At 44.6% G+C, this 61,616-nt stretch overlaps 1 protein-coding gene across 2 annotated transcripts; it reads left to right on the forward strand.

Annotated features, from left to right (window-relative positions):
* The first annotated feature begins 17,979 nt into the window (after positions 1-17,979).
* On the forward strand, positions 17,980-51,511 carry KIAA0040 (KIAA0040 ortholog). Of its 2 annotated transcripts, XM_037825291.1 has the most exons (3): positions 17,981-18,433; positions 31,270-31,342; positions 48,376-51,511. In XM_037825291.1, the coding sequence occupies exon 3, from the start codon at positions 48,504-48,506 to the stop codon at positions 48,795-48,797; it is 294 nt and encodes a 97-aa protein (XP_037681219.1). In that variant the 5' UTR covers positions 17,981-18,433; positions 31,270-31,342; positions 48,376-48,503; the 3' UTR covers positions 48,798-51,511. The 2 variants fall into 2 exon arrangements, with proteins under 2 accessions (XP_037681220.1, XP_037681219.1); XM_037825292.1 differs by lacking the exon at positions 31,270-31,342 and having other exon boundaries at positions 17,980-18,433.
* Positions 51,512-61,616: the final 10,105 nt, after the last annotated feature.

Raw genomic sequence — 61,616 nt, forward strand, 5'->3', positions numbered from 1 at the left:
ACTTCAGAAAAATATGATATGCATAAAAAATGTTATGTTAGACACCCTGCAGGGTTCTCATTAACTACTTGTTGACTGACAAATGTAGGAGCATAAAATCACAGAGACGGAAATAGATAACAGTATAAAAAGGCAATTTGGAATCAGCACAGCATAATGATTGTACTTCAATAAGCATCTTATTTTTTTAAAAAAAAAAGGAAATAAGAAAGGAAACTGGAAATCATTTGGAAAAAAAAATCAGATTTTCTTTTATAGGTACAAGTTTATATGAACATTTACAAACAGAGTGCCTAAATGCTGACATCTTATTGGCACAATTTCTGAATTGGAAGCAAAAGTGTTCCAGGCATTGAGAGGGACGTGTACTCATGACATCTGTGGCCACCTCTTTCCAATGGCCCAGGGAGCAGGAGACCCAGCCTTTCAATGCACCTGTGACAAGCACCTGCTCAGACACTTCCTAGTGGTGGTTGTCCTGATGACAGGCTTTAATTAACAAATATTTATTAAGCTTTACTATGTGCCAGGTTCTGTTCTAGGCTCTGGGACACCAGATAGATGGATCATGATCACTTTTCTCAAGTACAGAAATAGACATATAAATGAATAATTGCAAGTATAGAGTGGCCGCCTGTACTAGGGCTAAGAGTAAAGGCACACAAAGAAAGGAGTAGTCCTTTAACCTGAAAGGCTAAGAAATGTTTCTCAGAGGTACTGGCAACTGAATTTGGACTTAAGAGATGAGCAGCTCACCACGCCAGCAGGGAGGAAGTGCTGCCCAGGCTCAGGGCAATAATGGGGTGAAATAGGGAACTGTGGGTAGCTCCATAAGAAAGGCATGCAGAAAAACACAGTCCCATAAATATACGCATAGCTTAATATCCTTTTGAAATTAGCAGCAGAAATAATTATCCACTTTTTGTTGGTGTATGCACCATAAATTTATACTCCCTGTTTCATGATCTCATCAAATTCACTTAATATTTTTAAATTGAACACCTGAAGTCGTGAATAGTTATAGATAGTTAAATGACTCTTAGTCACTGATTCCTTGATCCTCATAGGGCCTTGAATTCTCATGGGACAGTCCACCTGCAGTTATGAAGATCCAGGAAAAAGGATGGGAAAGAGGGGAGGAGGAGAAGGCTGAAGGATAGAGAGACCCAACTTCTCTTTGTGAGCATTGCAATAGCCCAGCATAATGACCCAACATCCTGGAGGGATAAACATTTTGAACTGTCATAAATACGTTAGAACTGTGAATAGTACATGAATCAGCTTGTAGACATTGAGAAACCTAAGACAGTTTCTTTGTTCCACAATTTAAAAATAGAAACATTTCCATCAAGATAAAAAAAATTAAAACAAAGACAGTATATACCAATTTGTGGAGAGACTCACAGCACCCTAGGATTTTGTACCACTATAGATTACCTTACTATTCTACAGAAATAGTTGATACGTTGCATGTGAGCTTTTACTACTCTCCTGCTACAGACATGACTAAATGATCTCAGTATATTTCTCCACTGAATCTGAGATGAGGGGCTAAAGTGAGGTCAAAGAATAGAGTGAAAATTTCATTGTGCTTCTAAAAATAATGTTCTTTGGACAGCATGAAAATGGCCCTGTGGTTGAATTAAAAGGACCACTTCATAATGTCATCTACCCAAGTTCATGTTCCATACCTGCCACAAAGTGGTTATGTGAGCTTTCCCAAGGGCACATAATTTCTCTGGGCTTCTAATTCCTCTTCTGTAAAATGAAGAAATGGACAAGATGACCTTCAAAATTTGTTTAGATAGTTTATGATTCTGATTTTCCTTTTTATCCCAACACCTCCTGGCTATCCTGAGCCTCTCCCTGTACTAAGAACCAGCTGTCTTGGGTAGCAGAAATCTAGCCCCTAGACCCCAGCAGCACAGCGGTGGATACCCCATGGGTCCATCTGGTCAACGCCTGTGCCCTGCTGTGGACAAATGTGTGCCAGGTGTACCCCTGCCATGACAATGACTGCTGCCTTAAAGTGTTGACTTGAAAATCAAGATCTTGCTTGCTCTCTGTGGTTTTATTTCCTGCCCGGAAATGGAGCTCGGTGCTGCAGATGGGGCCTCACATGGTTTCTGCATTCAGCATGGCTTCTTTTGCTGCGAAATACTGGTAAACATCACAGAGCTTTTTCTTCCTGTGGGGTCAGGCAGAAAGGGCCGTTTGGGTGGATTTAACTTTGGATGTCCTACTCCTGGACGAGTACGTGGGAAGAGCACCCTAGAACTGTGGTGCTGGGTGGGACCCTCATGCAGTTTCAGACTGTGCAGTCCACTGGGTGGGGAGATAAGAGCCCCCTCCCCCCAACCCGAGGGCTCCAGCCAGTAGGCAGCAGGTGCAAGAGCACAGCTGCACTCTACACCCCTCCAGGAGAACCACAGAGTTGCCCTGGGTGTAGCCCACCCCCAGTGCAGCATCACAGTGAGCACAGCCTTCTACCAGGGAAGTGCACTTCGTGTATTAGTAAGGCATATAGGGAAGTAGTTAAAAGCCTGGGTTACAAAGCCAAGTTCCAGCCCTGCCACTTACCACCTCTGTGATTTGAACTTTCTAAGTCTCAGCTTCCTGATCCATAGAATGACACTGACATGAGAACTTAATCATAAGAACTATTTTGAGGACCAAATAAGACAATGAATGTCAAGAAGAAAGACATAGTATCTAGCACACAGCACTGTGCAGAGCCATACTAGAGTCCAAGGCAAAAGGAAAAGGCATAATACTGATTTATCTGTACTCACTTAAAATTTTGATATTTTGTTCATTGTGGATTTTTTGCACTCATTTTGAGTTTTGAAAATATTGCATTAAATATTATGTGCATTGATTACTGAAGTTGTACGGCACCCCTTCAATTTTGCATTCTTGCCATACTTACACTAGTCCTCACCCTGCTAGCATGTTAAGAATTCAGAAAATGTTTGTTGCTCTCATTTCATCATCACACAATCACTGTGTAGCACAATTTAGCACTTAATTCTCAGTGTCTTATATTAGTCATTGTTCCAAGTGCTTATGTCCTGTTTTTCCAACTAATTTGTACAATTAAGGGTAGAAAACATAACATATGTCTTGTATCCCTTAAACTGCTGAGTTTTATAAGAGGCTTAAGTAAGTACTTGTTAGTGGTTGCTTATAGCCCATGACAGACAATTTACCACTTTACTGTTTTAGTAAGGGCATACAGGGAAGTCGTATCTATGTTTACCACTTTAATATAGTAAAGTACCACTTTACTATTGTTTCATGTGTTTGAAACTTTTGTTTCCAGGTCCTTGAGGGCAGGGGCCATATCTAGCATTTATCCTGTCCTGCCATGTTTTGCACAAAGGTAGGGCATGGAATCAAAAGGCTGGCAGGGATCTTAGATTGCATCTAATCCCACCTCCTCATTTTATTTACAAATGAACCATCTGATGACCAAAGTGACCACATGATGTGGCCAAACCAACCAATGATAGACTTGGGTCCAGAATTCTGGTCTCCTGGGCTCTTTCCACTCCAGTACTTTGCTCATTTTTTTTTTTTTATCTCTTAATCTCCCACAGTATCAAGTACAGAGTTCTGCATGGAGGAAGAATTCAATAAATGATGTAGATCATTGATTTCTGCAACTTGAATAATTTTTGCTTAAAGGGGGCATAGCAAGCCATTCCCTCAAAACAATAGTCAGTATTCACCACCTGTCCATATATCTTGGTTCAGTGTAGCAAGGTGGTTAAGAGAAAATTGGATTTAGACTTAGACCGCTCTCAGTTCACATCCTGGTTCTTCCATTTACTAGCTATTTGATGTTGGATGAAATTGTTTCTTAATGTAATTTCCTCATCCATAAAATGAACACAATGGTACCTACCACATAGTTGTAAAAGTAATACCACACAAAAACATGTAAAGAGTGTGTGTAGCAAACTACCTACATATAGTAAATTGTCAGGAAATATTAGCAATTATCATTATTCTAAATTTAAGCCCTCAGATTTAGGTGGGCTATAATGCCAGATGGATAGAGTTATTTGTGCAGTTGTGTAATATGCTCACCTTTTTAGATTGTGTTGGATAAAGTTTGATAATGGAGAGCTGAATTATCAGTGAGGTACTTATAATTATGCTATGTCTATCCAACGAAGCATTATAAATAACTCTAATAACCAATAAGTAGTCTGTGGGATCTCAGTTCCATGTAACCATGACAAGGACCCTCAGATGCCTAGCTCCTGAAAGTTTACAGATTTCCAGCCTCGGGAGTCCAGGTCAGTAGACTATAAAAAGGAATCTGCCACAGACTCAAGATTGTCTCAGTATAATTCTATTTTTACTTCTATTTCAAGAGAAAACAAACTATATTAGCAAGCCCAATTAAAAAGTAAAAGCCCAGTTAATTATAGTGACACCCCATAACTTGGAATTTTGCCAAGACAAGCTTGGTGCTATGAACAACAATGAATGGAGTAATGAGAGGAAACATATCCCACAACTGAATTCACACAATATCTCATCTATTTTTATTCTTTTTGCCGCCAACACCAAGCAAGACGCAGAGCCCAAATTTATATGACTCTACGGGAAGATGTGAGGTGGAAGTCTACATGAAAGTATCCTGTTTTTAGGACTCATAACTTGGGGGAAAAGATACAGACCTCGATATTCTGAATTTCATTTCAATCATCACAATATTTTGCATTTTTTGTGTTATATTTATTCCAAAATTCTCAAGCCACTTCACCTTGTCTGGCATTAGCATCCCAGTGAAGCAGCTAAGAGCTCATTGAAGCCACAAAACTTAATATGCAAAGCACTCTGGTAAGAAAGATGAGGGAAAGTACAAATAAAACCCCCTTTTCACATCCTGGGTCATATCCTCTACTGGAAATCTGAAAGTTCTCTTGAAATTCAAGGTTTCCCAGATGCAATGTGGTATACTGAATAGGACACCATAACAGAAAAATAAAAAGGACAGTAACTGGGCAAATCTGAAAAGAGTTTATAGGTTAGTTAACAGTACTGTGCCCACGTCAGTTTCTTAGTTTCCACAAATGCACATGGCTACATGTTTGCATCAGGGGGTGCTGGGTGAAGGCTATATGGAACCTGTGTACTGTCTTTGCCATTTTTCTGTAACTCTAAAATTACACCAAAGTTAAAGTTAATTTTTAAAGTAACGAAGAAAGTTCCAGGTTTCTTTGCTGAAGAAGAAGCTTGGTTTTGGTGAATGTGAGGGTGGAGATGATTATCTCCTCTCCCCAGTGAAAAGTACATTAAAAGGCCCAAAATCTCCAACCTCCTAAAAATGGTTGAGCAAAAGACGGCAGCCAACCCTTTCTCCCCTCAAGGTAACATGTTGAGAAGATAAAGGGAACTGGGATGCTCCAGGAATTGTGCAAAGATACCTCTCTCAAGTGTTGTTGTAGGGGATCAAAGGGACAATGGATGTAAAACACTCAGTCCATGCCAGGTGCTGGATGAATGGCATTTCCCTTTTCTCCTTCCCAGGGCAGTCCCACAAGCAGTTTCCATCAGCTCCCCAGAGAAGCTCTTATAGGCACTCCCGCTGGGTGGAAGAGACTGCTTCTCTGCATCGTCAGCAAAGGCTCCCCCTGTGTAACAAGTCTCCTGAGGAGCTGCTGGATCCCTCCGCACCTGGACAGCTGTGCAGTGGTCTCTCAGCCCCATTTCTAGAAAGCCAGCTTGTACTCTGCTGGGCTCTTGTCCAGCTCTCTGGTGGCAGCTCTGTCCTTGTGCCTCTTTGTAAAGAGCAGCCCACCCATCACTATGTTGAGATAGGGAGACAGAAAAAACTTACCATGTACTTAGTGATTTACCTTTGAGTTGAAAGTAAGAAGGGAAACAGTGAGTCATGAGCTGAGGCTATAGGTCCAGCCCCTGCTCAACAAATGTTCAAGTTTGCTTCTTAGGCCAATCTCTACAACATCTTCCACATTGCCTTTGTGGTTTCCACAAGTCAGTTCTTTAGTCTTTCTGGAAACCCTGAGCTACCCCATACATGCCCTTTTTAAATAAACTTTTTTTTTAACTGACCCACGACATGCAAACAGAAGTCTGCATGGATCATAAGAATAAAGTTCAATGTATGTTCACAGAATAAGCACACCCATTGTAACCATTACTCAGATTTTAAAAAATAGATAATTGTCAGCACCCCAAGAATCCCCCTCTTTGGCCCTTTCCCAGCCATGCTGGAAAGAACTGACATCTTTACAGTATCAGGTCTTTCAATCTATGAACATAGTATATATCTTGATTTATTTAGGTCTTCTTTAATTTCTCTCAATTATGTTTTGTAGTTTTCTGTGTGGAGGTCATGCATATATAACCTTACATAACAATATTGTAAATGATATTATTTCCTTGTCAAATTGTTTGTTGCTGATATATGGAAATAAAATAGAGTTTAGTAAATTGACTTCATTTCAGCAAGCTTTCTGAATTTGTTTTTTAATTCTAACAATTTACCTATAGTCTATTTTCTGTGTACACAATTATGCCATCTGCAAATAGGTCACTTAATTTCTTTCTTTCTAATCCTTATGATCTTTCTTTCTTTCTGGCTATTATACTGGCTAGGATATTTAATACAATGTTGAATAGAAATAGTGAAAGCTTGCATCTTTGTTTCAAACCCAATCTTAGGGAGAAAGCTCTCAATATTACACCACTAATATGATGTTTTTTCCAAGTTTTTTTGTCAATACCCTTTATCAGACTAAAGAAGTTCCTTCTCCTTCCTACCCCATATCATCTTAAATTTTTCTCCTTCCTTACCATCTCCCCTTCCTTCCAAGCACACACATTGCACGGAGGAATGGACAAGAGTCTGACGTTCAGTGGACAATCCCTACTGGAAGGGTCAGCAAGAAGAACACGGAAGAGGCTCTTGCTGATGGGCAGCCACAGAGACCCAGGGATATAGCCAACAACAATTATCTATTAACTAAATCCTTATACTAGGCACTAGGGAACAAAAGAAATGCAATCCTTGCCCTCATAGAGTTCATAGTTTAATTGGAGATAAGAGAGAAACAAAATTTTACACAAATAATTGTTTTCAAATGTGACAAGTGATATGAAGGAAAAATTTAGATGCTACAATAGCATATAACAGAGAAATCTAACCTAGTCTAAGAGATCAGGAAGGGCTTCTCTGATAAAATTATGTTGGAGCTAAAATCTAAGGATGAATAGGAACAAGTCACATAAGGAAAGGCTGTTACATTTGGAGACGGTTGTAGAAGACGAAAAATGAATGTTTAGCATTTATAATGACAATCACATGTCCACCAATATAATTCTACATTACACCAGCTAAGGACCGTGACTATAGTTGCAGCACCACATGGTGGCTCATTTCTAGAGGAACCCTTGCCCAACCCTCAGCTTGGACCAACTTTAAGTCATCCGGATTGACCCTCTTTTGCACGTAGGACCCTTTTAAATTAACTAGACCTTTTCATTGTGTAACAGTGTAGAACCCATCCATCCATCCTGGTCTTGTGGGTACAGAATACTGGGCAAAAGTCCCAAATTCCTATGTCCTACACCTATTGAGTGTGAGTTTTTTTAAATAATCTCTCCCAAATATTCTGCTTTATTGTTCCTAGAAAACACCCAAATTTTCCAGAAATTTAAAATGTGTTAGTTTGTAAAGTATTCTCTCCCACAACCTCTTCTACTTGTAGGTGGCCACATGTTCTGTGTACGCCCATGGGTTACCTTCAGAAGCAGTCAGAGTTCCCTCTGGGTGCATGGGTACTGTCAAGGACATTTGTCATGACTTTTGGCCATTTGGCATCTTTCCTGAGTTTGGGGAGTCCCTCTCCCTGTGAGGCAGAGCTGGTCTCCCTCTATGGAGGCTAACAATGATAGCTACTTATTCTGCCAGCTTCCCTTGCAGTTGGAGTGCTAGATGTGAACTAGGCTCTACCAATCACATGCATCTAGCCCAGACTTTAAATTGGAAGCTAGCAAAACAAAAAAGCAAGAGCCACACAGGATCCATTTTGGCAGTGGAGACAGATCCATCCAACTTCCTGAGGCACCAGCAGCAGCAGATTCAGGGGCAGCTTCCAGTACTTACTGTGGGTGTGACAGGAGGACAAGCTGCAGTATCTGTGCCCAGCAGCAGCAGGGGTCTGCACCAGACCGTTCTGCAGCACAACTTGGATATTAATCCTGGCTGTACCCCCAAGCCTGGCCCTTTGACGTTTTTGGAAATTTTTCAAACTTCACGAGTGAGCTTCGTGGGAGAGCAACCTGTGCAGTTCCAGGGCTCTGGGCCCTTAGTTTAATGCTCTCCTGTTGCCATCTTGAAATTCTTAAAACTTTTTGAACAAGCGGCTTCACATTTTCATTTTGCACTGGGTTCCTCAAATTATGTAGCCAATCCTGCTGTGAGCTACCTAGTATGCTTTAGGTCAAGGAGTCTTTAAACTTTTTTGGGCCATGGAGCCCTTGATAGTCAGGTAAAGCATATGAAGCTTATAAATAATGTTTTAAATGCATTAAAAAATACATAGAACGCCAATTATATTGAAATATAGTTACAAAAATATTTTAAAAAAACAAATGTGTGATAGCATAATGTGTGCTTTATAATTAGCACATTAATAAATCAAAATTCCTTAGAATTATTGGAGAGCATAAACAGAATTTTACAAGGTCTGCAACAACTGAAATGTGACTTGAAAATATCTATGATTTCTAAAGTTGATAAAGTCACAGGTACCTGGTTTGCTGACACGTTCATAACTTAAGGAGATGCTAAATTTCACTTGGACACTATCGGGAAAAATGTATAGGATTTTTCTCCCATCCAGTCACAAACTCCATAAATTTTAAACAAGTAAAACGGGCTAAGAGCTCTGCTTTAAATAAATTCTTTATCTGCTAAGATCATTGCTGTTTTGTTGTTGTTGTTTATAACCACGAATCCTGTTGGATACAGGAACCCCATGTGAACCACGTGCCGGGACAAGCCCTGGGCATGCCATGGTTCTCCAAGGAAAACAAGCACAATAATAATGGTGCCCCTGGGCAAGGCAAAGATGTGTCCAGCACAGCCCTGCCCTCAACCGTAAGGATCTGAGAGGAGAGAGAAAACATTAGTGATGACACTCCAGGATGCTGTTCGGAAAACCAGTGACAAGCACAGTGTGCGTGGTACACGCCACATGATCGGGATGGCTGAGCAATGGAGATCCCTTCTAGCTGGGAGCATCCTCTATTAACAATGGCTCTCCATCAGGAGAGGGCAAGTAAGACACAGGGCAATGTAATCATAGCTCCAATGCCCATAGCCAGCTAACAAAAGGTTGAGGATTTCCTCTATTTCCCAAATTCTAAGCCAGAATGCTTTATTCTAGACTAGATCACCTCCCAGGTAATTCCATGTGAACCTGTTTTCTGCAGACCTCAAAGGAAATATGATCAGAGTGCACCTTCCTCTGTATCATCCTCCCGTCCCCCCACCACTCCCCCTTTTGGGAGAGGGGGACTCAAGATCCCTTTGGGTCAAAGGAAATAACTGTCTCTTGAACACATTTGAGATGGCTGGGCTTTGCGAAAGTAGAAAACAATCCACTTACAAACAGTTTGACTTTTCAAAGTTGTTTCATAGCCATTAAGTTGAGTTCTGAGCACCTATCATTATCACTATTTTATAGATGAGGACATGGCGATTCAGAGAAGTTGTAATTTATTCAAGGCTACAAAGCAAGATGACAAAACTGGAAATAAAACCCAGCTTTCTTGTCTCTTAGCTCAGTGTCTTTTCCTCTGCCCATACCTCTCCTACGAGTAGAACAAAACAAAGGGGAAGGCTGCCTTTGAAAGGGAAGTACATTCAAGCAAATCATCTAAAAAACAAGAAACTCACCCCCACCCCCAAATTCTGGAGAGCAGGTGTCAGCTAAGAGAGGAGAGGCTCGGAAAAGAAAACAGATCACCAAATCCTCTGGTCCCTAATGAGCCTCAATTTGAGCCCAACCATAAGATGGAATTCTTTTGGCCAGTGACCAGTTCACAGTCCTGCCACTTCCTGCCTGGGAGTTACTCTCATAACAACAGCAACAGCAGGAAAAGGGTTTCATGGACATAAAAATAAACAAACTTTCTATTTTTAGCAGGGCTGCAGCTGTGAGAGCCTCTCTCTTTGCCTTTTAGCTGCCGCATTCTGAGGGAGCAGGGCAGAGGGTGGAGGGGTAGGGGGACCAGGAAAACTAGGGACAGTCCCGCTGGGAGCCAGATTTTCCACTGCTTAACCTAATTACATGCCGGTCACAGAAACCAATGTCCAGCCTGGAAGTCTCGGGAGTCTGCAGGTCTGGAAAAACTGGACAGCGTCAACCAGGAAGCTGGCCTGTGATTGGGCTATTTTCTGGCCATATATAGAAATACATCATCTTTTACCCACAAGGTCTTTAGAGCCACTGAAAACTGTGCTGCCCAGTGACTCCAAGAGAGGCGTGGAAGATAAGCTTGTAGACAGAGATTTTTTTTCTCTTGTAACTTAAGGCTCAAGTTGGAACCTGCGTGAATCTCACAGGAACTCGGATCCAACATCTTCCAGGCTTAAACCCATGTCTAGAATTCCTGATGAACCTGCAGCATTTTCCCCAGCCAGCAGCATCAGGAACTTGAAAAAGGGCAATAGCAATGCTGGAGGTGGGGAATATTAGGAACTCCGGTTCCTTCCGTTTGCCTGGAAGAGAATTGGATGTTGTTAGACAGTTTCAAGGACGCCACAGAAGGGAGGCAGAAAGGCCATTTTCTTACAAATGTCACATCAGCTTTAAGAAAAAATGTACACCTGGTCTGATTTCAGAGGCATGTCTTTACCCTTGCTCCTTCCTGACCCTGACCGCATGTCACTTTCAATAATGTTCTTTTCCCTTCTCAGTTCCCTTTTCATGCATATTCTCAGCTATACTTTCAGTCTTCTGAAAGGGGGCAGAATTGCAGACCCCAAAGCAGTACCAAAGAAGGAGAGAGCCAAGTGCTTTGGCCCCGCCACAGAAATAAGTGCACAAGGAAGTGCACCATTTATTAACCAAAGAAAAGCAAGGGAGGACCTCAAAAACCTCCAAGATCTGGTCTTAAAGCCAAGGGTCTTCATTCATTGATCAATGTGTACTGAGTGTCTTATCGTCTGCTAGGCACCATCCTCACTTTGACAGTTTACAGTCCAGATAAACTGGCAATTTCATCACTATGGAGCAGGTTCTCTGATGAGTAAGTGTCCTGCGAGAATACAGGGAATAGCTCCTGCCTCAGATGTGGAGAGTCAAGGAGACCTTTATAGAGAAGGCTGTGGCTGAGCTGAGACCCAGGCAGGTAGAGAGCCGATAGGGTTGAGTTTCTCCCAAATATTTTCCACGCAAGGGCAGCTCTCAAGTAATAAAATGGCAAGTGATAGCAGCAGGGTTAAAATATAAGAACTTAACCCTAACACCTCAGACATAATTGATTCCTACCTCCCAATAACATTTACCTAAGTTGTGCTGAGCAAAACCAGTTGCAGTCAAATCATAATAGAGTACAGAATAATAATTAATTTGAATGTGAATTTCCACAGCTAACAATGTAAACCCTAGAATCTTGGGGATGGAAGAGATCATACTAAATCTGCCTTCTCACCAGGTACAGGAATCCCTACCATAGTATCCATGACAGGTGGTCATCCAGCCTCTGCTTGAATTCCTCCGGTTATGGGGAACTCTACTGATCAAGACAACTAGCTGGTTGGTTAGTTAGTTAGTTAGTTAGATGATTAATTGTTATTTTAAAGGCAGGAGCTGGTGTGTATAGTGGCCTACTACCAGGCTGGAATTTTTGATTCCAGTCTCCTAGTCTCTCCCCACTCCAATAAATCCTGCAAAAGGCTGCCAGATTAACTTTCTTTGAGAGTGGTCAGTCCATTGTTCAAAAATCTGCAGTGACCCTAACTATCCACATACAAATTCTAATGTCCTTCTAAACAACTAGAATAGTCCACACAAAAGTGTTACAGTAGTTATTTTGGGGGAGCAGGATTTTGGATGATATTTTGCTTTTCTCCTTCATGCCTTTGAATCTTTCCCAAGTTTCAGAACTGGATGGCTATATAGCATCAAATTATGTTATTTACAAAAAGTCCAACTATATTTATTCTTCCACACCTTGGCCATGTTGTTCTCATCCTAAAAGGCTGCCATCCTCTTTGCCCATCTTCAAATTCTGCACTTCCTAGACTCTGGTCAACCTTCTTCTACCAGGAAGGCTTCCATGAGTGCCCCAGCCCTACTGCCCTTAAATCCAAAACACAAAATTTAGTACCCCATTACACAGTTTTCTACTATCTAATAATTTTATGGGTCTATTCCACATAGAATATAAATTCCTTAAGGGCCATGGCATAGTGCTATCTAGCACAGGGCACAGTTTATTTCAGGTTCTCCATAAAAACTTGCTAGTTCATGAATGGATGGATGGATGCAGGGATGGATGGAATTTCATGGGTTGTATTTATTAACTCAGTTGATTAGAGCTTCTCTATCCTTCCCAACTAATAGTATGGGGGACAGGGGAATGGGCAACCCTTAAATAGTACATTGAAATGTCTTTGTATATTGAACATAAAGTATAAGCATCAGATATTATTGGTGTCATTGTTAACCCTTCTTGGGTCAGTTAATCTGATTCTGTCCCATGGTCACCAAGACTGCTCCCCAAACCTATCCAGTTGATTAAAGTAGGTAACAGTGCAAAGAGTAGAACTTTGAATTCAAAAAGCTCTGGGTTCAAATATGACTCTAGTGTAAGTTGCTCGAGACCAGAGTCTCAATTATTCTTGTATATTTTGTGTTCCATATGGAACCCGGAACATATATGTGATAAATAAATGCATCTCCAACTATTTGTTCAGATTTCTGTCTGCCATCTACTTGCTCTTTGACAAATTTTCAAGTTTTTAAAATCTCAGTTTCCTCATATAATAGATGTATGTAACACTAGCATCTCATAGTGTTAGAAATTTAAAGACAACATGTATAAAGTGTTTAGCACAGTGCCTGGGGCACAGAAGGCACTAGTCAATGGTAGTTAAAACAGAGAGAGTGTGGGTGTATTTCCTGCAAGTTGGTAAATGAAAGCTATCTCATTATTTTACGATGTTTTGACAGCCCTTCCTTTTATCTATTAGAAAAGAGCCAGCCTAGGGAGAGAAAGTCCGTTTGTGGCAATAATGATATTCCAAGTCACTGATCTAGTTAAGAAAGCAAATTTCCAAGCCAGTTACTTTGTGGGCCTCCAGGGCAAGAGGAATGAACCATTTCAGTCTTCACAAAAGCTTCTGCCGGAATGAATCGCTGGGCAGGGCAAGGTGGGGTTTCCCAGGAGTCTCTCTGACAAAGCAACAAGAAATGTTTTACCTAGTCCATGTAACTGCTATATGAAACCCACACAGTGGGCACATTCAATAAATCGATAAGTAAACCCATCCCTAAGAAAAGAGAAGACAAGGGGAACCACAAACAGAGGCAAAATAACTCTGTGGGGCTCTCCCACCTCCTGCCCTGAGACCCCTGCCAGAAAAATGGAATCCAGAGGCTCACAGTTTATACTGAGAACAAAACCAAAGCTGAATCACAACAAAGAGCCCTGAACAGTAGTGCCAGCGATAGTGCTGGCAGTGTACAACTGCCAGCGATAGTGCTGTGAAAAATGGCTTTAAAGACACAACTCTGGAGGGGGCGGGGGGGGGGGGTGTCTGTGAGCCAGCTTCAGAAAATGAGAACTGAGCCCCTTTGTGCCCCAGAGGTAAAATAGTCTCCCAAGCTACCACCTGACCCTCACCAGCCCCACATCAAACTTCTCTATCTCTAGAACTTACAAGGATGCTAAAGAAAATACAAAGTACATCGAGGGGAGGAGTATGTATGTGGGGGCTTGGGGAGAGTCATGGATTTTTAGAGGAAACATTCGAGAGTTTCCTAAACTTCCCCCAATGCCAAGACTTGAGGCTACAGCCATAAAGGTAACATTTTTCCTGGTACCCTGCATGCCACATTGAAGACATTCTGGAGGTTGCATTAAAAAGATCTCCCAAGAAAAGTATATCATTTCTGCTCTTTTTAGAGGAGCTTTCATAATTAAGTAATTTACGTCAGAATTAGATAGTTTAAGGAGGGACGATCCAAACAGAAATGTAATTGCAAGAGATAAATATAATAATTGTTATGAAAACAGGCTCTCAAAATCTGTTTAGAAGTCAGAAGCCAAAATGAAAAAGCAAGATGTTTTAAATGAGCTGGGGGCCGGTGGGGTGGGAGTGGAAATGCTTTTTTTAGAATGGCTATAATTAACCTGGAAAATTTGCTATTTTTGGGTAACTCACTAAAACTGAGCACATGAGACTTAAAAGAGAGGAAAAAAAAACAGTATCTGCAGAAAACACTTGGCTAAGGTAAAATGAACATTTTGCTGCCTTTGTAAGGCAAAGGCCACACAGACTGTAGAAGTACGGAGGTGTTGGCACAGCCCATTGGCTGAAATCCACACTCTATCCCAGCCAGGACTGTTTTAGCCACAGACCCCAAGTGGGCACTGTGTAATGGCCTTTTGGGCCACCCTGAACTCCCCCCCACACTGAGTACATCTCAGCTTCCTACGATCCTCTTTTGTGGCTCTGCCATTCACAACGTCTGTCCTAACCCCTCTGGAATCCATTTATGTTGCCAGCTTGTACCACCTTTGAGAGGTAATTCATTCCATAAATTCATTACCTGCTGTGTGAAGTAGTATTTCCACTTACTTGTCCTGAACTTGCCTCATTCGTTCCAAAGAGCTGCTAATGTTTCAGGATCTGATGAACAAGTCTGTGCTCATCTTATCCACACCATATATAGGCTGACCATTTCCTCTGCGAAGCAGCCCTTTGGCTTCCAGTCAGTTCCTCAGGTCATCCAAGCTGATGTTCTAGAACTTTCCCTAGCCCTGTTTTTCCTTCTAGACCCTCGCATAATGTTGCAGGCAAGAACACACTACACTTTTAGGTGAGAATAAGATAATGTTCACAATTTAATACTTTCCATACCTGAAGAATATACCCATAATGTGCAGCACAGTTCTGGGTGCAACCATGTTATATTAGATGTGGCCTCACGGATTTGCAAACTGGTGGGAAACTGTCTCCAGGTAGCACAAGACAGATTGATGCTGACCAATACTGCAAGTCTACCCGTCTGAAAAAGGGCATTTCCAAGAAAGAAAATAAGTGTAGTCACTCCTTGCCTTCAAAGCAGGCTAAGATTCTATACTTAATACCCCCCAGATTTGCACAACATTCTGGGAGGAAGGCAATACCTTTTTTCCCCAACAGGCTGATAGGAAAACAGAGCTTGGCTGTTGCTGAAGTTAGGAGCGGAGAAGATGGGGTCGCTCAAAATCAGGATTCAAATTTCCTGCCTCAATTCACAAATCTGCTTATTTTACTTTCCTTTTGTTACAAATTAGATGTTAATGCTATTTCATTCCATTTAGAGCCCACTAACCTCTTGACTACCTTCAAATATCCTTATGGAAAACACTGAAAATAATGAGGGGAAAGCAAAATATAACAGCAGTGTAGTTGCCTGGGGCCATTCATGAGTTCATAGGAGTTGAGTTTTCGTGCCAAGAGAATAAAATAGATGAGCGCTCTAACCTGCTTTTTTCATAAGGGATGCATCATCCACCCAGCATAAAAACATCCTGGCCAGATGCCCACTCCTTCTCTTCTGCCCTAACTGCATCTTCCTAGCAGTGTCAGACCCTCAGCAGACTTCAGCAGCCTTGATAATACAGTGTGAGCAAATCCACCATCTTGCTCACCTGTAAGTCACTGATATCTCTGCCTCAGAAGCTGCTGGTTTTCAGCACTGGGCTTTCCTCACTTCTGGGATATCATAGAGGTACCATCTAATGAATGGGCCTCAGATTTTCTTTCTATCATCTGACACTAAGTCCATGAAGCCCTGAGTTCAAATTGATTGCCTCAGTTTCTCTCATTTAGTTTCTTCCTGCCTTCTGGTAAAAAAAAAAAAAAAAAAAAAAAAAAAAAAAAAGCCAGAACCTTGGCCAGAGCCGATCTGTAATGTTGCTCTAGATGTCCAGGGAGTATTTTCTGTAGCCTTCTACCAAAAGACCTCATTCTGGGCCTGCACATTACCCCTTGCTCAAACGCAGAATTCCTTTGAAGAAGGCAATTTCCTTCTCCACCGGATGGTACAGTGGTAAAGGGATAGATTTACAGGTTGGAAACACAAGGACTCAAATCCGGGCTGCACCACTTTATTAGCCCTGTAACATTGAGAAGTTACTTAATCTCTCTGAACCTCAGTTTCCTCATCTGCAAAATGTGAAGTATTCATATACTCACAAATATGCTGTAAAAGAATAAATAATATACAGTGTGTAAAGTTCCTGGCACAGTGTCTGGTGTCCTTCCCTAACATGAAAGGAAACCTTCACTCCCAGCATTTGAGGCCTTACCCCGCCCCTCCAGGCCTGTCTTCCTCAATGCTCTGTTAGACTCTGTATTCTTGCTTCAGGTTTTAGGAGTTTTAGGGGTACCAACTCTATACAGATAGAAAATTGTAGGTTGAAGGTGCCATTGCAGATTGAGTTTTTCCCAGCTTGGTGGACACAGGTACGGAGGAAAGCCCCTTAGTCTGGGTACTCCCAAGCAGTTGCTTGAGTCCACCTCTAGGCCCTCTTTTCCCTAAGATCTCTGATTCCTCTTCTGAGCCCCACTGTCTTCCATTCCCTGCTGGCCTCCCCGACTACTTGTTAGCCCATCTGCTTCTGAGACCCTTCCCCATTCTTGATCAAATCCAGGCTGAGTTCACTCCACCTGGGTTTCTTAGACGAAGGGCTCATTTAGCCTCCCTGCACTGGCAGAAAAAAAAATTCTTTTTTTCTCTTTCCACGGGCATTCTCTGCCTCTCTGTCTGGAGTGCTGGATTTCTCCTTTCAACTCGGAGCCATATGGTTTCTCCTGCATAAACAAAAAGGGATCTCTTGTTTCTTTGCGGTTTCTTTAATGCCCACACACAGGGACCAAAGGACACCAGCTCTCAGGTGCACTGGGTCTCAGGTCTCAGGTGGGTCTCAGGTCTCAGGTGCACTGGGTCTCGGTGCACTTGGCAAAGGCAGCATCTCAGGTTCCTGTCATGGAAGGCCCTCCTGTGATGGCTCTGAAGAGGTCCCTGGCAGCTCCACAGCCAGGTCCTGGCATCAGCCCCACACAGTAACCTTGGAGACACTGAGGAGCTCTCTGTCCATCAGAAGCTTTGTGTCTGGAGTCCTGCATCCAATATTAGTGCAGGTCCTCTCATTTTCTACCAGTCCAGGTTCTTGGAATGGGACCCACGAGACCTGAATAAAAGGTGGATGGAGAGCAAATCAGGATGAGAGGGGAAAATCACTGAGAACATCTTGAAGGCAGTTTCCCCCTCCGTCTCTGCTTCTGACAGCTCCTTAAGTTGCAGTTTTCCTTAGCGTCTTCAGTGAACAGCCGCAATAAGAAACTTTTCTGAGGTGTTGCGTGCACTGCACCGAGCACACGGCATTGACTAGAGGAACCTGTCATTTTCGTGTGTCCGCTTAAGGCATTAGAGCCTTCCCCCAACCTGCCCCACCGTTCCCTCTCCAGCACCCCTCGCTCCGTCTCCAACAAGTCTGCTCTATTAGGCAGCACCCGGCTGTTTTTACTTAAGTTGGGTCTCACATTCCTCGGGCTTTTGTGAAAAAAACTGGGACACGCTCCACAGGCTGTGTCCTGGAGAAGGCGTGTTCCGGGACGGAGGGGGCACGAACACGTAATGGCGGGGTTGAGGGTGTGTGACTGGCGGGAAGACAGGGAGGGAGGACGCGGCTGGGGCGTGTGAGCCCAAGGAGTCCAAAGGCACCCGTGGTCGGTTTGCTCGGGCCGAGTGCAGGGAGCTGGAGGGTGAGCCCAGTCTGGTTCAGGAAGTTGTGTCTCTGACACGAGGGACAGGAGTGACTCGGAATGAAACCTCAAAAATGCTAGGCGTCAGCCAGCTGGAGGGCGCGGAGCACAGAGGGCGCTTTTCTGGGCGGGAGCGGCAGGTACGCGCCGCGCGGTACTTCAGCGGACGTGGGGGCGGAAGCCGGGCGGGCGCGGGGCGGGACCGCGACACCCACTGCCCCTCCGCCACCCGCCGCTCCTGACCCTCCGCCGCGGACCTGGCTCCTGGTGGGAGGGGCAGGGGCTGGAGAAGAGAAACCTGGACCTCGCCCCTCAAACCTGGACTGGTGTCAGACAAGGCAGTACCCGGTAGATGACTGGGCGCCCGCGCCTGGAGGAAGCGCTCCTGTGAACTGAAAGGTGAGTTTCAAAAGTTTTTTGGTTGTGTTTTTAAAGCATATTTTAAGCTGTCCTCTCTCTGAAAGGGGTTCCCCCCGCACTTCTTTCCTTAGAAGGATGAGATCAGCCCCAGAGATAAGTGGGCTCTAAGGATTTTTTTCTGAATAACCTATTGCCCCTTCATAACTGTAGTTCTAGTATGTTTCCTTCTTTTGCGGCGGATTCCCATCAGTCCAACATCTGCTTCTGGGCTGCGTCCACATGGGCTCCTCGGCGGTGGAGGGTGGAGTTCTGTTACTCCAGTTGACAACTGCCGTTAGAAGCGGTTTGAAAGGGACAGATGGACATTCTTTTCGCTACTGAAAAAGTCAAGGCCTGAGACTGTCCAAAAAGCACCATAGACTTAGATGCTTCTAAATCATGCTAGGAGAAGCCACATTTTCAGCGGGCTTAAACTAAACAAACTAGCCAAACAAAAATATGGCCTGGAGCCAGGGGTGGAGTGGGACCTGTCTGCTCTTCCCAGAGCCTCTGGGGAATTTGCTGTGACACAGATTGCTTTGTAACTTCTTTGACTCTTTAGACCACCCTGCTCCCCACCCCACCCATGGAGGTAGAATAGGGGACACAATAGGACCTGTTTCCCTAGCATTTTGAAGAGCTTCATGGAATACATTATGTAATAATAAAGTAAACTATAGATGTTATCTAGTGGGAATGCTAGTCCCGCCTAACCGAAAGGGAAACTGAAGCAAAGACAAACACTTGGCCTAATTTAAGAGAAGGACAGCAGCCAGTGTGCTGCACTACGTTGCAATCTGTTCTGCTGATTCTTTTCAATGAGGAAGGGGAAGAAAAGTGTACTTAACGCATCTTGGCAGTACCTCCCTTCCAAAGCTGTTGCGCTTCATTCACTCACCTAAAGTTCTCAAGACCTGAAGGTAATTTTAAGCAACCCTGATTTTGAAGTCCTGTTATGGGATATGCTTGAGTTTTAACCAACAGGACCTAAAAATAACATTGATGTGTCTTGTTCATGACCACTTTAAAGACGGTTTGCAAGTTCCACTTAAAGAATTCAACAAGGGTCTTACCTGCCTTTAAAGCTGATGCACTTCCATCAACCACCTGGTCTACTGTGCTTCCCTTCACCCAGTATTGGGCTGTGGAAGCAGCTATAGGGAAAAATCTGAATGAGTCCTTCATTGCGACTGATGTTCTGGACCCCCACCCCCATCCCAGGTATAGTTTTTAGAAAGAGATGTATTACAAAACAAATGTTTCTCCCGCCCCTGTACTTTGTCAATATTTAGCCTGGGGGATGAACAGAGGATGGCTTCTGCCCTTTTCCCTCAAGATTAAACCCAAGAGAATAATGAACACTCAACAAGCTAAGTTATTGATTTCATCAAAGAGGGAGGTACATCCGTTTGTTTGGCATTTACTGTACCTACTGTGTGCCAGACAGTATGCCAGGAATTTGGAGTCCAAAGAGAAGACAGCTCCTGCTTTTGAGGAGCCCTGATCTGATAAACAAGACAGAAACAGAAACAAACAACTATCAGTCAGTGTAATATACCTCATAGCAGTAGCTTCAGGACACTGAAGCAATCACAAAAGAAGGAAATTCCCCCAGAAATTATCTGGAAAGTCTTCACTGCAAAAGTGATAGTTGAGCAGGATTTTGAAAATGATTGGGAATTCCCAGAGAAAGGGTGTTCCAGGCAGAGTTAAGAGTACATGCAAAGTCAAGAGCAGGTTAGAGGAACTGCAAGTAATAGGGATTACACAACTATATTAAGAACCACCAGCTCTCCCTTATAGTAATAAAAAGCCATTTTTTATCTATAAGCAGGGGCAGGGTGTGGTCAAACTTGAATTTGGAGAGAGAGCTAATGGCAGTTTGAGGCTGGCTTGAAGAGATGGGAAGCAGAGATAATGACTTCAACTAAGACAATGGCAGTGGAGACTGAGAACAGAGAATGGCTTTTAGTGATGTTTAAGAAGTAGAATCAAAATTGGTGACTAAGTGAATGTGGTACGGGAGAAATTAGTGGAACCCAGGATGATTATTAAGTGTTGAGCTGGTAGGAAAAAGGTACATTGTCTTGTCATTAACGGAAATAGTTTAAATAAGAGGAGGGGTAGGCTTGGGTAACAGATTGTGGGAGAAGAAGGCAATTAACACTTGAGACATAAATTAGATATGCTCTGGAAATATCCAGGTAAGGTGGAGATATAGAGTAGGCAGTTGAACATACAGGTCTGGAGCTCAGGGAGAGATGGGAGGCAGATGTTGTTTATGAAAGCAGTGTTGTAAGTAGCTAAGGGTAGCGTTGTAGCATTATTAGTGAGACTGTGCTGATACTGAAGCATCTTGGATTTGTCATATAGTGGCCTACAGATATTCTTTTCATACCATACAGTGGCTTCCAGATGACTCTAAACTCCCAAGACTTCCCAGCATGTCTTGCAGGCTGATATCTAAAGTGGTGGAAAGAAACCTGGGATAATGGAACATAGGTAGTAAAGAAACATTTAACTATAAGAGGGAATCCCCAGGAAACCTTAAAGTCATTTCCCCAAAAGTGAGCCCTAATGTAATCAATGGACTTTACTTAATAATATAATTATTGTAAGGCTGGTTCATCAATTGTAACACATGTGCCACACTAATGCAAAATGTCAATAAGGGGAGAAACTGTAAGGGGGGGGTATGATAACTCTATTTTCTGCATGATTTTTATGTAAACCTGCAACTGCTCTAAAATTTAAAAAAAAGTGCTGCCCTCCCCCATGTGAAAAATGAATACTTCAGTTCTGTTGTAAGATCTATTAAGACTTCTGCAGAACTCAGACCCCAAGTCTTTAGTTACTGCACTTGTATGGGAGAGTCCTGCCTTCTTAAAAACAAGGATGACCTGCTTAGCCTATCCCCAGGTCCTTACGTAGCAGTTCTTTAGGACAGGCTGCCAATGCCCAGATCAAGATCTTGAGTGACTCTGGCCTGGAAGAGAAAAACCTTGAACTTGGAGCTAGACAGATATGGGTTCCATTCCTGGTGTGATCGCTTATTAGCTGAGCTGGAGCAAGTCATTGAATCTCTCAGCTTCAGTTCCCTTATATTTAAAATGGGGATAATGAATTATTCCTGACCAGGGTGATGGTTAGAATCAGAATCAAAGTGAAAAAGAAAGTATGTTTTAATGTGTTACATAAATTGTAAGAATCTATAAAAATGTAAGGAGGTTTATTATGATTACTAATCTTGCCTCTTGAAGCTACCAGAATCAGATGGACCAGGTAGATGTAAGATATGGGCAGCAATCTTAGAAACCCATACTTGTAGCTCCTTATTTGTTTGAAGTACTTCAGGGCATTGATTATGAGTCCCCTTCCATCATATCAATGATAGGTGTCTATTCTGGCCTCTTCCCTTTTCACTCCTTAGCTAAAGTGGCCAGAACCCAAGGAACTGAGTGCTCCAAGAATGCTTACGTAGGCTGCACACTTCACAAGGGCTCCAGGCAGTGTTCTGCTTATTAGGCCTGGGCCCGGTGTTGCCGAGTCCACCCAGAGGGCATGCTTTTTTCTAATTCTCACTAAGGTGCTGGTTAAATCAGTAGAGGCCCTGAATCTGAGCATTGGTTGATACCTAGATGTATGCTTGTTTTTCTCCTGTCCTAATTTGGGAAGCCTGACATCTTCCAACCCAGTAAAGCTTGAATTTCCTGCCAACATGAAAATTTTTAAGTGAACAGAATTCTAATAGGGGCTGTCTGTTGATGAAGAAAAGGAAGTAGCCACAGATTCAGAGACTTGAAATAGAAAGATACTTTAGAGATGAGCCAGCCCCACTCCCTCATTTCACAAAGGAGCAAACTAGGGGTCACGGAGGTGAAGTGTGCCCAGGTCACACACCTGGTTGATGGGGGAACCAGAATCCAAGCTCCGTCTCTCTCTGTTCAGGAAGAGCTGATGCTGTCTGAGGTCTCAGTCACCAGGACCTTATGTGCCTCACTCAGGGACACACACAGACCTCAAACGCTGGCAAAGAGGTAAAATCAAAAAGACTGTGCATTTGAAGGCCATAGTAGCCTCTGGGACAAACCAGAAGCATACCCTGGAGAGATGCATGCCCTAATTTTCAGACTTTTCAAAACAGAGTTCCCAAGGACCTTGCAAGGAGGGAAACCATATCAGGTGCCTTCATTAGCTAAGCTCTGTTAGCATTTTGTTCAAGTTGTTACAAAAACCGTTTTGCCTCAGATATAAGAATATGTGTTGGAGAGCAGTGGACAAGTCACCGCTGCACATTGGATATTGATCCATAGTGTACCAGTCGATGAGAAAGGCTCCGAGTGAAAAACAGGAGCTCGTCAGACTCCTCCCAGGCACAGTAAGAGAGAGAAAGACAGTGGCGAGGATAGACTTTTCCTCTCCAAAGGGGAAAGCTACAGCAAATTCTTTGAAGGTCAATCCCTGGGGCCATCGCCCTGCTCAGGTTTCTGACTTTTTCCCCCCATCAGTTTGAGCCATCAGAACGGAGAAGCAACTGGGTATGTGAGTGGCTATTTAATAGAGATCGGGAAAGGGTAGCTAAGTTCCCAAATGAACCTCACACAAACATGAGATTGCTTTCTCAGGGCAGCTCCCAAGGGGTTATGGCAGTGTCCAAACCAAATCCATGCCCCTGGGAAGAGACTTGCTCCCACGATTGTAACCAAGCTGCTCCATGGCCTTTGCTGTTAAGAAATGCAAGAAAAACTAACCATTTATTTCTTGGATGAAATAAAAGGAAAAAATTGTGTTTATAAGCCATTGCAGACTTGCATTCATTCTTAATTGTCTGTAACTTCCTCCTCTTAGGATGTTTTACAGCTGACTCTTCTTCTCAAATACAACCCTAATTTCAAGCCAGATATGCCTAAGGAAAGCTCACCGGCAGTTTTTTTAGTTTTCCAGGCAAATCATCAAAGAAAATTGCCAGAAGACAGAAAAATATATGAATAACAGTAATAAGGATAGCTGCATGTTATAGTACTTTTGGTCTCCAAATTGTTCTAAGAGGGAAAAAAGTTGGGAGAACACAGGTTTGGGGATGGATGTAAGAGATTGAGAGTTGGCAGCTGGAAAGAAGCAGTGGAAACTGGGAAGTTCCATTAGCTGTAGTATTATGGAATGGAATGACACACAGTGGACATGCTGTGTCTTAACCTAAATGACATGAGACAATGGCCACAGGAAGTAAGAGAAGAGAATGCAACAATGTGAGTCAGGAGCCTATTTATTCCTTCCCTACCCAGTGAGATACTGAGTCTGTGCCCTTCTGTTTGTGGTTTTTAATCTTAGATTCTGGTGCAGCTCCACCAGTTGGGATAAATGCCAGCTTTCTAAAGTCCCTCTGAACTTGGTCATCATATTCCCAAAGTCCTGGCTGTAGCCCGGAAGCTCCAGGCAGCCGTTCACATGCACTGGCCTGAAACCACCCAGGAATCAATACAGGGTCAAAATGACCTTCCTAATGACTTAGTGGCCCAGAGTAGAAACAAATGTCTGTCCAACCTTTCTACATTCCCATGGATTTTCAGTGTGCATGCTAAGCTCTTAATAACCATTTGTCAAATGGTGGTGCTAAGAATTAGGGGCATGCAAAGCTGACAAACCAGTGCTGCCCCCTACCTCCACCCCACCAGGTTGCTTTCTGGGCTCAAGATAATTTGTTATCCAACATTATGCTAGAGAGAAGTGGCAAAGCTGAAAGAGCACACCTCTCACAAGTCCCAGCCCTGCAGATCTGTCCTATATATCAAGTCCCTTTCTTATAAATGACTGGTGGCTTCTACCCTCCCCCCCTCTCTCCTCCTTCCACTCCCTACCTGACATACTCCCTCCTGCCCAAGGCCCACAATCGGCTGAGTAGCAATTGCCAGCACAGCCCAGCAGTAGCCTGGATTAAAACCTTCAGGCTCATTACGTGCGTGCCCCACACCATCCCATAATGAAACCTCTACTGGGAAAGGGGAGCAGATTTGCACACCAAACACCTAGACGTAATCTGCTCAGAGCTCTCCTAGTTTCCAAATTAGAACCTCAGATCCTGCCCTGCGGGATGTTTGAACATGGCCCAAAGCCTTCGTTGGTTCAGAAAAAAAAAAGCAACAGTTTTCCAGGCAGCTTAGGATACTTGCTGATTTCCAACTACACACTTCTTAGTTTTACACCAGGACATGATTGACCCCTCTGAGCAAAGAGCTGGTTTTACTGTGTTTTCAATGGACAGATGGCACAGATTTCCTTAGCCATGGAAAAAAAAAATCATTTCCAGACAGAGGTACTGCAACCCGTTCCCAGCCCCCCCACATACACTGTCTGGGACAAGGAAAGGAGACAGTCACAGAGCTTGTGCCCCCAGGGGAAGAAGGTCTGATGCTCCTGACTGATATTTTCCAGGAATAAGATTTTGCTGGCTTAAAAATATTCCTTCAAGGTGGGGCCTGAGGGTGAGAGGAAAAAAATACTTAAGCCACTCAGAGTGTGGACGTTTAACATTTGTTGCTGGAATGAAATAATAAATTCACAATAAACAGACAATTGATGACATTTTATACTTCTTAAATGATTAATAATGGGAATTATACCATTCCTTTCCATTTACCAATGTATTAGCTTTCAAGAAATTTTGCATCATCTCTTCCTGCATTACTATCAAAATACTTATAAATTCATTTTCCTTTGTGGCAGATAATATGCATTTTAAATGGCGTACTTTCCCATGCCCAGTCCCTTATTCAATGCCTTTGATCTTTTGCTTTGATAAGAGACACTGAATCCTGCCTCTTATTTTCTTGAAAGTGCAGAGTTGTTTGGACGCTTGGGATAGTAAATATTGGAAGCAAACTAAAATTAAAATATGTGGTGTTTTTATAAGGTGTGTCAGGCATTGCATTAAGTGTTTTACTTACATCATCCCACTTAACCCTCATGATAACTCAACAAGACAGGTACTACTATTACTCCTATTCTGTAGAGGAGGAAACTGAGGGCTCTGCCAAGAGCCAAATGCTCTCCCCCTAGCTCTAGATTATTGTCTGTGAGCTCTGATCCAATGTCCCTATCCAGTGATGACTAAGAGGCTCTATTCCTCAGAAGCTTCCAGTCTATTCAGCAGGCAGATAGTTAAAGAGGTGATTATTACACAGCACAGCAAATGCTATGACAGGTGTAATGATAGGGACCCACGGGACCCAGAGGAAGACCACTCAGTCCAGCTCTAGGCAATAGACATCCCAGAGGAGATGAAATCTAATTAAGTGCCTATTATTATATTTATAAACCTTAGAGACCCTAGGTAAGGTTTGACCCTCCCCAGTCACCCTTTGGCACCACAGCCTCATCATTGTATTCCCAGTGCCCAGCATTTGGCACATAGTAGCTGCTCATTAAACATTGGTTAATAAACATGTGTGCTTCCATAGACGGAACTCCCAGCTCCTCTCCCACTGTTACAGAGTGATTTCAATTCAAGGGCTTTCTCAGAACAGATTGTGGCCCAGGGATCTAGGGGAAGGAAATTAGAAAAGGCCTAGAATGGCTTTTGTTTTTCTTTCTGCCTCTGAACATGGTTCCATGTATTTGAGAAGACAAGAGGAGAGGGAGAGGAAGGGTGGGGAGAAGGGCAGGAAGTCTTACAAATGTCAAAGAATAGAGGTCTTCCCATGCCTGGGCAAGGCAACTCTTAGGGTTGCATGAGATCCTAGAGAAGAAAGAAAATAAACTGGTAAACCGCTTTCTGAAACTATAATTTCATCTCAAGGCTTTATTGTTGCTTCAATGACTTCTAGCTTATGGAGCTGCACTATACAATATCTAAGGCAATTCCCCTCACCCTGCAGGTACAAGAAGACCTTCATGGGCAGGTCTATACTGGGAATTCTTATCCATCTTTCCCAGTGATTTGTCAGTGAAATCTGGCAGCCATCGCTTACTTCAGTTAGTCATCTTTGGCTCCTGTCTACAAAAGAACTGTAAAAAACTTCTTAGGAGGCCTGGAAGCCTTGCTTTAGAAGGCAGAAGCTGCCCCAACACAGCTCTAACTACATTGTTTTCCAGAATATCTCTTAAAACACCTCTTTGTGCCTGACATTATGCTAAGGACTATGGGGAATTTAAAAAAAAGGGTGGGAGATGGGTAGGGGGACAGGTCAGCACAGATCACACCCTCAGGGAGACTGCAAGGCCAGGCTGCAAGTCCTGTCTCTCTCAGGTAGAGCTGTGAGAAAACAGCCTCTTCCTTGGGATCAGGGTCTACTCTGGGATCTCTGCTCTCTGGGGCCACCCAGCTCTTCACCCATCCCCTAGGCTCCGGACTGTGCCACTCTGAATATCAGTGACATCTGCTTCATCCCTGCTCAGTTGGCTCTCCAGTTGTCTGACTAACTTGTCTAAACCATAAGCTGCTGCTGATGGCTCCAACCCCAAGTGTCAAAGCTTGACCCATTGCATGGCTTTCCTGGAGTGCCCAGGCCCCTGTCCTGGTGCCCTTACCCTGAAGCACCTCCCCAGGGCCCGGCTCTGCAGAGACCTGTGCAAAGCTTTGAAGATTGTAGAGCTCAGGGTACCAGAGATCAATATGGGTGTCCTCCTCTTGTTAAGGTAACACATAGCACTCACATGGACACTTCTAACTTTGATTCTTTTCCATCCCCTAAGACCATAATGAGTCAGTCAGTTAGTTAATCAATCAACAAGCATTTACTGAGTATCTACTATGTGTCTTCGCTGAACTAGATGCTGGGATACACAGAAGAGAACACTCTTTAATAGCTTGCAGTCTGGTGGGAAAGCAGACATGAACATCATCTGCACTGTCTGTAAACAATCATATTTCTCATGTGGTCAGGGAGGCGAGGTGGTAGAGAGAAAAAGGAATTTTCAACTGTGATCATCTCTATGTAACCTATGGTGCCAGAAAAAGCCCCCAGGCCACCAAATCACCTGTATCTGGTGGGATCAATCTTCACTACAGTGTTACAGAGCACTCCTTGCTGGCTCTGCCTGAAGTATTAGGAGTCATCACTGTGACCCCGTTTGCACACTTCAACTCCTCACCATCGGATCACAGTGGGGATCACAAGGACACATGCCTACCAGGGCCTGGCAGATGAAGTTAACATTTATTGAATGCTTCTTCTGTGTGAGGCACTGTTCTCACCATATTACACAGATTAGCTTTCTCAATTCCCACAATTCTATTAAGGCAGGGTCTATAAATATGTGTATATATACTTTTATATACTCAGGCACCCAAGGTCACACAGCTAGTGACCCATGGCCAGTCTTGCCATGGCCAGTCTGCCTAACTGAGTAACACGGGTGGTGGGAGAGCATAAGGAGGACACAGTGGGGCGAACGGGAGAGCTGTAACCCTGTCTAAAGCTAAACCAAACCAAATCCATTTGCTGGCAGTATCCACTTCATTTGCTTCCCATTTGCAACCTCTGATTGACAGATGGATTCTAGATTTGCCTCTTGAACTAAAATCTCATTTGCTTTCCACAAGTCTTGTGCTAAATGTTGACACTGTTGCTACATGGGAGTGTATGTGTGAAGGGGAGAAAGAGAGAGTCCTCTTTGAGCTTAAGCCAATCGATTTGGGTTTTGATTACCTAGGGACTTTGATTTGAAATCAGGATTATAGACAAACTGACGGATATATGAAGGGATGAAGTGTATGCGGCGGGAAGCGGGGGGCAGGAGGCAGAAAATGCACTATCCACTCATGTTTCCTTAACACAACAATCTGCCTTCATGGCCAAACATGAAAACCTCCCCTGAAGGTCTGTGAGCCCATTACGTCATTGGTCACCCCCACCCCCCACCCCAGCCTTGTTCTGGACCTTCAAGCCATAACACGCTAATGAGGTGCAGAGGAGAGAACGCTTCCTGGTAGCAGCCTTGAGGAATCCTCCGAGTCTGGCATATCTGCTCACTGGAATGCGACAGTGATTAGAGCAGCTGGCTGGGAGAAGGGCTGAGGGTGGGAGAGGAGTAGCTGTTTGCCTGTTGCCTAACAGTGGGAGGTGGGAAACCTCCACACTGAATAATTAGAAGAATTGCCTTAGAGTTGCTATCCCATCTCTTATTAGCTGTGAGACCTTGGGCAAATCATTCAATTTCAGGAAGCCTCAGTTTCCTAATCCTATAAGTGTTCATTAATTCAGCAAATATTTTCCAAGGGCAAAATATATCCCAGATGTTGGGGACACAGTGATGAGTACCAGATTCCATCTAGAAAGAAAGAAAGATGATTAAATGAACAAGTACCCTAAAGCATATTAAGGACCTTGGTAACAATATAAGTACAGCAAGAGGTACGGAACAGGGGTCCTAACCTTTAATGGGGTCAAGAACGGTTTCCCAAAGTGCACGATGTCTCAAGCAAGACTTAAAGGATGACTAGAGACATGAATAGAGACAGGTGGGGGGGGAGGGGGCAGGGAGAGTGTCAATTCCAGATAAAGAAGCTTGTGTGAGGCCCCAGAGCAAGAGAGGGCCACAAAGTTTGAAGAACAACAGCTTTGTAAACTGGCTGCCGTCATTTGTTTCCTTTCTTGTTTCTCATTAGGAGTTAGTATAGTGAAGAGAGCATCACACTGGGAAACTGGAAAACTAGAACCTCATCTTCCCTTGGTCAGTAACCAGCTTTGTAATTTTGAACAAGTTACTCAACCTCTCTGCTCTTCAATTTTTTTATCTGTGAAACAAGGCAAGAAATCCTTCCCCTCCCCTCATTAGAGTGCATTGAATGAAGAAATGTTTACAAGAGAATTTTAAAAAATTAAAATGACTTATAGGTGCAGGGTGTGTGATGGGATTTTCCCTGATCATAAATAAGCACAAGCCTGTTTGGGCATCCATTCAAAGACTGGATAAGTGATTGCATCACTGTTTTTATCCCCTACCCCCTCATTCCCAAGGGATCATGAGATAAATAGTAGTTTCTTTCGGATTGTTTTGGTGATATTTCATTTCAGTTCATAATCAGATTTTGTGTAAGGGAAAAAGTATGCTATTAATAAAAGGTTGGGTTTTTTTTAAGAAATTGTAATATCTGTGATCACTGAGCTCAGCTGGTTAGGGCAGACTGCCAGTGAGCCCAGGGGTGGGAGCTGAATCCTGCATTATCCCGAGCTTTGACCAAGGCACGCTTGCAGTTACAAGAGGGATCAGGGAAGAGAACATGGCCACTTAAACACTGATGCCATTAGATCCTCTCTGCTCACCAACCTTAGAGCCTCTTGGGGGCTGGGAACATTGTACCAAATCTACCTTGGATTCTCAAAGCCCTCCATAATCTCACCCACCTTGCCTCTAAGACTCATTTCCCACTCTTGCTCAGAAGGTGTCCTCCTGGCCATCCCAGCCCTGACTGTGTACATGCCAGCCTCTCTGCCTTTGCTCTAGCTTTCTCATCCTACCCAGCCCACCCCCAACGTTCCCTTTCCCCCACCAGAATGCCCAGCCTCTCCGTGGGATAACACCCAGCGCAGGAGCCAGCACAGCCCCCACCTCCTCCATGCAGCCCCCCCTCCCCAAAGCTGCAGGCAACGTTGACTTCTCTCCTTTCTAATAGCTCATTCAGTTTGGCACTTCCTAATATTTAGTTTAACATTTAGTTACTATTTTTTTTTTGAAAATTAAATTTTGCAGAGCATTTTCCATCTACAAAGAACTCTCATGTATATTATTATTTGACTCTTTCAACACTAAGTGGCGAGTGAAATTGGTAATTACTATTTTCTTCCCATCTTTCAGATGAGGAACTTGAGACTTGGGAAGTTTGGCAACTTGCCCTGTCACCTGGCTTAGGCGTAGGAGAGCAGGACTCAGCTGTTCTAAACTCTTTTAGGATAGGAACCAGTTCATATGCTTCTTTTTTTTAATCCCTACAGCACCATGTGGCTCACATAGTAGATATTTAACTAACACTTCTTGAAATGAAATCCATATGCAAGTATAGGAAAAATAATTCAAATGACATGTTTTATTCATGCAAACAATTGTTATCAGTGCCGTTAGCCCTTTCATGTATAAAGAACCTCTTGCTCCCGGTGTTATTTTTATTATAGTGACTCTGTAAACAGCCTAAGGGAGATTCACACACATTCTGTCAAACTCCCCTCCCCTGCCCCGGGTTTGGGGAGGGATCAATCCCAGGGCAGCAACACAGGCAGGTTCCACTCCCTCCTTCCCACCAAGCAGCTCGGCCCCACCGCCTCCTGGCAATGGGTGGAATGTGCAGGTCAGAACTTGCCCAGCAGGGTGGACACGCTCGGCTGGCCCTTGGAAACCTGGGGTCATTTGGTCTCACGGAGGATCCCGGTTGCCAGCGCAGAGCCAGCAGGTGGGCCTTAGTTCCTCCCCTCAGGCCAGGCAAAAGAGCCCACGCTGAGGGCCGGGGGCGTGTGCGTCATCCATTGTGGGCTGGAGGCAGGAAGACTTGCCAGCATGAGCACAAATTTCCCAAGAATTTCAGGCTACCTTGACTGCTTGACAAAACTGAGAAGGAGTCAAGTTTTCTGCCATGCCCTTACATCTTCTGGAATAGTATTAATTATGACTGTAAATGTTTGTTCAGTTCCTGACAGCCTAGGAGCACATTCATGAGCTTTGTCTGCTTTGATCAAGGACACTGAAAGGCAGATGTTGACTTCCAATTGTTTCTTTGTTTACTTTTCGAAAGTAGTGCATATGATGGGACGTTCAGAATAATACCAAGTCTCCCTTCTAGTCCTGCCCCCAGCTTCCTTCCATAGAGGCAACACATACTATCATTTCCTTGTATATTCTTCCAGATTTCTCCCATATTGGAAATGAAGAAACCAAGGCCCGAAGGAGCTGAATGACTTTTGGGAGGACACACACTGAGTAAGTCTCCTCTCTTACCACAGCCTATGAGCTTCCCCTATAGTTGTGGATTTCACATTATTTTTTGGCCAAGAATATAGCTCATAGGAAAACTTACAAAAGCATAAAGCAAATAAAACTAGATAAAAGCCAAAGCCAGAGGAAGAGGTCTGGAGCCTAACAGGCTCTGCGCTGAGAAGCATTGCTTGAAAACTACTGCCTTCCTCCTTCGGGCACTACAGGGACGTCTACTCCCTTCTCTTGCTGCTCCAAACTACTTGCTTCCCTAAAACCCTTTCCTGCCTCCTGGCAGGGGCAGGGCCACACATGCAGATCATTTTGCTCCATCAAAGCTTTTCCACCCAGTGTCCTAATCCTTCAGTATTTTACTGGTTGGTCTGATAAAAAATGTATCCTGGGCTGCTAACAGGAGATAAAGCCTGGGGACCCCACTCTACAGGCAGCCCAGCCCCGAGGCAGAGGCAGAGCTGTGTAGAGCAGGAGGATAAAATCTGAGATCCTGGCTTCTCCCATAAGCCCACCCAAGTGCTTTCCAGAAAGCTTTTCCATGAACCTTTAAGGTCTCCAGGCATGGGTGGAGTGGAGGTGGGGAAGAGTGAGGGTGTGTGTGTGTCTGTGTGTGTGTGTAGTATCCATGGACCACCCCTTACAATCTCCTGCTTAAGTTTTTCTCCATCCTTGTTTCCAAACCACATATTTGCAATTACCTACAGCCTCTTTGGGGAAGGGCATTTCAGGGATGGAGAGGAGATATTTGGGGTTGAGGGCAGGTGTGCTGAGGAGACCAGGGATGGGTGAAACCCATGATAGTTCAAAATTTCTCTATAAGAGTTGCTTAGGGGCAGCAATCTATTTGCACAGAGCCACCTCAAGTTGCGTTTGGTGAAACAGAAAATATCTGTCTCAAAGAAAGAGGGTGCTGAAGCAGATTGCCCTGCTTGCCTGGCACAGGGTGAGTGCTCAATAAATACTTTATCTTACTCATATGTGTCCTCTGCATTCAACAACAATTATTTATCAAAACTGCCAAAAAGAAATCACCATACAGTGTTTGGTAGGCAGATATAAACCCAGGCAGATAGGAAATGAAGGTTTGTATTTTGGCAACATGAATTCTGCAGAACTTGACCTCTGGGACAAAGCCTGCAGCCCAGAGTTGGGTGAATCTGAAATATTCCACATTGTACATTCCACAGGGGTGAGTTATTATTGGAATGAGAATATTTCTGTTCATGCCTTCTATGATTTGGCCTTTACTTTTTAGAATTGAGGAAAGGTAGCTTTTGGCTTTTAATTGCCCTGAACTTTTGTTAACGTTAAATGAAAGGAGGAAATGGGAAGGAAAGTAAAATCGTATCTGTGTTGCTTCTGAGCTGCATAATTGTATTTCTTGCCACGCCATTAGTTTTAAACTATTCCAGCCTATAAACCTCTCCCCCACCACTACTGAGGAAAATAAATAAGCAGGTCATTCAATTATTGCTGCAAAGTTTGCAGAACTCTAAGTTCTGTTCTCTAGTATTAAAGAAAAGTATGCAACCTTAAATTTAAGGTCTATGTTTTAATTACCACCCGTGTGGGAGACCCTGAACCATACAAGTGCTTGGTTGTCCTCTTGCCTTCTCAAAAAACACTCTTACCCTCCAAGAGGATATGATGTTTAAAGACTTAAACAGCAGTCATTGGAGTCAGCCAGAAGCAGAGCTTTCACTTTATTTGTGGAACAAAAAGGCACCGCCCCACCCCAAACCACTTGTAACTCACAGATGACTTCAGAGCTTCGGCTCACACTTTCCAAAAATAAAACTCTACCTAGGTGCTTTACCACACCCACAAATATTGGATCCAAAATATTTTGCCAGACAGATTTGAACAGTGAAAATGAGAGCTGAATAACCAATCTATTTCATTGTAACCATGGCTACAGATCGTATTAGCACTTAGACCACGATGTGGTCAGAATGGATATATAGAAAGGACAAATAGAGGTGTGAGTGTGTCAGTGTGTGCAGCCATAAATTCTTCAAATTGGGAAAGTAGCTCCTAATGACTATGATTCATAAAGGACCAGGCGGGAAGGGGGAGCAGTTTAGGAGAGTGGAGAGCTGCTTCAGTAAGAGAAGTTTAGTGTTCTGATTTTAGCCTTCATTTGGCTTTTTAATATAATACCCCAAAATACCCCTACCTTGGATTTAGATTGCAATTTTCACTTCTCACTGTGCTTTCACATGTCTTTTCTGTTTTTCATAACAATCATGAGAGATATCTGAGACGGGCAATAGCCTCATTTCTCCTAAAAGGAAATGGCTCAGATTTGCCCAAGGTCAAGAGGTTGGAGAGTTACTGAGCAGGGACTAGAACTGGTTCCTCTGACTCCTAGCTTAATATTTTTTCCACTGCACCCTTCTGCCAGCTTTTTGTATTGGGTCTGGGAACATTCTGATACATATTAATTCCTCTTGCAAACATCTTTCTTCCTTATCATTTGGCTGATTAAACAAAGACCAGGGTCAATTAATCAAACTGGAGGTTAGAGCTAGAAAGGAAGTCTTGCCTTTTGTCCTCAGTTATATTTTTCACCCCCCCTGCATGGCTCTATCCTACGTGAATTACAGCGTCTAGAAAAAGGTAGTCTAGTCCCTGCTGCCTAGGGAGTTGTTACTCCAGAGGCTGCAAGCTCAGAATGCTTCCAGGGACCAGGGACCAGAGAGGTGACGAGACTGGGTGAATCAGGCAGAGTGAGGACTCGGGCATGGGGATGGAGCCCTTTTATAGCTCCAACAGATTGTGGTTATGTGGGAAGTTAGCATGGCCAAGTCTTTAAAAAAGTAAAAATTAAAAAAATGCGAAAAGTTTAGAATTTTATATGACATTGGAGGAGGCAAAGAAAAAAAAATAAAGTGACCTGTGGGCTGTGAGCTGTGGGCTGGATATGGCTTGTGGACTTCCAGGGTGCTTTATGCCTTTGGGCCCCGAACACCCCCCGGTTGATATGTGATATGTTATTGCACTTCTCTTCTTACCTGGCTAGCCCTGTTAAAGTATGAGCTCCTTTAGATCACAGAAGACGCCTTACCCAATCCAGAGTGTATCTGTAGGGTGTGACACACGTGTGTTCACATGTTTGATAGGTGAATGAATGTGAGAACACATCATTATCCGAAAAGAAAAGGTCCAGGCAATGGCAGCTGTATGCCATAGTGGTTATGGCAGAATATTTTGTCTCAGACGGGACTGGATTCAAACCTCTTTTTGCACTTTAGTAGTTCCATGGCCTTAGGCAAGTTACTTAATCTCTGATAACCTCAGTTTCCTCATCTGTGTAGGAGGGATAAAAGGCTGACCTCCTGTGTTGTCCAGTGAGGTCGCTGTCTGTAAAGACTTGAGTACACACACAGTTGTGCACTTCATGAGAAAACAAATGGTGGCTTTAGATTCAACAGATCATTCCCTGTCCCTGTGAAAAGCGGGAAGACATTTTGCCAACACTCTGTCTTTAGGCCCTGGCCTCTTGAAGTATCTAAATCAAAAGAGGCCAAGCAAAGAAAACAAGTGGACATTCTAGATGAAATGGAGAGAAGACAGTTGATAGTGATGGACAAAGCAAGGTTCCCATAAGAAATTAGATCCTGAAGGTCAGGAGAGCAGAAAGAGGGAGAAGCTGCTGGGAATGAGTGAAAATAAAGTTAACAAGAAAGCAAAGGAGAGGCAAATGTGTCTTCCTTGATTCCCTGGGGGTTGGTTAACTCACTCTTTAAACCAGTTCAGTGAAAAATCAAACTCTGTTTAGAACAAAAGAGTTCTTTAAAAATGCATGCTTTCACCTTTCACATAATATAAGTAGTATAGTAAGAGGAAATATAGTGCTTTTCAGATTTCAAGGCAAATTTACGGCACCCACTGTGTAAAGTACTACATGCTTTACATACATGCTTACATGCATTCATTCATTTATCCATTCAGCAAATACTTGCTATCCCACTTTGTACCAGGCCCCATTCTATGTATTGAGAGTAAAACAATGTAGCACAGTGGATAAAACACCTAGCCCCCTGAGAAAGGTGCTAATATCTCTGTTTACAGAAAAGAAAATAACTCTAAAGCACTTAAGAGACTGTTCCCTGGCCCCCATACCATATTAGTGGAGGAGGCAAAATTCTTGACCAAAAGTTTTCTTGTTGATGAATGAAAGAATTATGAAATTTCCTTGACGTGGGGAAGTTATCAACTTGCTATCAGGCTGGGGATACTCTATTCAGTTAGGTTTAGCACAGTTGGAATTTTCAGGCAATCAGGGACACAATTTCTTGTGACTAAGCCTTAGATTGAGTTGAAAAGGACTAATTATTCTCAGAGTCTATGGCATGGACCCTTTGGAGACAGTGTGATTAAGGATGAGAAGAAATGAAAAGAAGGAAAGAAGGAAGGAGAAAGAGTAAAAGAGAAGAAAGGGACTGGTGATTTCAGGTCTTTGTAACAGAAAGTCAAAGAAAGCCCAAATGAAATCCTTTTAAACTCTCTTCGTTGTTAAGTTATTCTCTAATTATTTCTTTGGGGAAGGAGAGGGTATCTTTTACCTCCCCTGTATTTCCTAGCATAACTTAATTAATACTTGATTGATTGAAAGATTGACTCATTTGAAACTGTAGTGAAACGGAGCTTTTTAATTTTCTTTTCTGCTGAACCTGAAATAGAGCATACAGTAATTAGGAAAGGATCCCTTGTTATCAGAAAGACCCAGCTACAATGGGCTCTTTGTAATGGAAAAGGAAGGTAGGTGATTATTTAGGAGCTGATAAAGTGCACCCCCACCTCCTACTGCTTTCTTGATCATTATTTCCTCCTTAAATGAGTTACATGGCTGGAGGATCTGGCAAGATGGTGAGGTAAATGGTGGGTCATTGTCATGAAAGTCTGACCACAGATGTGGCTGAGGGTCATTTTTATGCCGTTTATTGCACATGCTCTTTCTCCCCAATGACCTGGATTGACTGATTAACATTTATTCAAGATCTCATTTCGTTCAGGACCCTTGGGTTAACTTGCTTGACTTCATTCATTCTGCTATGTGCCAGACCCTGGGGATACAAACAGAATGAGACAGGCACCCGCCCTGTTCTCATGGAATTTACATTCTAGTGGAGGAAGACAGACAATAAACATGTAAACCAAAGGGACAGGACAAGAGCATCATAAATGAATGAGAGATTTCAGGGTGGGAAATAGTATAAAGGCAGCAAAACAGGATGATATGGTAGAGGTTGACTGGGGCTGGGGACTACTTTAGATTCTTTGGTTAGAGAAGGCCTCAAAGAGGTTACGTTTGAATGGAAAGACATTTGAGCTGTGTATTGAACACGTACATTGAATGCTATGAAGTAGTCACTCCAAATCTAAGAGTAAATGTACAAAGGGACAAACAAGGAGGAGGAAGATGGGGGGCAGGAATAGGCAGTCCTGGAGTGGGTGTGGCCAGGGCACAGAGAGGGGGAGGGAAAGGGGTACAAGATGAGGCCAGAAGGAGGAAGCAGGGCCAGATGATGGAGAGACTTGTGGGATTTGGTAAGGAGTTTAGAGTTCACGCTACAAGTGATGGAAAGCCATGAGGGATGTCTTAGTTTCCCAGGGCTGCCATAGGAAAATACCACAAACTGGGTTGCTGAAAACAAAGGAAATTTATTCTCTTACATTTCTGGAGGCTAGAAATCCAAAATTAAGGTGTCAGCAGGGCCCTGCTTCCTGAAGCCTGCAGGGGAGAGTCCTTCCTTGCCACTTGGAGCTTGTGGTGTTTACGGGCAGTCCTTGGCGTTCCTTGGCTGATAGACGCAGCACTTCAGTCTCTGCCTCCATCTTTGCATGGCCTTCTCCCCTCATCTGTCTGTAGGTCCGGACTTCCCTCTTCCGATAAGGACATCAGTCATATCGGGGTAGGCCAACTCTGATCCATTTGGACTCAACTAATCACATCTTCAAAAACCCTGTTTTGAAATAAGGAAATAAGGTAACATTCATGGGACAGGAGTTAGGACTTGAACATATCTTTTTGGAGGACACAATTCAACCCATAACAGAGGTGGGGGAGGTAAAGGGGGGTGAGCAGCATGATATGATCTGGCTCATTTGGGGAAAATAGGGAAGAACAGAACCAGAAAGTCCTATTAGGAAGTGATTGCAGTAGTTCAGGTAAGAGACAATGGCGACCTCACCACAGAAATGAAGAGAAGAGGATGGATTCAGGATATATTTTGGAGATGAAGTCAGTGGGACCAACTGATGGGGTGAAAGTGGGAGTGAAACAAAGAGGGGGCCCAAGGACAAAGAGTCAGTCTTCTGCTTAACCCAAGCATTGAAAGAAATCATTCATTCATCAAATATTTATTAGCATCTAAAAAGCTAGGCCTTTGGGTTATACAGATGAGTGAGGATCCCTGCTATGTAGGAGCTTGCAGTGTGTACAAGAGAAATGTGTCAACAAGTGTAAGAAAGTGTTTGTACTTGTCTTATACTTTGTAGTTTCTATATTCTTTTGATTTTTCCAAGAAAACAAATAATTACAATACAATGAGATAAGAGCCATGGTAAATAATTGGTTCTATGGGAGCTCAGAAGATATGGTCAATGTGGAGGGTAGACTGTAGACTGATAGTCACAGGGGACCTCAAGGCTTAAAGGGTAAGGAGTTCTCCTGGAAAAGGAAAACTGGTTGAGGAGACATTCCAGGCAGATGGACTAGCATGTGCCAAAGCATGGAAGTGGGAGAGGGCAGGGAATGTTTGGGGAGCTCATGGAAAGAGAGGCGATGAGGGTGGTGGTGGAAGATGAGGCTGGAATGATAGGAGGGGCCAAACTGACAGCCACTTGTCCTCCTTGCTAAGGAGCTGTGATTACTGTATGAGGAATGGAGAACCACAGAGGAGTTAAGCAGGGGTTGCAAGATCATATTCAAATTTTAGAAAGATGAATTGAAGGAAGTAAGAACCAGAGAGCAGTTTGAGGGCTTGGGCTAATATGATCACCATGGGGATGAAGCAGAGGGCACCTACACTCCTCAGGACCCTTTCTTTGCTTCTCTACCCCTTGCCCTGCATACTCACACCACCCAGAGCTGCCAAGCTTCAACCCCCCTTAACTTGATGCTCACTGTGCTCCAGCCACATCTGCTCTTGGAGAATGCCAAGCTCTTTCCCACCTCAGGGCCTTCGCTCCTGCTGTTCCTGCTGTTCCCGTTACCTGAGTGCCCTTCCTTTAGTTCTGTGCACTGCTGAGCCATCTCATCTTTCAGCTCTCCATTCAAAGTCACCTCCTCAGGGCTCTTTTGATTGTTTTCTTTAGAGCACGAATGACATATCTTGGTTTATTTATTTGTTCACTTATTTCTTATCATCTCCCTGTATAGAGTACGTAGCTTTACCATGTCTGTCTTATTCATGACAGTATCTGCAGTGTGTAGGACAGAGTCTGATGCACAGTAGGAGCTCATTAAATACATTGGCAGAAGGAAAGAAGGAAGGCAGGGAGGAAACAAAAGGTCCATTTGGTGAGAGGGCAGAAAGGAGGCTTGTACCCCACTCCATCTAATTATGTGGGGTCCATGGAGAGAGGTGATGGGCCAGGGTAAAGAGACTGTGTCCAAACCCTCAGAATTCCTCTCCTGAGCAATGCCTACATACATTTAAATTCTTACATGATTGCTTTGAAACAGATTGACGTATGGAATAATTTAGAATCACTTTGCTACAGGAAAATTTGGGAAATGAGGGAAAGTGCCTTTGAAAGGAGGCCTGTATAATAAAAGCCATGACTCCAGAACCATCCCAGGTTCTAAAAAGGCAAACAAAACCATCATTAACTCAGATGTAGAGGGATGTTTATTTTGGCCGGCCTGTATGTGTGAGGTCAGATAATAGGACACATTTATTGCCAGGCCCTGCCCTGAGGTGCTCTATCTATACTAACTCATTCAATTCTCGCAAGTCTCTATTATTATACACTCCCTTTTACAAATGAGAAAACTGAGCCCCAGAGAGAGAAGTTAAGTAACTTGCTCAATGTTACACTGCCAGTGAGTGGCAGTGCCAAGATTCGGACCCAGAATATCCCCCAACTGCTCTAAAGCACTAAGATAAACAATTCTCTGACCAAAACTGCCCTCTAGGTGGGTTTTTGAACTCATCACATATTTGTTGTAATCATTACTAGCTTTTTGTCACTTGTGTTAGGATAGGCTAACTGCTGTTACAATCCCCAAATCTCTGGCTTCACCCAACAAAGGTTTATTTTTCCCTCATTTCACTGTTTGCTCTGGTCAGCTGAGGTGCTCTGCCCCACACAGTCATTCGGGAGCACTTTTCATTTTTTCTATCCCCAGGGTCTTGGAGGCCTCCCCTGGACTTTTTTGCTTCTGGCCAGCCAATAAGCAGAGGACATGGAGAATCTTGAGAGAGATTTCAGGAGCCAGACCCATGTTCCACTGGCTAGATGTAGATTTAGGTGCCTGTAAAGCATAGTCTCTGCTGTGCACAGGAAGAGGATTTGGTAGGCATCTTGCAAAGTGCTGCCTCAGTGTTTATTTTTAAGGATTTTTGTAGGGGAGTCCTGGAAGGAAGGAACACTAGGAGTCAGAAGACGTTGGTTCTTCTGCTGTGTGTTCTCCAGCAAGCTATATAGCCTTGTGTGGTCTCAGATTCCTCTTCTCTAAAATGAGGGATTCCAACCAGGCTACCCGTCTCAGAATTCTTCCCATTCTGAATGTCCATGGGATAAGGCATCTGCTTTAGTTTCCTAGATGCTAGGGCAAATACCGTCCAATGAGTTGGCTTAACTACAGAAATTTATTGGCTCATGGTTTCAGAGTCTAGAAGGCTTGCTTTCTCTGGGGTTTGGTATCTTCTGGTTGAGGGGCAATCTTCAGGTTCCTTGGCTTCTCCCTCACATGGAATGCACATGGCTTCATCCTCTCCTTTCTCTTCTGGGTTCCAGCAGCTTCTGGCTGCTCTCCCATGGCTTTTCTCTCTGTGGCCTCTCTTACAAGGCCTCCAGGGTTAGGATTAGGACCCATCCTGATTCAGTTGGGCCACACCTTAACTGAAGTAACCTCATCAAAAGGTCCTGCTTACAATGGGTTCACACCCACAGGAATGGATTAAGATTAAGAACATGTTTTTTCTGGAGTTCGTAACTCCAAGCTACCGCAGCATCATTTTATAATTTTTAATTACCATGGTGTATACTGATGATCTATTTGTGCTTTTGTTAAAAAATGCAGCCATAATTATAACATTGATTCCGGGGTGGGTGGGGGGGGAGATACCATCTATTTTTTTGAGGCTCCTCTAATATATAATATCTAGTTACACACCATGTATGAAAGGTGCCTCCAACTTTATATTAAGACTAGTTATTTGAAGCAATTAATTAAATTGGGGAAAATACAGATATCTATCTCGTCATGCCTAGAGCCAGGTTTAAGCCCTAAACGTGACGTTCTGCAAGCAGAGTGTCTGCTGTGGTCTGAAAAATTTTGTTCAAAATAGTACCTACATCTGTTAGAGGGCATCTGAGCATGCCAGGTTAGCAAGGTGAGAACCGTCAAGAAAATACATATCCAGAGCAGCAGAGTTAATAACTACAGACTGAGGTTCCGCTCTGTGCCCTCACCGCCAGAGAGCCTTGGTTTCTGAAGTGTGTGATATTATCGTAACCATAGGGATTCTGCAAGGACTGCGGGGTGCTTTGAGAGCTGGGACAAGGTTTGCGCTGTTGGGGTGGAAAGGCCTGGGGCTGAATAAGATGTTTTAAACCCCTAGGAGAGATGGTGGTGAGTCAAGTAAAGACTAATTAAGGGGGGAAGAAAAACAGATATGCCAAACTCAGAGGAGACTAGGGAAAACCCTGCCTGAGAGCTCTCTCTCCTCTCTCTGCCCTTGTCCCCACATCACTGGACAACACTGAAGTCAGTTCATTTTTCCCATTGTCTGCCACCACCTTCACTGTCATCAGGGCCGCCATGTTCCCTGGTCGACCATAATCCTCTCCTCCCCCTCTCCCCTCACCATCTCCCCACCTCAGTGAGAGTGCTCCTTGGGAGACACAGGTTCAATCACGTCCCTCCCTTGCCTAACGCCCCGAGGCTCTGGCGTACAGACGGGTCTTTAACCTGGCTCAGAAGGCCGGGGGCCTGGCTTCCTGCCTACGGGCCTCTCCCCACACCACCACCCCGCCGGTCCTCCCTGCTGCCTGGTCCTTTTCACGAGAAGCAAGGGGTCCAATTGTTGGTCTGAAAAACAAAACAAAACAGTAAATGAATTGTTTCCCTGTGTGTCCAGACTTTGGGAGACATGCTAGAGCATATGAACAATTGAACTCATTGCTTTAAATGTGGAGGTGCCTCACCGGACAAGGTATCTCAGGGTTGAAGAAAAACACGCAAACATATTACTTGAAAATTCTTTAAAATAAGTTTATGCTGCGCTTCAAGACTTTTCAGACATGCTGGCCATTTGTTTGCTCTTTTTATGATTCAGATCTTAGAGAAGTTGTCCCCACGTCAGAGCCTGCCCTGAAACTCCCTGTTGAGTCACTTTCTCCTGTCACGCATTTCTGCGGCCTCCTGGGCTTCGCGTTGAAAGCATTTACCATAATTGTTCCTGTATACCTCAATTGCTTCCCACCACAGACTTTGAGCCCTAGAAGGATGGGGATCTGGCCTGCCTGTGCTTCTACTGAATACCCAGGGCCCAAAAGAGTCCTCAGCCGGTGACAGGAGCTCGATAAATAGTCGTTGAATGAATGAATGAGCAGACACCATCTTGAGCGTCATTTCCTTTTAATCCTTATCCCTAACCTGCTCCTTCCTCCCTGCTGCTCCCGTATCCCTTTACCCAGAGCTTGATCGCAGGCCTCATCACGTTGTGCTTCTGCTCTCTCTGTCTCCCCTTTGCTGTACCGGGGGCAGGGCATTCAAGGACTGAATGCGCAGAAGCAGATGCAGAGTGGGTGTTCCCCGAATGTTTACAGCATGGAATCGTGACTTGGAGAAAAGCAGTTCTGGCCCAGATGCCCTGTCTACATGACAACAGCAAGAGCAACCTGAAGGAGGCTGTGCTGTGCCGCTGTGCCTCAAGATAAATCTCAACCCCACGTCCCCTGACCCATTCCCTCATTCAGCACAAGACTCCTGCGCTCACAGAAATGGGGGATCCAGAGATGAATCCAATGAGGGGCCCCTGCTCACTTGCTTATACAAACAGTATACGCAACCAGGAACCCTTGAACTGTTTGTTACAAACAAAGTCCTGGGCCCACCCCAGAACTGCTGAACCCGGATCTCCCAGGAATCAGTTTCTTTAACCAACTCCCTAGGGGACACTTAAGCAGCCAGCCCCCAGCCATCTGTCACTTGGGAGCCCTGATCAAGGAGGTAAATTGAACACAGTGATAACTGCAGTACTAGGCAGAAAACTCAATGCACGTGTTTGAGGGAAGGCCTGAGGGGAGACCCTTGCCCTCAACTTTCAGTTATAAGATGCCCCCCACCCCCCAACACACACGCACCCAGGAGTCTGTGGCTGTAGCAGTGGAGTCTTTTAAGGTTCTGACAGAGATGGAAACCTCCCACCTCACTCCACCCCCCCACCAAAGGCTAAAAGATCTGGACCGTTTGGAGGTCATGCTGGGGTGGGTCGCAAGGGATTTTAATTGGGTGTTATGATGGTTAGGTTCATGTGTCAACTTGGCCAGTTGATGGTGCCCAGGTGTCAGGTCACGCAAGTACTGGCCTAACCATTACTGCAAGGACATTTGTGGCTGGTTAAGAAATCAGAAGGCTGGTTTATTAAATCATTGGTCAGTTGGCTGCAGCTGTGACTGATTACATCAACTAAGGGTGTGTCTTCCACAATGAGAGAATGCAATCAGCTGGATTTAATCTAATCAGTTGAAGACTTTTAAGGGAGAAGAGAGAGAACTTTCATTTCTTCTTCAGCCAGCCAGCCTCTCCTGGAGAGTTTATTAAGCACCTTCATCAGAGTTGCCAGCTCACTGCCTGCCCTACAGAATTTGAACTTGTGCATCCCCATAGTTGCGTGAGACACTTTTATAAAGTCTCATATTTACAGATATCTCCTGTGGGTTCTGTTTCCCTAGAGAACCCTAACTAACACAGTTGTCTTCATAATCCTTATGGTGAACCATTCTCAAAATCATTTACTATCTGCCAGACACCGTTCTAAGAGCCTTACTTGTATTATTTCATCTAATAAATAGGAACAGTTAAGTGGCTGATGGAAAGTGGAATCGGCCACACCCTCCTTGGGGTGCTCCAGAAGGAACTCCAGTCCCAAGGTCAGCTCTGGACCCCACCCTGGAGCAGCTCTTGGGGAGTGGACCCCACCCCCTGCAGAGTGACCGTTCCCTCTGCTCTTCTAGGGGACCCAAAGCCTGGGAGGGAGGCTGGGCCCACAGGTAGCAAGTCACTCTCCTGGGGTCTCACCTTATAAATTCAGTGGTTCCCCGACAGTGTCAGATGCTCCCCAAATGACCCTTCTCCATCCCTGTCACTGGATGCCAGGGCCTAGAACTAAAGACCTGTAGACCAGCCATCAGGAGGGAAGTTACCTGTGAAGCCCTTTCATTTCAATGGGGTGGGGCCGATGGGTCTTTGGCAGTGAGAACTGGTTTGGAGTTCAAGGGTAGGGAGGAAAATCTCAAGGCTAGAATTTGTCCATTGTTATTTGGAGATAACCCACTACTTTATAGGCTATGTTTGTACAGTATTTTGCAGTTTACAAAATGCATTAAAGATTTTAGCTCTTTTAATCCTCACAACATCATTATGTGGGGAGGTCATTAACTTCGTTTTGTAGCTGAGATTTGCTAACTCGCAATCCATGTCTTCTGGCTCCAGCACCACACTCCCTAACTGCACTGCATACACTGGCAGATAAAAGCTCATTGGAAGACAGAATGAATAAATGACTCTCCCCTACCAAGTCCCTCAGAGGGCACAGGGATGAATAGTATTTGGTTTCAAGGAAATTGGAAGTTGCCTCTCCCCTCTTGTCTTCTCTCCTCACCCCTACCCCCACAATCACAATAAAACAATCAAGGTTAGTTAGCAGCTATTGTTGGGTGTACAAGAATAGATTAATTATTTTTTCAAGCAGAGTCAGCCTACTTTGAGTGCCAACAAAAGGATGAGGTCTCCCAAAGTGCATTTCTAGGGCCTGGAGTGTGACTCCTTTTGCAAAACATTCCATGGAAACCCTAACTTTTAATTCATACCACAGAAGAGATGATTGTTTCCTGGAAACGCTAATAATGCACGGCTCATAAATACTAATGAAACACTATAGATTAGCAGAGCTCAGCAAATAACCTGGGGTGGGGGGGGAGTGGTGCTAGAAGAGAATTCTTAGATTAAAAAAATACAAAGAATACCTTTAAATACAATTTTCCCCTGACTGGGTTCCCAAATGTTAATAAAACCTTTCTTCCGCTGTGCAAAGAGCAGACTCAAAAAAAGTACCTTTAGGAATCCAGAAGTGAATTATTGACTTAGTGTTGGTTTGAGAAGAAATCTATTTATTTAAAAGCCATTTTAAGTGCCATGGATGGACAACTTTGAGGCAGGCTGGGAGGAGAAGGAGGACCTGAGATATTGAGATAAACACATAATTCAAAAGTGTGCTCCTACTTTGGCCAACTGAGCCTCCTAAGTTAGAATTTGCTCATTGTATTTGTCTTGTATGACACGATCCCACAATAATAATAATAACACTTCTGGAATGTACAAGGTTCTGTGATGTGGGGTATCACGACTTGGTTGTTCACTGTTAAATTTTCAGCAACTCACAGGTGCATACTTTAGGTGCTCAATAAATGTTTGTTAATGGCTGAAGAGTGCTCTTAAAACATTTCCTAGAGCTTTTCAGACCCTGTGATCTCTTCCTAAAGAGCAGCTCTGATCACAGCCTTCTCCTGTTCAGAAATCTTCATAAAGCCCCCAAATAAACACAAACCCTGTGAAGCCCGGCCACAACCTACCTTTCTAGCCTCTTTTCCAGCCCTCCCCTCTCACACCCTGAGCCTTGGGCTCAACATTAGGCCCCGTGTTTCCCACACGTGTTCTAGAAGTTTCTCTGCCTGAAAGGTCTGAATGTCCTTTTCCCTCAAGTTCCTCCGTCAACACCCTTTCAAGGACCCCCTCACGTGGCCCCACGTTCATGAAAATTGCCCTGATGTTCTCTGAGGGCCTGACGTCCTTCCTCCCTCCCTGGCTGAACTCAAGAGTGAGCTCTTGATGCACTTGAGCTCCTCACAGCACCCGCACAGTCCCTGGCACAGAGCAGTCTGTCAGCAAATGTGGTGTTTAATTTGAATCACAGAAATATTGTGCAGGCAGCATGGTACTGCTTGGTTCCAAAAAAGCGTACATGTGGGATCAAATTAGGGAAAAGCACCTAAAGTCTTCTCACAGCGCTGCAGAAAAATCCCTCTCAATGGGCCAGAAAACTACCAGGCCACACAAGGCTGAGGTAAAAGCAACAGTCATGGCAAAGGGAGAAAGAAAATCCAGACGTGGGATGAGGGCGCTATGGGGCTAATGGGGGCGTGAAGGGCCACCTTCCTCTGTAAAGAGCCTGGTGGGCTTGGTGCTGTGGAGGCAGATCTGTCACACCATGTTCCCAGGCCCTCAGAAGGGGTCATCAGAGCCTGTGGTGAGGGGTGTGACTTCCCAGAATACTTTTCTTTATTGCGTGTTGAATTTAATTTGGGGCAGCCATATGCTTTCTATAAACCTCCACTTGGGCAGGACTTTTTTTTTGTTTTGTTTTGTTTTTTACGTTATGTATCTTCATGCATTTGTGAAGTATCAAACAATGGGAAATAAATCTCTTTGCAGTCTTTCCTACAAAATACTGGGATAAACGTTTACGTCAATCTGGGGAATAGCCAAGTATTGTCAGATTCTATAAATCTTGGGCTGCTTGCCAAAAAAGGGGTTAATTCCACACAAAGGTCTAGGAGTTTGCAGAGCAACACAAATAAACAGCTCATTCCTTAGGGATCTGGAGCCAAATTCCCAGAAATCAGCAAGGCTGTCCCTGCCACTTACTCACCTTGTGACCTGTGCCTCTTCAGCTGTAGGATGGGGTGGTGGATAACCGAGTCTACTTCATAAGGTTATAATGAAGGTCAAATGAGGTCAGTAGGTGTAAAGTGCCTAGAACAGTGCCTGGCATACATTAAGTGCTTAATAAAAATTAACTATCCTTATTAGTGTCATTTCAGGCTCCATAGGCCAAATGGCACAGTATTAGGTTTTCCATGATTGTATAAATAGGACCATGAGTGGGTGGAGCCCCAAGCCCTGGGACATGCCCGTGGACAGGTCTGAAGGTCAGGTGGGACTTAGATGGGCCTAAGGATACTGGGTACCTGGGACATTATAGAGCATGCCATCCAAGGAATCAGACCTTGAAGGTACTGTGGTACCTTGTACACAGACCACCCGCGAGGGGCTCTGCATTTGTCCTCCAGTGCAGGGCAGCAGAACGAAGCCTGGACTAACCTGACTTCTGGGCCCAGCACCCCCAGTGCCTCCCTCCATAGACACTGCACCATCCTGTTGCTCACTTAAAAGATATGATGCACATGAAGGTGATTAGGAAAGTATCTCATGAAATGCAAATATAAAAGTAGCATCGTTATCATCTTTACTTCCTCTGCTTGTTCAGCAGCCTTGAGAGAATCCTGGACCCATTGCCCAGAGATCTGGGTTTTCCTTGAAGCTCTGTGTGGCCTCGGACATGTCACCTCACCACTCTGGGCCTCAGATTCTTCATCTGTGAGAGGGATGGTCAAGATGATCTCTAAGCTCTCCAGTCTGGAAATCAGTGACTCTTTGATCTTTGGGTCCAGGGAAATGTCTTGCACTAATAAGGTCTCTTAAATTTCTTTGAATCATCCCTATCCTCAGGGTCTTGATAACAAGATCCTGTGGATTCCAGAAACAAAGTGAGCCTCTCCAACCTTTATACCTGAGAGCTGCATCCCAAGATACATGTGGAGAGGTAGAGGGAGTGCAAAGAAAGAGAGACCTGCCCCTCTGTACGGGTGACCAGGCTGTAAGCCGAGCTCAGGATGGGAGTGGGCAGGCATGCAGGGACCCCTCCCCAGTAGTTCCCAGTCACCATCACTGAGCAGCCTGCAAGTTTCCTTCCCCACAGAGAAAGGATGGGTGAGGGAACAAGCAGGGAAGGAGACTTGGAAATGGAAAGCAGAGATATGGGTGATCCAGGGAGGAAGGTAGAAACAGGAAGAACCAGCAAATAGTCTCCCCTGGTTCTCCCAACCTCTGGAGGACAGGGCACCTGGACACGCAATCTGCAGGTCAGGTCCCCTTCAGGGACAGCGAGCGGCAAGGAGGGAGGAGATGTGGAGCAGGAAAAGAGCATGAAAGGACAGTAATAAAGCAAGATGAGCACTGATAACCTCTTATTTTAGAGGAGGTCCAAGTCCCCTTCCACAGGCAGCAAGGCTTGGAATCATCTTGTGCTTAAGTTTTTAAAGAGTGTTGAAAATGCCCAGTTGTGTTCATAGATGGTCATACACAGAGCTGTCCTGCGGAGAGTGTGTGTTCAACACCTGTCAGGTGAGCTACAGTGGAAAAAAAATTGAGAACTGCTGTTGCAGAGGATCCAGGGAGCCAATCCCCAACCAGGATACTAACTATACATGCTGATTCATTTATTCAGCAATTACTGAGCACCTACTCTGTGCCAAAGCTGACATACTATTAATAATTTATATCCTGAGTCTAATGCAGTGTGCGTATATGGCAAGACTTGAGTTAATGCTTCTAAATGCAAGCATTTAACTTGTTTATTGAGTCTCAGTACAATTTCAGTGGACTCTTTGGCAATCTTCAATTCCTTCCTCTTTCCCAAGCCTAAAATCTGTGATGTTATTAAAAAATTGTAGACCATTCCCACCTCATTTCTCTTGAATTGTTTGTTTTTCTTTATCTTTAGATGCTATCAGTGGCATGCCCAAACCCAAAGCTGGAAGAAGAATAAATTACAAGCAGGCAAGTCTGTCCTGAGCCCAGGACTTGCTGATGAGCTGAGAGGTTCCTTTGGCCCCAGTCTAGCCAGGCGCCATGGAGAAAATCAGCTCCTTCTTTAACTCCATCTGGGACATCATCTCTGCCAAACACCAGGAGGGCATCTACAACACCGTCTGCCTGGGGGTCCTCCTGGGGCTGCCGTTGTTGGTGGTCATCACATTCCTCTTCATCTGTTGCCACTGCTGCTGGAGCCGGTCAGCCAAGAGCAGTCAACAGCCAGAGCAGAACAAGAGGAAGAAGAAGAAGAGGAAGGATGAAGAAGACCTCTGGATCTCTGCTCAGCCCAAGCTTCTCCAATTGGAGAAGAGGCCATCCCTGCTTGTCTAGTCAGAGGCAGGGGGCAGAGGTGCCCACCCTCTGGGGCCAAGCCTTCTTCCCACCACACAGAGGGTCAGGAGCAGGAATCCCTGTAGGGGATGCTCTCGTGTGCACAGAATAACTACTAAACTGAGCATCCTAATGGAGGACACTCCCAGGGGAGCACATGGACAGTCACCGTCCTGGCAGCTATGTGTCCAAAAGCAACGCTATTTACTACAGACCCAGGCATGCATACCCCATATGCAAAAGCACAAAGAACATTTATCCATGCATCTTGATATGACTCCTAAGTTTGTATGTGTGTGTGTGTGTGCGTGCATGCGTGCATACATACACAAATCAGGCAGCAGGTACATGGGCAAGTATACTGTGTTCCTCAAATGGTTATTAAATATCTACTTTGTGTAAGGCACTCTGCAAGGCAGTACATTATCTACTCTTGCAAAAATGACTTACAGGAAGGCCTGGCCAGATCCAGGCACATATGCACGATTATAAAATTGGGCAAGGTCCCTGTGCACTGCTATCCCATATACCTCTCAGGTTAGAGATGTATGTTTTCCTATCCCTATCCCTATATAACTTTTACTGGAAATACTCATCTTTAGACATTCCAGCAACCTGGTACAGTCCTGTCCCTGTGTCTGTTTATACAGACATACAAAGTTCCTGTGCTTCTGACCCCCTCACCTGTGCCAAAATGTTTAAAATGTGATGGATCAAAATTAATTGGAAGCTATTTTCTTGTAACTCACGACAAGGTCCTCATTACCACTGAGAAGTATCCATTGCGGTCCACACCTGTCTTTGAGACACTGCTTCCAGAGCCACTTGGCTTTAGTTGTGACTGCTAGAAAGCCATGGAAACCCACTCATTCACTTCAGCGGGCTGAAATTGTATACATGTGCATTGTGTATTTTATAGATGGAACAGGTAAGGAGATGCTAGACTTGAGTACAGGATCTCTTGTATAACCAAAGGTTTTCAGGGCAGAAGGAATTAAGACAGCCACCAGCACAGTTTCACAGAAAGCACATTGGAAATGGTTTCATAAGGTTGTAATGGGTGCATGGTATGTTGTGGGTGGGATGCAGAAATTGTTATTGTTGTTTAAATGAAAGTAGGCCGAAGCTCCATGGAGGTTTCTGAATATTTATCTTGAAGCTCAGGCAAGTGCCTTGCACACTATTGGTAATCAAAACTGACTGTCAGTGCTGTTGGATGGTGTTAAGGGTAAACTTGGAATACCTCGCCAATTCCTGTAAGTGACCTTCTCCTTTAAGTGAGCCCACTCATTGCTGCAATGAATGAAAGTTAGGTATTGAATTCTATGAGAATATATGCAGAAACAAGAATTGGATTACCGTATGTGCACTGAGGTATTTGGAGACATAAACTAGGTTTGCAGTAAGTTGACGAGAGCTTCTCCCCACTGGGCTGAGGTTGGGAGGCAGAGTTAATCTGCTTGTATGATGAACTGGTTGGCATTTTGATTGTACTGACCAGATTATAAAGATGGACCATTCCCATCTTGAGAGGAGGTTGTACTCTGAAAGTTCTGCAGGGTAGGCTCTCTTTGAAATAAATGGTGGCCAAATAGCTATTTAATAAGGTAGCTAAATTATGATATTTATGGTAACAAAAAACTAAGATTACGGTGACGGAAAGATGTGCTCTGCTGATTTGGACTACCTGGAGCTACCTGCCCTCTGAGTGTTTTCCAGGCCTGTAGCGGGTGGGTGCCTGGTGGTGGTACCGTTTCACCGAGTCTAAACTATAACCTGGGAATTGTAAATCAGGTCTGCATGTATTTTAGCACCAGTCATGCTCACCCTAAGTGGCCCTAAATTCCCTGGGCACACAGGCCACTCACCCGTAAGCCCTATAGGCCAGAGAAAGAGGCACTCTCTGATTCTCTGTCCCCTGGTCACAGGGAGAGCGTGAGACGGAGCATCTGGTTGTCCCCTTCACGTCAGAGAATGAGTAGTCATCCCCAGTCCCAGTGCACACACCTCCCCACGTGTACTGCTGCCCACCAGCACCAGGTGCCCCTCCATCTGCAACTCTCAGTCCCCCCAAAATGGGCAACTTGGAAGAGACGTGGAGGCTGGCAGCAAGACTGGATGTCAGACATATCTAGGAGAGTGGATCACCGCGATCAGGGCCCACACAGCACAGTTGCCATGGCAACTGGCTGCTAGTTTGAATTAGGACAGCACTCAGTTGTCAGGGCCTCTGTCTCCAGGTACGGTGTCCCTGCTAGCTCCTAATATAATGGACCCACTCTAACTCCAGGCAGGAAACACCCAGAAACCCACTTCTCTGTGGCTTCCATAGCCTAGGACCCAGGAGACCCAAACCCTGAATGGGCATGACTGGACGGCCTACAACAACAGGCCCTGAAATTTTTGTTGAGTAAATGGTGCGTGAATGGTGCCTAATGGTGTCCACTCCCCTTTCACCCCGGCTTTATTCTCATGTGTCTCCCCGTGTTTTACTCTCTTATTCCCGCTTTTCCCTGCACCACCCCAGTTCCATCTCTTTATTCCTGTCTATTTTTACTCCTTCCAGTCTCTGCCCCAGACCTGCCACTGGCAACTAATGGTGCCTCAGGACTGGAGCTGGCCTTGGCTGCTCTGGGAAGATTTGAGCTAATGGGGGCCAAAAAAAAAAAAGATCCACAAAGGAGAAGCTGCCTGAAGCAGCACAAGCTTGGGGAGAAGGTGCCTCACACCCAGAATTTCTTCCAAACAGACTCAGCAGACAGGGTCAGAGGAGGTTGTCTCCCCATTGCTCAACGGACTAGGTTTTTATTGGGAGTGGGTGGGGGAGTAGGGGAAGGGAGCAATATATAAAGGAAGGCAGTTCCCTTTCCAAGAAAAATATTAATGGTCAAAGTTGTGTAGTATTTTCCAGTATTTTTTTTTTCCAGTAAAATTCAAACACAAGAGAGAAGAACTAATTTAAATAAAATACTTTGAAAATAAAATACCCCACCTGGCTGCCTTACTTGCTGGAGTCAGACAGTGACTTTGAGACCTCAAACCTTACCCTCTGTGAGACCTCCCTCAAAATGATGGGGGCAGAGACTCCCTCTCGGCCACCAAAGCCCAGCCCTCCCCGGTCCCTGCCTTCCCCCTGCAGAACCACGGGTCGGAGAACCAGGAACGTGGCCTTCTCACCACAGCCTTGGAGACGTCTTCCAAGTTGCCAACAGCAGTGAAGACACACGATGTTCCTTGGCAACACTTAGAGCTCTAACTGGCCCTTCAATGAGGCTGATCAATGTCTTCTTTTAAAAATAGGGGGAAATAGCAAAAACTAAGTAAAAATACCCCTCCAAGTTAAATCTGTTGTTGGCAGGAGTTAGGGGAGGGGTCAACGCCTCTATGGTAACCACTGGGGATGGATGTATATATATACACACACACATAATATATGTGCAGGTATGGACGGATTTATATCTCTTTTTTCAAGTCTTCCATAGCTTTGCATTTGTTCTGAAATGCAGTGATTTGGATGCTCCTGCTTCCTCATGAGGCCGTGCTTGCCATTAAAGCAGAAACCATCCAGAACAGTGCCATCCAGCGGAACTTAAAACGATAGACCTGTCCTATGTCTGCTCTGCCCAGGCCGGCACCAATAGCCACGTGTAGCCATTTAATTAAAACTAAAGTTTCAGTAGCTCAGTTATGCCAGCCATATTTCAAGTACTCAACAGCCACATGTGGCCAGTGGCCACCATACTGGACAGCACAGTCCTAGAAGCGTAGTGGGGGCAGTGGCCCGACAAGATGGCAAAACGCTTGCAGTAACTCTATTTTGACCAGGGCTGAGGAAGGAAGGCCTTCAGTGCAGCTCATCTTCTGCCTTGTCCCCCCATTATTGCTGCCAAAATGCAATATACCAGAAATGGGTTGGCTTTTACAATGGGAGGGGGGGGTCCTTTTTTTTTTTTAAATTCAGTTTTATTGAGCTATATTCACATACCATCCAATCATCCATTGTGCACAATCAGCTGTTCACAGTACCAAAATATAGCTGTGCGTTCATCACCCCAATTTTTTAACACTTTCCTTACACCGGAAATAATAAAAATAAGAATAAATAAAGGTTAAAAAGAACACCCAAATCATCCCCCCATCCCACCCTATTTTTCGTTTAGTTTTTGTCCCCGTTTTTCTACTCATCCATCCATACACTGGATAAAGGGAGTGTAATCCACAAGGCTTTCACAGTCACACTGTCACCCCTTATAAGCTACATTATTATACAATCGTCTTCAGGAATCATGGCTACCAGATTGCAGTTTGATAGTTTCAGGTATTTACTTCTATCTCTTCCAATACACTGAAACCTAAAAAGGAATATCTATATAGTGCATAAGAATGCCCTCCAGAGTGACCTCTCAACTCCATTTGAAATCTCTCAGTCACTGAAACTTTATTTTGTTTTATTTCACTTCCCCCTTTTGATCAAGAAGATTTTCTCAATCCCACGATATTGGGTCCAGGCTCATCTCCGAGAGTCATATCCTGCATTGCCAGGGAGATTTACACCCCTGGGAGTCAGGTCCCACATAGGGGGGAGGGCAGTGAGTTCACCTGCCAAGTTGGCTTAGTTAGAGAGAGAGGGCCACATCTGATCAACAAAGAGGTACTCAGGGGGAGACACTTACACACAGTCGTAAGTAGGCTTAGCCTCTCCTTTGCAGTAACGAGCTTCATAAGGGCAAGCCCCAAGACCAAGGGCTCGGCACACCAAATTGTCAGTTCTCAATGTTTGTGAGAATATCAGTAACAACCCAGGTGGGGATGTCCAACATTTCCATATTTTTCCCCAGCTTCTCAGAGGGGCCCTGCATATGAATTTTTATTCTCTGCCCAAATTACTGTGGGATGCATCAGTATTTCACACTAACCTGTACAAACCTACCAGATCTCACTTCCTATTCAAAGTTCCATGTAATTATGGTGTTTGAATAAATTGACCATACAAGTTAAATTATTTAGTGTGCTGTAGAGGATATATATCCTGTACCAAATAAACATCTCTTCCCTTAGTCTCACACAGAAGTTGAAGTTTTAAACACAGTCAGTATCATCCTTTACCCTTTGGACTGATTTGCCTTAGTCCTAACCAGATCTGCTTCATTCATATCTGTAACTGAGGTCTGAACTTTTTCAGCTTTTTTTTAACAGTTGCTGTATGAGGTAATACTGACATTCACGTCTGCTAAGCCCTAGCTCTGAGTTTCAGGTGTCAAACAGATACCCAAAGTTCCAGAGACAGATCACATTATACACAAAGGGATCCACATCTCGGAAGTTGGAGATAGCCTTTACAATTCAGGAATAGATGTGACTGCTGTAAGAGCTTACAATCTAGGGCCCGTTACAATAAGCATTCCGCTGATAAGCTGTGCTCTAAGATTCAGTTCTGAGTTTACACATTATAGTTAGTCCCTAATGGTGAGGCATTATAATGTTTGTCTTTTCGTTTCTGGTGTAGTTCACTCAAAATGCTGTCTACAGGATCCATTCACCTCATTGCTTGTCTCACAGCTTCACTCCTTCTCGTAGTTGCTCAGTATTCCATTGTATGCATACACAACAGTTCACCATTCTGTTCCTCAGTCAATGTACCCTTAGGCCACCTCCACCCACAATGGGGGGTTCTTAGGTTACAATTTGCAGTTCTTAGGCCGTGAAAATGTCCAAGTCAAAGCATCAATAGGACGATACCTGGACTCTGAAGACAGGCTGCTGGCATCTGGCTCGGCTCATCTCTCACGTGGGAAGGCACGTGGTGACATCTACTGGTCCTTTTCTCTTGGGTTTCAATGCTTTCAGCTTCTGGCTCTTCCATCTGTGGCTTTTTCTCTGAACTCTGCATGTTTCTCTGTGAGTTTCTCTTAATTTCATCTTTTAGCTTCTGTATTTTTTGCATCCTCTTATAAAGGGCTCCAGCAAGTGCATCAAGACTCACCCTGAATGAGGTGGGTCACATCTCAGTTGAAATAACCTAACTAAAAGGTCCCACACATAACAGGTCTGCACCCACAGGAATGGATTAAAAGAGCATGCCCTTTTCTGGAGTATGTAGCAGCTCCAAACTACACTAGGCTCTTCCTGGTCACTCACGTTCCCACGACAGCCAAAGAGCAGACAGTCCTCATGCAGCTTCCTCTTCATTCCTCCAGGACATTCCAAAGCTTTCCAGTGCAGAGGAGGGAATGTTGCCCAGGAAACCACTGGGAAAGGAGCAGCTGCTGAACACCTGTGGCGATGCCAGGGCCAAGTGCCATCAGCCCCACCTGCCAGCCCTGGCCTGACCCTTGGGGTGTGAATATGATTTGAACAACACCATCAGCAGTCCCAACTCACCAGGGCACCCGAACTGGCCCCCCTACCCTTTGACCTTGGTATTATTCTCAAGTTCAAAGTCACAGGACTACAAGACTGAAAAGAGTTCTTTCAACACAGCTTTCTGCTTCTGTCATGGGTTCAAAGGGATGTGTTCAAATACCATGGGCAACTCCACACAGAGATGCTTCACCTGGGGGTGGCTGTTCAGGCAGGCATCTAGTCCCTTTTCAAAATTGCTTATTCATTTTCTACTGCCTGCTTTGTGCTGAGCACTGAGCACAGTAGGAAACAGAGACACAAAGTTGGAGGGCTCACAGCCTGGCTCGGGGACAGACTAGCAAATAGACAATTACAATATGGTGTGCTCACTGTTTCCTTAAAGGAAGCTCCAGGTGTGGGGACCTGGCATGGGGATGGGTTGTGAGGGAGATCACTCAGGAGCTGTCTGTCTCCACTTGGGTTGTAGTTAGGAAAAGGAAGAGACTGGGAAAGGAGGCTCCAGCAGAGGAACAAGAATCTAGAGGGGGCTGCCACATGGCACCACTTTGGGAACTGTTTGCATGGATTACAGTGTGAAAGGTGTGCTCTGGGGGGACTGGGGGGCTGCAGGGGAGCCAGCCTGATGAGGACCACCAGGGAAGGACAAATGAGCGGTGGGCTGGGGCTCAGAATAAGGGTTGTCCCATCTCAGATGCTAGCTTCAACTCTCATTGGTTTTGCCAGTGAATTAATCTTACTAATGCTTTCTTATCTGTAAAGTAAAGTTAATGACATTACCTATCTCAGAGGGACAAGAGGATTAAATGAGATTACGCATATAAAGCATTTAGCACAGGGCCTGGCTTAGTGGAAGTGCTCAGCCAATATTGGTTGTTATGATTAAGAAAAGAAGGAAAATCGCAAGTTGTATCCTAGAAGTCAAAGGGGAAGAAACTTTCAAGAAGAAATCAACAGTCCATGGAGTCAAATGGTGCAGGTGGTTCAAATGAGATAGAGCTTGAAAATAATTTACGTTCCCTCTTGTTCTTGGTGCCGCGTGTTCCCTAATTTCACCGCGCACTGTCTACAGTATTACCAACACCATGAATTAAGGTCCCCTAATGTGCAGTAGGTGGCCGGTGAGGTTGCGTAACCACCTCTTGAGCCTCTGCTTCTTCAGCCGCCAGCCAAACCGTCCTGGGACGACAGTGCCACCAAGTGGCCAGATAAGGAAAGCGTCTCCACCTTAGAACGGGTTTCCCTCAGAACAACAGTGCAGCTAGACGTCTGGTTCTCAAACTAAATGTGCAAAAGAGTCATCGGGATTTTTATAATATTCACAAATCTGTCAGGGAAGGGATTACTCTGCTCATTTGACAGATAAGGGATTTCCATCAAGCTAAGTCATAATTGTTACAAACATATTTTTGGTGAAGTGTTCCCTATTTGCATCCCTCAACACACAAGTCTTCCCCATCCCAGCAAGATCAGACCACACTGTAACTGGTTACTTTTCTTTATTCCTGGAGCTGCACCCTATCACCCACCCCTGTTGGAATTAGCCTTTAGGAACCTAGAATGTAGCTGTCATATTCACTGTTATATCTTCCAGTACCTTGCTTAGACCCTGGCACATAATCTCTATTAAACGTGTTGATTAGGGGTGTTTCCTAAAAGTGCAGACTGGCAATTCCCCATCCTCATCTGATTTGCTAAGTCTAGGATGGAGCCAGACAGCCTGCTCTTCTAGCAAGCACTCTAGGTAAATAAATGCAGGTGCTCCCGGAACCACACTTTGAGAAATACTGTCTAGATACTAAGAAAACAAGAGTTCTGTGGCCAAGTAAGTTTGCAAAACATGGCCAACACGTGACTTCCCCCACCCGCCCCCTTGAGAGCCACAGTGCATGCATCACATGCAAGATTCTAAAAGGTAGCTAATAAACCAGTTCAACACTACTTAACTCAAGGTTTTCCCAAACTTATTTGACCAGGAAATCTCTTTTTCTTTGAGCACATCTGGAGGAACAAGTGTTGTAAGGAACACAGTTTGGGAAATATTGTTGAGGGCTCATGCACGCCCCATGCTTCATCTGCTCCTGTCTTTCTCTGCTTACAGCTCGATTAATATCATCCCCAAGGAAACTCTTCCTGAAATGTACACAGATTCTCCCTTACCATCTCTCGCTTTCCCACTCTTAACCAAATGCTTAAGGATGTCTTTCTCTTTCTCACGCTTCCCTTTCTCTTTCTTCTATTTATGAACCATAATAATCCTGCTGGTGGATAGTCATAGTGAATATACTTTGGGATGCCTAGAAATACACCTCTATCAGAAAAAAAAAAAGAACCAACAGTTTTAAAGGAAATTATAAAGAATAAAGATCCAAGGCCACTATCTGACAATTCTGGAAATGCTTTATAATCCTTAAAGAGCAATCACTTTCATTAACCCTTTTGATTGTTGCAGTAACCCAGTGCAGTGAGTAAGTCAGGGACTGATATCATTCCTGTTTTATAAATGAAGGAAATGAGGCCCAGAGAAGATAAGCCAACTTACCCAGACCTGGAACTTAAACCAGTCTTCAGACACTCACCCCAGTCCTCCTTCTGGGCACTGTGCATCATAATTGAGGCCAATATGCTGGCTGGCTCCTCCAAGACTTCGGGTCAGAAGCTTGTTGAATGCAATCAAGGGCTCTGCCTGTAAGCCTTTAAGTGCCCAAATGTCTCCTTCAGATGTTCCACAGAAAGCCTCGTCTGCCTCCTCATCCATCTCTATTAAACCTAATTTTCTCCACTTACCAAAATAACTGTTTTCATTCCATTTTGTTTCCTCATTTTATTTAAATTATAACATAGCCATACTATTGTTTTCTATTTTCACCATTGTAAGTGCACTGCAGCTTGGCTATATTATTAAAAAAAAAAAAAACTAGAATTTTATGGGCTAAACTGGGAATCTAACTTCTTTATATAACATTGGAACTCTGAACACAATCCCCCATAGAAACAATCAACCTAGAGAAGGACTTTGGGAAATGAATTCATACACAGAACAGGAACTGCCTGAAGCCCCTTCCAGCGGTGCCGCCTTCCCCTTTCCCCATGCCCACAACCCCCACGCCCACGTCCCACAACAGCCCAGTGCACCAGACAGGTGTTTCCCAGGTTTCTCTTTTGTGCATTTATCCAGCAACAACAATGCCTGAACACCCACCCATCGCAGGCTGGAAGCTGAGCTGGACCCCACTGGATGTCTCTCCAGACAACGTTACCCAGGAAGAGAGAAAAGTGAGGGGCGACCCACACTCCCCCTTTTTGGAAGAGAGGAAAGTGGCATTGGAAGGAGAGGCTCCCGGTGTGACGGCACTGCCATCTGCTGGCCTGCCTGGGTGCAGCAGGCGTCTTGCCCTGGGCCCCAGCTGCTCTGTATGGATGGGAACTCCTCATCCTCTCCACCACCCTGGGCTTAAGATAATGACTTGGACATGTTTCTAGTGGAGGACTTTCTCCAGCAAATGACTAAGCTTTGCCAAGAGCTTTTCAGTATTTGTATTTGTTTTTCCTTCTGCCCCGCATTCGTCTTCCTTTAGCTTTCCTCCTCGTCCACCCTTGCTCTCACCACACATCACACCAGTCCTCGTCCTTCACCACACCCCCTTGATCACCACTCCTTGAGTCTTTCTGCGTCTTTCTCTCTGGCTCCTTCAGCATTTTTTGGCTTTTTTCATCTTGAGTCTCTGAGAGTCCTAAATTAAAAAGCAGAGCTGAAGACTTCTTTTGGCAAACATAGACTCTGGGACTCTATTCCCAGAGGAAGTTGCTGTCAAGAACAACCAGCTGTAAACTCTGCCGTGTAAGAACTCCTTCTTTGCCTGATACCCATCCTCCTCAAATCCTGTTGCTCCTTCCTCCTAAATCTCTCTTTAATCTTTGCCCTCCCCCTTCCCACTATTTCTACCACAAAGAAAATCATTAGCTCTCAACTGAGCTATTGCAATAGCCCTTAACCTTTCTGTGAATCTCTCTCCTTTCCCCAAAACTTCCCTCAACACCATCCCCCACCTCATTCTCTACACTGAGTATCTCCAAAACACAAGCCTGACCATGTCACTCTAGGGTTTAAAAATCTCTAAGTGTTCTCCACTGCCCATAATCTTTGGTCTTAGCAACAGCTCTCTCCTCTGGTTGCATGTTAGACTCACCCGGGGAACAAATGAATGAGAACACACAGACGCGTGGACCCACCTGAGACCAGTGGAATCAGAGTCTCGTGAGGAGGGGCCGGGTCATCTGTACCTATAAAACTCCCTGTTGATTCTGATGGATAGTGAGGGCCAAGAGCCACCGTACGAGTGTGGCAAAGAAAGGATCCCTGCCCATCTCTTCAGCTTGGCTCCCCACCAAGCCCTCCTCACCCCACTAAGAATCACTGTCTCCCCTCAACACACCACACTTCACACTTCTCATCTTTGCCATCTTTGCCTGGGGCTTCCTTTATGCCAGGTACTCTGCCTCCCTCCTCACCTCTTGTTCTTCCCCTGGAAAACCCAGATTCCTCCTTGCAGACCCAATGCCAACCTCACACCCCAGTGAAGCTTGCCCAGCTCCCCAGGCAGGGCTGGTCTCACACACACACACCCTCCCCCACCTCTGTTCTCATATTCTTGCTCACTCCCCATTTTGCCACCACTGCCACGATTTGTACCCACGGCTGTCTCTCCCACCACACTGCCAGCTTCTCAAGGGCAGGGGCTCTGTTTTATTCATCACTAGGTTGCTAGAGACTTGCACATAACAGGCAATGGCTCGGAAACATTATCAAATTCATGTGGTAATTTTCTCTCCTCCCTTCTGTCCCTTGCTTGCAGCCTGCCCTTCTGTGACAGCTTGTGTTTTCTGTGGTTTGCTTTAAGGCTAGAAAATGCCCCTGGAAGCTTCAAACGCCTAACGGCTCATAGCCGAGCTCTGAGAAAATTGCTTGACTCTGAAAAACAGGTCTACCCATGCCTTGGGCTTATATTCAGCTCTGAGAGCAGGAACCGCCAGCTCTGGTCATGCTGAAATGAGGTTTAGAGCTGGAATGTTTTCCCCAACCAGACGAACACCCTTTGAAATGAGCTTCCTTCTCTGCCCCAAGTAGAACGTGGAGGGTCAACTGAGGTGTTTTGCTCCCCACCCCTGCAGGGCAATTGGGCCTACTGTTGAGACAATGCAAGAAGGAACTCCAGCTCCCCACAAGTCCCCTTCTTGGCCAGTGGTGGAGAAACGCTGGGGTCAGTGAACACGGGGGTGTGCCCTTTGCAATCTGCTGCCCTCACAGGCTCATCCAGAGCAAAAAGACCATCTGTGGTCCCTACTCCAGAGCAGCTCAGTGTTGTCTCCAATTCCCCAACAGCATCCTGCTCAGACTGACTGAATCAGAATACATGAGCTTGTAATCTGTGTTTTGAAAAGCATGTTAAAAGTTGAGAAGCAGTGCCCATCACCCACCATCCCTGGCTCTGAATCAGTCTCCGGGGTTTGATCCACTTTGCAAAAGAGGCACATCTTTTCTAAAAGGCCCGGACCCAGTGGATGAGCATCAGGTTTCCGAATCACCAAGGTGAGTAGGCGAGGTGCACACGGCATCATGGAACATGGCGGGAGGGAGTGCCCAAGAAGACTCGGAACGGGAAGCTGGACAGAGGGATCTTGAACATAAACGAGGAAATTAACTCAGCTTCAGGCCCTGATGAGGCTGCATCACGACTCTGCAAAAATATCTCCTCCTCAGAGAGACCTTTGTAGGCCCCCCTTTAATGAAACACAGTGCCCCACCTCCACCACGGGTCACCACCCTCCATCCCTTCATCCCTTCATCCTATTTCATCTTCCATGGCAGTTATCCCTTCTGGAAATTATACATTTATTTGTTGTTGATGGTCAGTTTCCACCACTAGAATGGCGACAAGGGCAGGAATATTGTTCTTTTTACCTCTATAGCACCAGTGCTGAGAATAGAAGCTGACACATAATACAGCCTAATCAATATTTGTTGAATAAATGAATGAAGAAATGAATGAAAACACTTATGTTCCATTAATACAAGGACTACCTCTCTAGCTCACCCCTGTTTCCCCAGTTCCTAGCACATGGCCTGGTACAGAGTGGGAAGATACTTAATAAATTTGCATTGAATCAATGAACTATATGCAAACACAGTTTTTAATGATCAGTGAGACTGTGCTTCATTCAGACCGCTGATTTCCAGACCTAAGGTGCTACCACATTGCTGTGTGTGTGTGTGTGTGTGTGTGTGTGTGTGTGTGTGTGTCAGGGCTGAGCAGGGAGGGAGGGGCCACAGGGTATTGAAAATTTCAAGGTTGACAAAAACTGTCTTGGGACTATGCCTTGGCATTCACCCAGGGGGTTAAACCTGGAGAAATAGGGCGAATAACCTACACCCCTGTCCCGGAGGTGGACTGCAGCTTT

Source organism: Choloepus didactylus, chromosome 2, assembly GCF_015220235.1.
Source record: "Choloepus didactylus isolate mChoDid1 chromosome 2, mChoDid1.pri, whole genome shotgun sequence".
Taxonomy (NCBI): Eukaryota; Metazoa; Chordata; class Mammalia; order Pilosa; family Megalonychidae; genus Choloepus; species Choloepus didactylus.

Coding starts and splice junctions, on each gene's coding strand:
- KIAA0040 (XM_037825292.1), top strand. CDS start 48,504: ATGGAGAAAATCAGCTCCTTCTTTAACTCCATCTGGGACATCATCTCT.